At 41.2% G+C, this 72,089-nt stretch overlaps 3 protein-coding genes across 3 annotated transcripts in view; 2 read left to right on the top strand and 1 right to left on the bottom strand.

Annotated features, from left to right (window-relative positions):
• The window catches only part of LOC308240636 (uncharacterized protein), a 25,057-nt gene extending 1,938 nt beyond the window's left edge, over positions 1–23,119 (top strand). Inside the window, exons 2-5 of the mRNA XM_080653971.1 lie at positions 4,306–4,543; positions 14,547–14,673; positions 15,915–16,010; positions 19,736–23,119. Of these exons, the coding sequence (XP_080510097.1) occupies positions 4,472–4,543; positions 14,547–14,673; positions 15,915–16,010; positions 19,736–21,441 (2,001 nt within the window). The 5' untranslated portion in view covers positions 4,306–4,471 and the 3' untranslated portion in view covers positions 21,442–23,119. The remainder of the gene's footprint in view (positions 1–4,305; positions 4,544–14,546; positions 14,674–15,914; positions 16,011–19,735) is intronic.
• Positions 23,120–29,338: 6,219 nt separating this feature from the next.
• LOC308239819 (uncharacterized protein) lies at positions 29,339–46,954 on the bottom strand. The gene is made up of 5 exons (XM_080652676.1): positions 46,405–46,954; positions 45,100–45,149; positions 38,764–38,890; positions 38,354–38,449; positions 29,339–32,249 (listed from the first exon to the last, which is right to left on the bottom strand). The coding sequence occupies exons 2-5, from the start codon at positions 45,112–45,114 to the stop codon at positions 30,616–30,618; spliced, it is 1,872 nt and encodes a 623-aa protein (XP_080508802.1). The 5' UTR covers positions 45,115–45,149; positions 46,405–46,954; the 3' UTR covers positions 29,339–30,615.
• Positions 46,955–50,475: 3,521 nt separating this feature from the next.
• On the top strand, positions 50,476–52,707 carry LOC308240338 (sperm acrosome-associated protein 5-like; the record flags this gene model as incomplete). Its single annotated transcript, XM_080653219.1, has 4 exons — positions 50,476–50,620; positions 51,052–51,210; positions 52,430–52,508; positions 52,608–52,707. 4 exons carry the CDS (start codon positions 50,476–50,478, stop codon positions 52,705–52,707), a joined length of 483 nt encoding a protein of 160 aa, XP_080509345.1.
• Between the last annotated feature and the right edge of the window lie 19,382 nt (positions 52,708–72,089).

Below are 72,089 nucleotides of genomic sequence, written 5' to 3'. Positions count from 1 at the left end.
ATTTTTGAGGTGGGAGCTTAGATTATTGATTTAAGACCTTAATTCTGAAAATACGAACGTTTAAATTTATAAATTTCCCTTTCAACACTGCTTTATCTACATCCCACAAATTTTCAACATGTTGTATTTCAATTTATATTTGTTACTTTTTCATTTCCTTTGAGACTTCCTCTTTGATCCATGATTATATAGAAATGGATTTTTTAATTCTCAATTATTTGATGCCTTGCCTTTTATCTTTTTGTTATTGATTTACAGTTCAGTGCTATTATAATCAAAGAACTTATGCTTTATGATTTCAACTTGTTGAGATTTGTCTTATGACTCTGGATATGGAATGTCTTGGAGAATGTGGCATGGGTACTTGAAGAGAATGTGTATTCTATTAGTGTTTGGCTGGAGTAGGGTGGGTATGTTCAGTTAGGCCACACTTTTCTTGATACTTTGATTAATGGGAGTAGACTTTTCTTAGAGCTTTTTTGTCTGTGCCTGTTGACAGTTTTTAGTTATAGGCTTCTCCGGTGCTTTGTTTGTGATATATGGGAGGGGAAATGAAACAGGGAATTCACCACTGTACTGTTCCCCAGGCCCTCGAGGTCTGTGGGCTGGCCCCCTTTCTTTTCTACCTTTCAGTCTTTATATTTGTTGTGCTATGTCATTTTGCTCTGGTCTCCTCTACATTCATTTTTCTCTTTTATGTTTCTTCCTCTATTAACTTTGTTAATTTACATTTTGCTAGGGAAGCCCCTATTTCACATCAATATTAAAGTATGTTGCCTGGCTGGCATGGCTCAGTGGTTGAGTTCCTCCTGGGAACCCTGAGGGTCATGGTCTGATACCCGGTCAGGGCACATGCCCGGGTTGTGGGCTCGATCCTCGATGGGGGCCGTAAAGGAGGCAGCCGAAAAATGATTCTCTCTCATCTTTGATATTTCTATCTGTCTCCCTCTCCCTTCCTCTCTGAAATCAATAAAATATATTTTTAAAATATAAAATAATAAAAATTTAAAAATAAAGTATGTTGCTATACGGTTATAATAATATATCACAATAACTACTTTGAACCATTGCCCCACCTGGGAAAGATTTCTCCTTTGTCATTATATATATATATATATATATATATATATATATATATATATATATTTTTATATTTGTATATGTATATGTATATATATTTTTATATTTGTATATGTGTATATATATAAATATAATATTTAAGTTATTCCCCTTTATTTGGTTTGCTAGGGGGTTATCAATGACATTGGTCATCTCAAAGATCCAACTCTTTGTTTCTTTGAAACTCCCTATTGTTACATTTATTTCACTTATTTAAGATTACATTTTAATTGAGTACTACTTTTTGGTGGTTTGCTTAATTTTGTTTTTTCTACTTCTGATGTTTTAGGTTAAACAAATAGTTCTTTTTTGTTATATTTATTTTTAATTAAAAATAAAGCCATTTAAAGCTATAAATTTTACTTTATATATAACTTTAGTGTGTGACATGACAACTGGTAAAAATTGTATAGCTTCTGTATTGATTTCCTACTGTGGTCCTGGATTGTGTTTCTTTTCTTTTAAAAATAGACATAAAACAGATTTATTTAGATACATTCCAGTACCATAAAAATTCACCCATTGAAGTATATGATTCAATGGTATTAAGTACATTCACAGAATTGTACAGTCATCAATCACCACAATCTAATTTTAGAACATTTTCAACTTTCTACACAATAGCAGATATTAATCACTTATGCCACCCCACACTCCCACCCTAGGAAACCTCCAATCAATTTCTGTCTCTATGTATTTGTCCATTTTAGACATCTCACATAAATGGAATCATACAACATGTGGTCTTCTGTGACTGGCATCTTTCATGTAAGATAATGATTTCAAGGTTATTTCATGTTATAGCATATATCAGTACTTTTTATTGGCAAATACTATTTTATTGTATAGATATACCACATTTGTTTATCTGTGCCACGCCAGCACAGCCAAGGGTTCGCGAGCCTGAGGGGGGCCGGCAAAGGATGAAGAAAAGACAGACAGAGAATAAGCTGGGTCTAGGTGGATCTTCTGTGCCTGGCTGAGACCACAGAACAGATCCAGACAGCAAGCTGAGCCTTTACTTTATAGTCAGAGGTAAACAAGGTAGTGGTCACCATAGTTACAGTGTTCTTGTGAGTTTCACTTGTTTTGGCAGCACTTGCTGCACCTCCCACAGCCCATTAGCTACCCAGGAAGGATCTAGGGGGCTCATAAGGTCAAGCTTAATTATGCTAAGAGGGCTGTGCCCTCTAAGCTGGGACTTGTGGCTTTGCCAACAGGTCAGTCCGAGGCTTAACCCTATAGCCTTCCCTACATTTATCCATTCATCAGTTGATGGACATTTAGGTGGTTTCCATTTTTTTTACTATTATGAATAATACTGCTGTGGATATTTGTGTATAAGTTTTGGAGTATACATGTGTTTTTATTTTTCTTGGGTAGATACCTAGTAGTGGAACTGCTAGATCATATGGTGGCTCTGTGGGTAATATTTTGCCAAACTGTTTTTCAGAATGCCTGCATTATTTTACAATTCTTCCAGCAATGTATGAGCGCTCCAGTGTATTCACACCTTACCAACACTTGTTATTGTTTTGTTGTTGTTGTTGTTATTTTTGCTATCCTAATGGATATAAAATGGTCTCCAAATGAATGGAAAATTTTGGATTTGATTTGCATTTCCCTAATGACTAATGGCATTGAACACCTTATACTATGATCAGAGAATGTAGCCTGTCAATTCCCAGCATTAAAACATCTACCAGATTTTCTTTGTAGACAAGTTATTGGATGGAATTTTGTAAGAGTATCATTGGCATAAGAAAAGAAAGCATATTTTCTCTTTCTTTAGTACATCATCATCTTTATGTGTTTAAAATTTAACTTGTTCATGCCTTTTATTTTATTTTACTTCTTATTTATTTATTTATTTATTTATATTTTTTTAATATATTTTATTGATTTTTTACAGAGAGGAAGGGAGAGAGGGATAGAGAGTTAGAAACATCGATCAGCTGCCTCCTGCACACTCCCTACTGGGTATGTGCCCGCAACCAAGGTACATGCCCTTGACCAGAATCGAACCCGGGACCCTTGAGTCCGCAGGCCGACACTCTATCCACTGAGCCAAACCGGTCAGAGCTTATTTTACTTCTTATTTAACTTCTTTGTTTTCTCTTCATCTCATCTCTTACTTTCGTTGTCTTAATTTCTCTTCATTTTACATGGATATCGCCCCTTCTCTTTCCTAAAAAGAATGACTAAATCTGTAGTGCCTCTGTTGGTTGACCAGCTTAAAATTATGCCTCAACTTGGATATGGAGACACCCTCTCCTCCCTCAGTAGGAGAAACAGTTTTACCTTTGGACATTTTTGAGGTAATTAAACAATTTTAGTCTCAGTCTATTAGTATTTTCCTTCTGGCCTGTCTCTTCTATTTCAAGAAACTTTACTTAACGTTTTTATTCTAAATCAAAGTCATGTTTTCAACATCTAGTAAACAGAACCACATTTATTTTGAGCCTACCATATAACAAGTACCATATGGTATAATATTGAGAATGTGAACGTTGAAACCACGTAGACTGGGTTTTACTTAACATCTGTAAACTTCTGTTTCTTTATGCATAAAATGAAATAATAATTGCAGCAACACATTGATGATAGGATTGTTGTGCAAATTAAGGGAGGTATCTGCTTCTGCACGTTAGATGATTCCTTGTTATAACAATGCTTGCTAATATGAATTAAAAGTTCACTTGGGCTGGGCTGGTCTGGTGCTAAGTGCCTTACAAACATCATCTTATTTAATTTTCACAACCCCTTGAGATAAATAGTTTTGACTCATTTTGAAAAAAACACCTAAAGAAACATTTTCATATTTTCATAGCTAAAAGTTGGCAGAGCTAGAATTTAAGCCTTCATTCATTTTAGTCTAAATCTATGGTCTCGCTCATATTCCATTTTTATGAATAACTAAAATAGGTGTTTCTCTTTCTTTAGTACATCATCATCTTTATGTGTTTAAAATTTAACTTGTTCATGCCTTTTATTTTATTTTACTTCTTATTTAACTTCCTTGTTTTCTCTTCATCTCATCTCTTACTCTTGTTGTCTTAATTTCTCTTCATTTTACATGGATATCGCCCCTATTCCCACAGCACCCAGTGCCGTACATTGGTGCCCCCAAGTAATGTTTGTGGCATGAATGCTGATTGACTGACCATGTGGACACTGTCTTTCCAGGTTTCTTGGAGTCTCTATGGAGTCCCTGGACCAGAACCCACAGTGAAGCCTTTAAGATCTTCCTTCTGGTCCCAGAAGCTCTGGTTGAGTCCACAGACCCTGCCTAGGCTCCTGGGAAGAACGGAGTTGTCAGCAAGAGAGCCTGAGGGCTGAGGCCCAAGTAAACATGCCAGTCAACCAGAGCTCTCCCAAGTGGTCCCTGGCCCTGACTGGAGGAGGAAGAGACAACTCCTGTGAGGTAAGGAAGGCAAAGAGGTGCCTATTTCTATACAACTTTTTCTTTTTCTTGGAATTAACAGTTTTCTGGTTTAGTCATTACTTTGCTTTACTATATACAAATCAATAATTCAACTCCAAATTATTTCTAGTTTTTTAAATCTTCTCTCTGTATATTCAAACATATAGGTAATAATCATAGTGACGATAATTGTAAACACTCATATAATGTTTACTATGTGCCCAGCACTGTTATACACATACTACCTATACTTACTCATCTTCATAACAACCTCAAGAAGTGGGTGCCATTGTTACTCCCATTTTATAGAGAGGGAAACTTGGGCATAGAGAAAAACTATCTGGCTCAATTTCACACAGCTAGTAGTAGGTGGGAATGGTCTCAACTCCGGGCATCAGTTTCTTCTCTGTGAAGAAATCTTTCCTGGAACTTGTTGACTTGCTGAAGGCTGCTGGTCTGGTTTCTCTCTCAGCTTCACACACAGCTATTGTCTTGGTGTCTTCCCTGTGTTATCCTCCAGGAAATCCTTTTCGCTTCTGTCTTGTTGCACATCCCCTTTCCTGGGGATCCTATGTCTTTTTTCCTGTTTATTGGAGCCTGTGTCTTCCTCTTTCTTAGTTTACCCCCTCATTTTGTGGGAGCACATCCTCCAGTCTATCCTTGAAAATGGATACATGACAGGTGGATTTTATGAAACTTTGTATATCTGAAAATGTCATGCAAAATTATATTTATTTAATATATAATTGTAGAAATAAATTTATAGAAATAAAAAAGTAATAAGTGCCTTGGAAATTTATTTATCTATTAATTATTTAATTAGAATGTTTTTATTGATTTTATAAGGAGAGGAAGAGAGAGAGAGAGAGAGAGAGAGAGAGAGACATTGATCAGCTGCCTCCTACATGCACCCAACTGGGGACTGAACCCGCAAACTGGGTACGTGCCCCGTTGGAGAATTGAAACAGCAACCTTTTGGTGCATGGGACAACACTCAACTAACTGAGCCATGCCAGCCAGGGTGGAAATATATTTATTTAACTCTGATACTAAATTTATCTTTTCAGCTGGATATAGATTTCTAGGTTGGAAATCATTTTTGTGCAGAATTTTAAAAGCCTATTTCCAGTCTAGTCCTTTTCTACTCACACATACATTTTCTCTACTTTTCAAAAAACTCTTATTCAGTTGTTGAGCCTCCTACTTTTTTTAGTCTTTGTTCTGCTTTCCGTTCTTTCTCTTTTTATCTCCTTTCTAACAGTTTTTTGGAACACTTGATCTTCTAAATCTTCTTTTATGTCTCTCATTAATGCTGTTACATATTTTTATTTTAAATAGCTCTTTATTTTCAGAATATTCCATTTTAATAGTATGCTAATTTTGTTTCATGGATGCAGCATCTTATCACTCTAAAAATATTAGTAATAGTTTTTCATTTCATTTTGAATGACAATATAGACACATAGCTCAAAAATAAAAATATATAAAATTTAAAAATATAAAAATCTACATAGCCTAATCTTGGCCGGGTGGCTCAGTTAGTTGGAGCATCGTCACGTACACCCAAAGGTTGTGGGTTCATTTCCCAGTCAAGGCACGTACCCAAGTTGTGGGTTGGATCTAGGTTGGGGTGAGTGTGGGAGGCAACCAATGATTATTCTTTCCCACTTTGATGTTTCTCTCTCTCTCAAATCAATAAAAACATATCCTTGGGTGAGGGTATAAAAAAATCTACTAGTCTAAATTCTCATTCATCTTTCTCTTATTTGCTCACCTGTGTCTAATACACATAACCAGGTTAGTTTACTACGTGATTAGGGTTTCTTTATGCAAATAAAAGCAGCTGAGAACACATTCTTACTTTCTCCTTTTTATTTCACAAAAGGTGGCCTACTAAAAATTTTATCAGCTTTTGTTATTGTTAAGTATTTTGGTGAAACGTAATATGAATTATAAACAATGCTACCATGAACAAAAAATTTTGTTTGTTTCTTTTCATGTACATGTGTATACCCCTCTCTTAACTATATACATAGGGGTGGAGTTAATGGGTTATAGATTAAGCCTATATTTTTAAAAATATTTTTATTGTGAAATATACATACAGAAAAGTATACAAAAAAAATTTACAGCTCACTGATTTTTCATTATGTCAGTCTAGAAAGTAGCCATATAATTTCAGAGTCCCTCTACTCCCAAAGATAGTTACTGTCTTGATTTTTATAATAATCACTTCCATTAAGAAGAAAATTACAAGCCACAGAATAGAAGAGATAGACAATGGAGGACTTCTAGCCAGAATATATCAAGAACAACAAAACAGTAAGAAAAAGCAGACTAAACAGTAGTCACATGCCTTATTTGAATAGACATATAACAAAAAAGATATCCAAATGGCTAACAAACACCTGAGAGGGTGCCCAGTCTCATTAGTCATCAGGGAAGTGCAAAATTTAAACCACAATTGTAATACTACCACACTCCCACCAGAATGGCTAAAATTAAGAAGACTGATGATGACAAGTGGTAGCAAGGATGAGGAGCCATATCAGCAGCTTATAGGCTCATATCAGCATACTAGTGGCCTGGTGCATGAAATTCATATATGGGGGATGTCCCTCAGTCCAGCCTGCACCCTCTCCAATCTGGGACCCCTTGGGGGATGTCTGACTGCCAGTTTAGGCCCAATCCCTGCAGTCAGACATCCCTCTCACAATCCAGGACCACTGGCTCCTAACCACTCACCTTCCTGCCTGCCTGATCGCCCCTAACCACTCTGGCTACTGGCCTGCTCACCCCAACTGGCCCCCCTGCTGGCCTGCTCGCCCCCAACTGGCTCCCCTGTCGGCCTGCTCACCCCTAACTGCCCCCCCCCCGCTGGCCTGCTTGCCCCCAACTGCCCCCCTGCTGGCCTGCTCACCTCCAACTCCCCCCCCGCCCCGCCGGCCTGATTGCCCCCAACTGCCTCCCCTGCTGGCCTGCTCATCCCCAACTGCCCCCACCCTGTCGGCCTGCTCACCCCCAACTGCCTTCCCCCTGCTGGCCTGATTGCCCCCAACTGCCTCCCCTGCCGGCCTGCTCATCCCCAACTGCCCCCACCCTGTCGGCCTGCTCACCCCCAACTGCCTTCCCCCTGCTGGCCTGCTTGCCCCAACTGCCCCCCACTGGCCTGCTCATCCCCAAATGCCCCCAACCTGCCGGCCTGCTTGCCCCCAACTGAGCCCCCTGCTGGCCTGATCACCCCCAACTGCCCCCTCTGCCAGCCTGCTTGCCCCCAACTGTCCCCCCACCAGCCTGATCGTCTCCAACTGCCCCCCTCTGCCAGCCTGCTCGCCCCCAACTGCCCCCCTGCTGACCTGATCACCCCTTACTGCCTCTGCCTAGGCCCTGCTACCATGGCTTTCTGGAAGAACATCTGGAAGGTCTCCTGGTCTAATTAGCATATTACCCTTTTATTAGTATAGATGCCTGGTTCATGGTGGGGGCCAGCTGGTCTGCCCTGAAGGGGGTCCCAGATCAGGGTGGGGGTTCCCTTGGGGGGTGGGGCCAGCCTGGGCAAGGGGCCTGGGGTGGTTTGCAGGCCAGCCACACCCCCATTGGGGTGGGGGTCTCACTGGGGGCAGTGCTGGCCTAGGTGAGGGGCTGGGGCGGTATGCAGGCTGGCCACACCCCCTTCAGGGTGGAGGTCCCCGCTGGGGGGTGTGGCTGGCCTGGGTGAGGGGTTGAGGGCTGTTTTCAGGCTGGCCACGCCCCCTTCAGGGTGGAGGGTCCCTGCTGGGGGGTGTGGCCAGCCTGGGCAAGGAGCTGAGGGCCATTTGGGGGTGGTTTGCAGGCCGGCCAAGCTCCTGGCTTTGTCCAGAAGGACGTCCGGAAGGTCTCCCAGTCTAATTAGCATATTACTCTTTTATTAGTATAGATACCAGCAGCTCGTATGCTGCTGTTGGGAGTATAAATTGGCATAATCTCTTTGGAAAACATCTTAGCCTTCTTCATCAAAGCATATGTAGATCATAAGAGGAAACAATTCTCCTAGGAAAATATGAGCAGAAATCCTTGGCTGATGTACCAGGACATATAGAAATGCTCACTGTAGCATTACTTACAACACAAGAGATCTGTTGAGAATTGTCTCCCAATAATACCCACCCTTCATTTCTGCACTGTCTTGCCTTCTGCAAAATTTCCCATGAGTATACTACTCTGTCAGCTACTCTGATTAATCTGGCTGGCAGAGATGAGAGCCCAGACTGTTCAATTTATCTTATATAACACTTAATCAACAGGACTCCCAAGTGGCAGAATGAGGCCAATCCGCAGTATTTTGCTCAAATGTGACATCCGAGGTTCCGGACTCAGTGAGCTGAACAAATCCTTTAAAGCCATCAGTGTTTACCTTACAAAGCCAGGTGCCTTTCTGCCTAAGTTTCTGTATTGACCTTTGTACTTGGTGTGAGACATGAGTCCAGGTACAGCAGGATATATTAGCGATTGCACAGATTCTGCCTTGGCCCAAGGGGGCAATTTCATCCTCTGTTTGGACAGTAAGCTGAGCCTGACCCCGGAATACCTTCCAGAGCCAAATATAATGTTGATCACCTCAGATACAATCAGGGACAAATGTCCTACCATCTTTTCTAATTGGATGATTCCTATCATAGGAATAACTGCCCTCAGGGTTCACATGAATAGCAAGCCATTTACTCTTCTAGGAAGCTCCTACTAGCAACCAAGTAGGTAGCCTCCTTTTAGAGATACCCCCAGAGTCATTTATGGGTTACCTGAACCACCAATCACTACCTCAAACACTTGCAGTTCAGTTATGACCACCCTTTACGTGAAAATCACCATGTTTGGGGTAGGAAGGCAAGTTAATGCCTGGCTTCTGCATAAGAAGTACAATCGCAGGATGCCCCCCAGAAGAAAGTACTGTTTGCAATTGGCGGGACCTCCAGCAGTCAGGAGACATAGGTTGCGAGTGCCTCCAATGGGGCCTCTCATCCAGCTGATAGTCTCTAACTATTAAAGACAAAACTGAACAAAAAAGGAAATTGATTTTATTCAGGCTATTGCAATAGGGAGAGCACCCCGATGTGAAAGTTGGAGTGTCTCAGCAGGGTGGTTTTGCCTTTTACTTTCATACTGAGGATTAGACAAGTTATCGTGGGGAGATTTATAGGTGGGATTGTTTCTGCATTCAGGAGAAGTCTCCGTCAGCTGAAAAAGAAATGCTTATCTCTGTGTCTAGCTAGCTAGTTTAACTTCTAATCTCAGTTAATCATTCATGAGAACGTGGGGAGTTGGAGGGTCTGTGTCTAGCCTTTCAGCAAGTTCAATAAAGGAGAAAGGTCTGCGTTTGGCCTTGTCACAGGTAAACCCGAGGAGTCTTATGGGGGTTATGAGAGTGGACAGCACATGTTATCCGAGTCATAAAGGGAAAGGTGATATCTGTGGTAAGTTGGTTCTAAGAGCATAAAAGAGTGGGGGGATTTTTAACTGGGCTCAGGTTATGTTCAACATTGTTAAGGGTCCTCAGTTCTGTTTGAAAACTTGAGTCTAGTTCTAGTTATTGGAGAGGCTGCCTGAAGGCCTTTATTCCTGTCCTGTATGTCCAAGCCACCAGCTGCATGATATTCTTCTGCCCCACATAATGACTGAGCAGCTGCTAGGGGAAGTGGTTCAAGGAGAGCAGACATTTGAAGGTGTTGACAGGTGTTTAGTGTGTGTGATGCGGGCGCTGGGGCCCTCCCAGCTGTTTCTGATAGACTTCTCAGCAAACTTAAGGGGAATGGTGATAACCTTGTGGATGCAGGTATTGGCAGACCTGACAGTCAGGTGAATTTTATGCCCTTGCAGCAGTTTGGGGAAGATGTACTAAGGCAGTGGTCGGCAAACTCATTAGTCAACAGAGCCAAATATCAACAGCACAATGATTGAAGTTTCTTTTGAGCCAAATTTTTTAAACTTAAACTTCTTCTGACGCCACTTCTTCAAAATAGACTCGCCCAGGCCATGGTATTTTGTGGAAGAGCCACACTCAAGGGGCCAAAGAGCCGCATGTGGCTCGCGAGCCGCAGTTTGCCGACCATGGTACTAAGGCATTTTCCTTTGTGATGAAGGCTCCATGGTTAGTTCAGGAAGACAGATTATTAATGCCCCTCCCTTTCCTGTACCTCCTGGGATTTAAGGTGCTTCTTCAATTTCGGTGTTATTGCTCACCCTCTGCTGACACAAAATCATTATGGTTCATTCTAGTAAGTATTAAATTCACCCCCCACCCCAATCATCTCCTACTAGTTTCCGAACCTTTCATTTCAATGAGTCAGATGCAAGAGGAACAAGGCCATTTTAATAAGTTTACAAAGATCTGTTATGTTCTATCCTTTGGCCCATGTGGGTCATTAAAGGGGAACACAGTAAGCAGTGTACTGAACCAAGAGGCAATTATCTTTATGATCTAGGACAATGTTAATCCAACCAGAGAATCCAGGTGACAACCAGAATTAAATTGAAATCTCTTAGGCATCCTTCTTTCTGGATGCTTTGCCACCCAGAGGGTTAGCAACAAGACAGGATCCCAAATTGTCAAAATATGTCCATATAACTCCTAACACCTTTTGTTCTGATCATTACTCAGGGAGCAGCTGAAAGGAGATGATTCCTTTCTGGGGACAACCATATTCATGGATTAAACTGCCTTACTAAAGAGCATGTATGGAGCAGGAGGAGGTGAGAGAGGCACAGTCTGAAATTCTTTTGAGTTCCTTTTTGAGGAGGCCATTCCAATGCTCAACAATACCAGATGTCAGTGAATGGGGGAGAGTGTGGAAGTCCATCAAATACCTTAACTATCAGCCCATTGTTACATGGCTTTTGCAGTGAAAGGTGTTCCATTTTCAGGCTGCAAATAGTCCAGAAAGCTGAAAACTTGATACAGGTTAATTCCAAGATCCACAATTGTGTGGCTGGAGTGGGCCTAGCAGACTGAAACAGCAACATTTTAACCTGAAAACATACAAACAATGGTACAAATCGGAGAGGGGCTTGAGGTGTGATGCAGTCAGTTGGCCAGGGGCAGGTGGGCCACACTTCATGCTGTGTGCACTTTCTCATCACAACGGGTCATCTTGTGGAAGGAGTCACAGATTTGGTACATAGTGGTAGCTTCTGCATCAGAAAAGCGGTGTTTTCATTTGTGCCCAGTCTGTGAGGATAGATATATTGCTATGTCCAATGTGATGATGGATCCAGAAAGCAATGGCCATAGTCTGGGCAGTGAAGGCTCAGAGCATTCAGCCATTCAAAACTCTTTCAAGAGATGAAGGGGATAATTTATAGATCTTCTCAGTCATACAAAAGGGCCTCTTGAAAGCTTAAGAGTATTGTCCCTTATTCCTTTCAGCAGGAGTCCAAGATAGAGAATGGCTCATCTCAAAGAGATTTATGGCTGCAGCTTTTGTCTAATGGAGTAAACCCGATGAGATTCACAGACAAACCATAAAATATTAGAGCAAACGGTATCAGCAGAAACACTATCACCTTAGATTGAAAGGGATAGAGACTACACAAAATGAAAGGAAGACATTGGATTCCCAAAATTCTACTGGCAGGAAGCAGGCTGAGAAAACTCCTCTGCTACCTTTCATGTAAAAGGAAGGTAGGAACAAGAACCAAGAGAGCAGAACTAAAAGCCATGAAGAGTTATTCCTAAGCCTTGAGACCTAATCATGGAACTGCCAACTTCACCCAGCCAGATAACACTTATTTTCCTTAGCATTTAAAAAGTATCATTTAAATCACTGTTTCCATGTATGTAATATGTCATTTTGTTTTGTTTTCTGGCTGCTTTCAAAATCTTTTATTCTTTGTTTTTTAAGTTTGACTACAATGTGCCTAGGTATGGTTTTCTGTGGATTTATTCTGCTTGGGGTTTGCCAGATTTCTTGAATCTGTAAATGCATGTCTTTTGCCAAATTTGGGAAGTTTCTGCCCATTATTTTTAAAAACATCTTTTCTGCCCCCTTTCTTCTGGACCTCAAATTACATGTATATTAGATCTTTTTATTTTATATTACCCATCCCTGAGACTCTATTATTTTGTTTGCTTTTTCCAAAAATTTTTCTATTTTTCAGATTGGTCAACTTCTGTTGGTCTGTCTTACATTCATTAACTCTTTCTTTTGTTATGTTATCTCCATTCTGTTGGTAAGTCCATCCAGGGAATTTTTTAAGTTTCGGGTTGCATTTTTCAGTTCTAGACTTTTCAGTTAGTTATTTTTTTATAGTTCACATTTCTCAATTGAACTATCCTATTATTCATTCATTATGAACATAATTGTCCTTATGTTCTTGAGCATACTTATACATAACTAGTTTAAAGTCTAATTCTGGCATTTGGATCATCTCAGGGTCAGTCTCTGCATTTACTCTTGAACCTCTTCTCTTTCTCTTGATACCTTTCTGTCTCTTTCTATGATACCTTTCTGTCTCTTTCTATGTTATTTTGGATTGTATTTTGGTTGTTGTAAATCATGTATTGTAGAGATTTTGGATTCTATTTAGTTTCCTTAAAGATTGCTGCTTTTTTGTTTTGTTTTGTTTTGTTTTGTAAGCACTTAACTTGTGGCTGGACTCAAAGTGGAAACTATCTTCTCTGTGGTGTGTGATAGCTCAGATTTTAGTTCATTTAAGTGGTTAAGCAGATATTTGGGCAGAGTTCTTATATAGAATTTAAGCACTCCTCTCCATCTGGATTCCCCCCTGACTTTCCAGTGGTCATGATGATTGCAAAACACTCATTTGAGCCCTAACCGATTTGGCTCAGTGGATAGAGTGTCGGCCTGCAGACTAAAAGCTGTAAAAATAGTAAACACATCCCGTGTCATCCCTTCTTGCATTAACTCTCTTTCAGTAGATGCCTGACTTAGGTTGCTCTTCAGTATCTTCAGATAATGGTTTTTTTAAAATATTTTGTTCAGAGTTTATAGTTGTTATCTGTATGAGTTTTAGCCTAACAAAAGCAACTTAGTCATACAGGAACTTGATTTCCTTTAATTTTGGAGTTAATTTTATATGTGTTGTGAAGTATGGGTCAAAGTTTTTTTTTTTTCTTCAATACTGATAACCATTTATTCCAGCACATTTTTTAAAAGACTCTCTTTTCCCTCATTAAATCACATTGGCATCTTTGTAAAAAAGCAATCATCAATATATGTGCAGACCTGTTTTTGGACTCTCTATTATATTCCATTGATTTATCTAACTGTATTTACATCAGTACCACATTGTCTGAATTGTTGTAGCTTTATATGAAATCTTAACATTACACAGTATAAATCCTCCATACTACTTCTTGCTTTGGCTATTCTATGTCCTTTGCATAATCATATAAACTTTAACATCTCCTTGTCAGTTTTTACAAAAAGGTTAACAAATAATTGGTTGAACAATGGATAAAGTGACAGAAAATTTCAGCAACACTCAACCAACTTGATTTATATATTATATAACACGACACCCATTAAAAGTTAAATATGCCTTCTTTTCCAGGGGTATGTAACACATTCCCCTAGATAGAGCATGTGTTGAAATCATACAGAATATATTTCCTGACCACTATGGAATTAAATTAGGAATGAGCAATAAAAAGGCATCAAAAGAAAATGGCTATATTTTTTAAAGTAAATGAAAGCAACAGGAGAGGGAACTATGTAAAGTTTTTAAAAAGTATATACATGCAAAAAAAGTATATACATGCTTCTTTGTAAAAGTTATAAAATTTCCTATCAAAATGAGCAACAAAATAGAATCAAGGTCAAATTTTGTACAAAAGTAATCTTTTTATTGTACACAATGAATAGCGGAAATTTATGATTTGATGTTTGTAGTTTACATAACATTATATATAACTAGGTATTTCATAGGCATTGAAACTTATTTTCTATCTATCTTTTCCCTATCTCCCAGTGCTGACCTTGTCACCCTGAACAAGCTTGTGTTGTTACAGGTCTCTGTGTCACTTGAGGATGTGACTGTGGACTTCAGCAGGGAGGAGTGGCAGCAATTGAACTCTACTCAGAGACGCCTGTACCAGGAGGTGATGCTGGAGAACTACAGCCACCTGCTCTCAGTGGGTAAGCACAGCTACCTCATGAATCAATGAGGAGACTATTGTGGGTAAAATTATATCCCCCAAATAAAATACGTTGAAGTCCTAACCCTCAGTACCTCAGAATGTGACCTTATTTGGAAAGAGAGTCTTTACAGAAGTAATCAAGCTAAAATGACTTTATTAGGGTGGGTCCTAATCCACTGTGACTGGTGTCTTTATAAAAAAAAATATAAACACGGAGACAGACACACACAGAGGGAAGACAATGTGAAGACACACAAGGAAAAGATGGCCATGTGACTGGAGTGATGCATCTATAAGCCAAGAAATGCCGAGACCACCAGAAACCAGGAGAGAGGCGTGAGATAGTTCCTTCCCTAACACCTTCAAAAGGAGCATGGACAGCCCTGTTGACACTTGGATTTTGGACTCATAGTCAAGTCTCACCCATAACTGATTTGGGTGATTTAGATGGTGATATCTGAAATTCTGAGTTTATTATTTTAGACTTAAGAGTTGATGCTGGAATGATTACGATTTTAGGTGACATTGGGATGGAATGAGTGTATTTTCAACATGGGAAGGATATTAATTTGGGGGGTTCAGAGGGCAAGCTCTGATGGGTTGAATTGTGTCCCCTCACAAAAAAGATATGTGGAAGTCTTAACCCCTAATACCTCAGAATATGACCATATTTGGGAATAGGGTCTTTATAGAGATAATCAGGTTAAAATGAGGTCATGGGGTGGAGCCTAATCTAATATGGCTGGTATCCTTATAAAAAAATGGCCCAGAAATCGACACTCATAGAGGGAAGATGATGAGAAAACACACTAGAATGATGCATTTATAACCCAAGGAATGCCAAAGATTGCCATCAAACCCCAAAAGCTAGAAGATGCAAGAAAGGATTCTCCCTCATATCATCCAGAGAGAACATGACCCTGATAATACCTTGATTTCAGAATTCTATACTAAAGAAGTATGAGACAGTAAATTTCTGTGGTTTTAAGTCAGCCAGTTATTGGTACTTTGTTAAAGCAGCCCTAGGAAACTAAGACAGAACCATTTCCATTCCCAGCTGCTGAGTGCTCTGGGATATCTTAAGTGCATGCTGATATCATCCCTGATTGGTCTGAGATTCTTCAGTCCCTTTCACCTCTGTGATTATTAGTGTTTCCCCAATCAAATATGGTCTCTTTTCTAATGAACAAATGGATAACAGTTAGCTGTACCCAGTTCTCTGTTGTGTCCTATTAACAGGGTATGAAGTTCCCAAACCAGAGGTCATCTTCAAGTTGGAGCAAGGAGAGGAGCCTTGGATATTGGAGGGAGAAACCCCACATCAGAGTTGTTCAGGTCAGTGAGTGTGACCCAGGCAGAAGGGAGACATGGAAATACTTTTTTTTTCCTCAGAGAGGCTGGTGTCTTTGCTGCCTTTTTGAAGGTTTAAACTTTAGAAATTGCTTGAAAATAAATAATATTGGCCTCTCAGGTACCAAATTGCTCTGTCTTTATTTTCTGTACTGTCATCAACTGTTTTCTTTGGGGTTTCCTCCAGGAGAATTGCTGCAATTCCCATACTTGGAATCATATGCCAGCCTTCTTCACTATGGATGTTGCTTTCTTGGATTCTTTTCTTCCATCACATTTTTATGCTTCATTATTTAACCCCAACCCAGGGTCTTAGAATCTTATCATATACATTCAGGTTTTAATGGATTTGCCTTCATTGAAAATCAGTTGCTTGCCTCACTCCTATTTTTCCTAGTACCCTTTATTTTCTTCTTTCACTTTTGTCTTCTCACTCTAAGATACCAATAAACTGTCACTTGCAACCAGCCTCACCTCCTCTCTTTGTATTTATCACCTGCAGATTTCTCACTCATCTCCACCTCACCTATCTCCATGCCTCTCTCCCATATTCTGACGGTGATCTGTCACATAACATTTTTTCTTTTAAAATCTACCTTTTTTCTTTTCATTGAATTTATTGGGGTGACACTGGTTAACAAAATTATACAGGTTTCAGGTGCACAATTCCACAACACATCATCTGTATACTGTGTTGTTTGTTCACCATCCCAAGTCAGGTCTCCTTCCATCACCATTTATCCCCCACTACATGCTCTTCTACCTCCCCCCGCCACCTCACCCCCAGCAATCACCACACTGTTGTCCATATCCATGAGTTTGTTCTTTTTTCTTTTTTCTCAGTACCTCCATTCCCTACCCACCCAACCCCCAACCCTCCCCCAACAACTAACACCCTGCTCTTTATCTATGAGTGTGTCTCTATTTTACTTGTTAGTTCATTTTGTTCATTAGATTCCACTTATTAAGGTATAATTTACATACACTAAAGTGTATCCATTTCAAGTATACAGCTTGATGAGTTTTGCAAAGGAACACACTAATATAACCACTACCCCTATCATGATATATAACATTCCATCACACAGAAATGCTCCTTCATGCCCCTGTAGTCAATGCTTACCACCACTTCAGCCCCAGGCAACTATTGACATGCTTTTTGTCACTATAGATTATATTTGTCTTTATTAATGTTTTATATCAATGGGAATTATACTGTCTACTCTTTTCATTCAGCATAATGATTTTGTGTTTTATCCATGTTATTGAGTATATCACTAGTTTGTTTCTTTAAGATCCATGGTATACTAGTAAATATATGGTAATTTGTTTATATCCCTGTTGATGACAGGTAGTTGTTATTTGGTTAGTATGAGCTGCAGTGATCATTTTAGTATGTCTTTGTATGAACATATGTTTCTATTTCTCTTGGGTAAATACCTAGGAGTGGAGTTGCCAGGTCATAAAATAAGTATATGCTTATCTTTGTAAGAAATTGCCAAACTGTCTTCCAAAATGGCTGTGCCATTTTACATTCCCAACAACAATACCTGAGAATTCTTTTTGCCCCACATCCTTGCCAACACTTGCTGTCATCAGTCTCTTTAATTTTTACTATTACAGTAGATATGTAATGGTATCTCATTATGATTTTAAGTTGCATTCCTCTGGTGAGTAATGATGTTAAATATCTTTTCATGTGCTGTTGACCATTTGTACATTTTTGTGTGAAGTGTCTATTCACATATCTTTCTCATTTTATTGGGTCGTTTGTCTTCTAGGTTCCTTGTAAGTAAATAATCATCACTTTAGGGACAGTTTTACTTCTTTCTGTCCAGTCTTTTTATTTATTTTCCTTTCCTTATTTCACTGTCTAAGACCTTTAGTTTGATGTTGAATAGAAGTGTGAGTGTGGGCATGCTTACCTTGTTCCTGATATTAGGAGCAAAAAATTCATATCATTAAGTATGATGGTAGCTGTAGTTTTTTAAAGCTACCCTTTATCAGGTTACATAGGTTCCTTTCTAATCCTAGCTGGTTAAAGAGGTTTTTAACAAAAATCATAGTCAAGTGTTGAATTTTGTCAAATGTTTTATTGATCATATGAGTTATTGTTTTTATTTTGTTAATATGGTAAATTTATTGATTTCAAATGTTAAATTAACCTTGTATTTCTGAGACAAATGCTAGTGATTATTATATATATTACCCTTATTGTATATTGTTGGATTATATTTTTATATTTTGTTTAAAAATATTTGCATGAGTATTACCAGTTTGTAGTTCTCTTTTTTTGCACTATCTTTGTCAGATTTTGGTATTAGGGCTACACTTGGCCACATAATATGAGTTGTGAATGAGTTCTCTATTTTTTGAAATAGTTTGTGTAAGATTACTTCTTTTTATGCTGTTTCACAGAATTCACCAGCAAAACTGTCTGGGCCTACAGTTTGCTAGATGGGAAAGTTTTAATAACTAATTCAATTTCTTTAATATACATAGGGCTCTTTCAATTTTCTGTTTAATTTTTTTGCCATACATAATAAGTTGTATTTTTTCAAGGAATTTGTCTGTTTCCTTTATTTTGTCTAATTTCATTCTGTTGTATTCTGAGAATACACTCTGTATGATTTCAGCAAATGGTCTATCTTTGGGAATGTTCCATGTGTCTCTGAAAAGAGTGTATATCCGGCTCTTGATGGGAGTTGTGTTTAATAGAAAACAATTATACGTGATGGAGAGTTGAAATATAGACATTTATTGTTTGTATATGTCAAGATGGCTATCACCGCAATAATTTTCTTAGAGGCATAATGACTTGACTTACATACATTGTGAAATGATTACCACAATAAATTTAGTTAACACCTATATCATATAGGTATAAAAAATAAATCTCTACTTAGGCACCAGGTATCATCTCTACTTGTCCTTGTGATGAGAACTTTTAGGATATACTCCCTTAGCAAGTGAAATTGGTTTTTTTTTTGTGTTTTTTTTTTATCACATGAATTTGGTATTGTTGCTAATAGCAAGAAACAACAAGATCAGTGAGGATTTAGACCAGGGGTGGGCAAACTTTTTGACTCGAGGGCCACAATGGGTTCTTAAACTGGACCGGAGGGCCGGAACAAAAGCATGGATGGAGTGTTTGTGTGAACTAATATAAATTCAAAGTAAAGGAGTGGAGGGGAGAGCAAGAGAACCGGATAGAACAGCCGGATCCGGCCCGCAGGCCGTAGTTTGCCCAAGGCTGATTTAGACTCTAAAGCTAATGAGGACTTAGACTCTGAGTCACCCCCTCCCAGCCTAGGCTCTCCATCAATATTTTTCCTGAAAATCCTTGTCTTTTTAATCTTCAGTCCACCCCACTTGATATTCAAGCCTCCTACCCAAATTGAGCCATAACCATGTTTTAGGACAAATTATATGTATAAAACCATTCTGAGCTTTACTTTCCTTATCTACAATCGATAAATAATAGGATTAAATGAGTTAATATTTATATCTTAAGAATGCCTGGAATATCGTAAGTGTCGTGCAAGAGCTTGACACATAATAAGTGCTATATATGTATTTCCTGTAATTATTTTCATTGTCATCATTGGATTCGCTGGTTTTCCTGTATTCAATTTGGATTAGCTTATAAGCATCTTTTCATCTTCTGCTATCTATTTGTGGCGATTTCACTTTTTTTTTTCTCTTTTTAGATGGGAAGTTTGGGATTAAGACCTCACAAAAAAGAATTTCTGGGAAAGCTTCCTTTCATAGTGAAATGGAGGGTGAAGATATAAGAGATGATTCATTGTATTCCATTTTAGAACTGTGGCAAGATGCTGAACAGATAAAAAGATATCAGGAAAAACAAAACAAACCTGTGAGTCATGCTACATTTGTAAATAAGAAAATATTGAATACGGAGTGGCATTATGAACATAAAGACAGCAGAAAATTTCTTCATCCAAGCCCAAATCATATTATTACCTCACAGAAAAGACCCCATAAATGTGACTCATTTGAAAAGGGTTTTAAGCATAATTTAGATTTATATATTCATTCTAAAAACAAAGCAACAAAAACCTTTGATAAAATTATTAGACACAGTCAAAATTTCACCCAGAGTTCTTTTACTAACCATGAAAATATGCATACAGGAGTGAAATTTTGTGAATGTAATCAGTGTGGAAAAGTCCTCAATCTCAAACAAGCACTCAGTCACAATCTGAAGTTTCCTGTTGGGGAAAAAGCAAATATGTGTACTGAATTTAAGAAGATATTCACTCAGAAGTCACACCTCTTTGCATCTCAGAGAATTCATACTATGGAAAAACCTCATGAACTTAGCAAATGTGTAAATGTTTTTACACAAAAGCCATTACTCAGTATATATTTGAGAGTTCATAGAGATGAAAAACTGTATGTATGTACTGAATGTGGGAAGGCTTTCATCAAGAATTCAGAATTAATTATGCATGAGAAAACTCATACTAGAGAAAAACCCTATACGTGCAGTGAATGTGGAAAATCATTTTTCCAGGTATCATCTCTACTTAGGCACCAGACAGCCCATACTGGAGAGAAACTCTATGAATGCAGTGAATGTGGGAAAGGCTTCTCCCTGAACTCAGCTCTCAGTGTACATCAGAAAATTCATACTGGAGAGAGACACCACAAATGCAGCGAGTGTGGGAAAGCCTTTACCCAAAAATCTACACTCAGGATGCATCAGAGAATTCATACAGGAGAGAGATCTTATATATGTACTGCATGTGGGCAGGCCTTCATCCAAAAGGCACACTTGATTGCACATCAAAGAATTCACACTGGAGAGAAGCCTTATGAATGCAGTGACTGTGAGAAATCTTTCCCTTCTAAGTCACAACTCCAGATGCATACACGAATTCATACAGGAGAGAAACCCTATATATGCACTGAGTGTGGGAAGGCCTTTACCAACAGGTCAAATCTCAATACTCACCAGAAATCTCATACTGGAGAGAAGTCTTATATATGTGCTGAATGTGGTAAAGCCTTCACCGACAGGTCAAATTTCAATAAGCACCAGACAATTCATACTGGGGAGAAACCCTATGTTTGTGCTCATTGTGGGAGGGCTTTTTTCCAGAAGTCAGAATTAATTACACATCAGCGAATTCATACTACAGAGAAGCCTTATAAATGTCCTGACTGTGATAAATCCTTCTCCAAGAAACCACATCTCAAAGTACATCAACGAATTCACACAGGAGAAAAACCATATATATGTGCAGAATGTGGGAAAGCCTTCACTGACAGGTCAAATTTCAACAAACACCAGACAATTCATACTGGAGAGAAACCCTATAAATGCAGTGACTGTGGAAAGGGCTTTACTCAGAAATCAGTGCTGAGTATGCATCGCAATATTCATACATGAAAGTAACACTGTCTCTTAAAAATGAGAAAGCCTTATCACAGAAGTCAGGTATAAGGGTATACTATAAAATTCACCTAAGACAGACCCTATATGAATATATGATATAGTAAAAAGTACTTGTCAGGCTCTCTCACCCGAGGTGAAAAAAATTATTTAGATGATATCCTCTTAGAATGCATTGAATGAAGGGGAATTTTCATATTTGCACAGCTTCACAAAATATAGGGTGTCCCAAAAAATGTATACACACTTTGAGATATAATCGGTGTTTATTAACATACAGTTAATTTTCAACATTTAAATGTATCTACAGAAATGAGTGTGTATACATTTTAGGGACACCCTGTATAATAGAATTCATACTAGGAAAAATGATGTCAGTTTGATACATTAGGAAAAAAGCCTTCCTATTGTAAAGAAAGTATTATAAGGCAAATTGTTACCAAATTCTTTACAGATGGAGTGTGTAAAATTATGTAAATGTCAGTCATGTTTACTGTTATATTAAGCAATTAAAAGTGACAACAAAATGAAAAGTAGGACAACAAAATAACATATTTGATGTGTAGACCTACTCTCAGTTCTGTAGGTTGTTTGTGGCAGAACACATTGCACAGCAGGAGGAATAATTGAAGTTCATTTTTTAAATTTAACATAATTGTGTCTATCAAATATGTCTTCTATTGAATTTTTCTCTCAGATGAATTCACAGTTTTATGGTCATTGTGATTTTATGTAATTATATCTGAAGATACAATTTTACATGAACACATAAATGTAATCCCATCATTCATAATGGTTTCCATGACATTGTGTTTTTATCCTTTTTCACTGTGGAACAATGCAAAAATGCCACAGGTCTCTCCTGTCTTTTTTTGTGTGCTCCTTTGCAATGTTACTCTGTTTTTTCTCTTACTAAGAAGTAGAGCTCCCTTTCTACTCCTTGACTCTTAACTTGGCCATGTGACTTGTTTTGGCCACTGTACATTAGCGAAGAGATTCAAGAAATGGCTGAAGAAGTGTGAAAAAACCTTGCCTTGAGGCTTACTCTCTTGCTACTCTTTGGAATTCTAAGACCTTCATATGAAGAAGCTCAGATTACTGTACTGGGGGACAAGAAACCAGATGGAGCAGAGATGAGCCAGCCTCCCGGAGGCCCTTTAGGTCAACTACCAGACATGGGAGTATGGCCTTCCTTGGTCTCCAAACCCAACCAATCCAGCCCATATAAGAAGAGCCATACCAGTTATCCCAGCCAACATGGAGAACTGTGAGATAAATGAAATAATTATTGTTTTAAACTGCGAAGTTTTAGGGTACTTTGTTGCCCAGCCAATGCTAATAATACTTAAAAGTATATGATGGGGGGGGGGGTATTGTACCAAAACACAAGACATGTGGCATTGACTTTGGACCTGGGCAGCAGGTGGAAACTGGAAAAACAATGAGGAAACCTGTTAAGAATGTCTGGAAAAGATGGCGTCCTGTGTTATTTAGTAAAGAAAAAGCAAAACAGTCACCATGATCTGTAGGAAAATAGAGAATGTATCAAATGAACTTGTGGCTAACTAGATTTCCAACAGAATCTTGGAAGTATTCATTTATTTCTATGAGCTCATGTAATAAGGTGCAAAAAGAGATATGAACTAAGAGAATGACTATTCCATTTACAAGCAGAATTCAGAAGAAAAAAAAAACCCCTGCTAATTGCTGGGTTAGAAAATAACTTTCACATCTCCAGTCTCCAAAATACTTTCAAAGTGAAAATGGCCTCAGGGTAGAGATCAAGTCATGAGTGTGGATGTAAGACCCTTTGTAAAAATGTATGAAACATTTAAGTTGGTATTTGGGAGACCCTCTAAGCCAGTGATTCTCAACCTTTCTAATGCCGCAGCCCTTTAATACAGTTCCTCATGTTGTGGTGACCCCCAACCATAAAGTTATTTTCGTTGCTACCTCATAACTGTAATTTTGCTACTGTTATGAATCGTAATGTAAATATCTGTGTTTTCCGATGGTCTTAGGCGACCCTGCTAGCGGTTCTCTACCTGTGGGTCATGACACACAGGTTGACAACCGCTGCTGTAGAGCCCAAGACCATCGGAAAACACAGATATTTACATTATGATTCATAACAGTAGCAAAATTACAGTTATGAGGTAGCAACGAAAATAATTTTATGGTTGGGGGTCACCACAACATGAGGAACTGTATTAAAGGGTCACGGCATTAGAAAGGTTGAGAAGCACTGCTCTAAGCTAAGCTAAATGGCTTCTGTAAACTTCATGACATCATCCCCAGTAGCCTGACACGTTGCTCAAAGTAGAGAGGAGCCTGTCTTAAAAAGCATTTTCAATGTGGCAATTGAGGCATAGAGTAAATACAAATCAGATTCACAGAAAACATTTAAAGTTTTTAAAGAGTTTTACTAATGAAACTGCCTCCAGGCTGGACTTAAAGGGACTGAAACAATCCAGAATGAAAAGTAGCGCCTGGACTCTCCTCTCTAACTTCTATGAATAGACATGAAGCTGAGAAAGTTACTCAGCTGCAAACATGGGCCATTTCTAATGGGAAAAGAAGGAGATCTCAGAGAAAAGACCCAAGAACAATATATTAAAATGGACTGGGGAGCCATTCCCAGGTGAACTGTGACCTAATAAAAATAAAATCTGCCCCTGAAGCAGGAAGACCTGAAAACATTTGTTCTGTGGGATTTCAAGAATTGTTATAGAACAGTGATAGATATGTGCCTCTTCTTTCTCCCCCTTTTGAATTGAAGTATGTATTGCAGTTAATTCTGTGCCTATGTCACCATTATAGTTGTGTGTGTGTGTGTGTATTGGGGGCGGGGGTTGTTCATATAACATGTTATTTAGCTCACAGGTCTCTAGATCAAGAAACTAAGAAGCTGCACTCAAAGAGCCTCAGCCACATCTGAACCTGATACAGAAGACTTGAGGTCCTGGATTTGAACATGGTGCCACAATTTGGGATGAGGCACTTGGAGGTCTTGGAATGGGGTGAACATATTGGTGCATGGTATGGAATGTAAATAAAATTATTTTTGACCAGAAAATAGACTACGTTAGCTAGAAAAATACTACATATTTCTTGCACCCCTACATCTATGCCCCCTTGTAATCTTTATTTCTCTTTGTGTTTCAGTTGGGATAATTTCTATTAACCTGTAATCAAGTTCACTGATTTTAACCCCTGTCCTGGCTCTGTTAAGTCTACTGGATGAGCCCATTGAAGGCATTCTTCATCTCAGTTATGTTATCTGCTGATATTCCCCATCTGTTCATGTCTGTTGTTCACATTTTCCACTGTTTTCTTTAACATATTAAATCATCATTATCAAATTTCCTGTTTGATAATTTCCTGTGTCACCTGAGTATGACAAAAAAAAAGAAATTTATTGTCTCACAGTTTGGGAGGCCAGAAGTCTGAAATCAAGGTGCCAGGAACTGTTCCTTCCATCTCTTCAAGTTTTCAGTAGCCTCAGGCATTCCTTGGCTTGTAGATGCATTACTCCAGTCACATGGTACATGGTCATTTTCTCCCTATGTGTCTTCACATCGTGTTCCCTCTCTGTGTCTGTCTGTGTCTGATTCCCCCCTTTTTATAAGGATGCCAGTCACATTAGATTAGGCCCATCCTAATGGCCATATTTTAATTTGATTACTTCTGCAAAAATTTTATTTCCAAATAAGGTCATATTCTGAGGTACTGGGGGTTAGGATTTCGACAACTTTTTTTGGGGGGGACATAATTCAACCATATAGTAAGTTAATACATTTATCTTTATAAAGTTTAGAACTATATATGGAAAGAAGTTCTTGATGAATATTAGATACATCCCACTTCCTGAGGCTGTCTAGGTCCCTCTACAACTCTCTGTACTTGGGCAGGATTTGAGACCTTTGAGGTATCTCAATCTCATCCAACTACCTAAAGAAAATGTTTTGAGTAACAGGAAAAGCAGGCCTAGTACCAATACTTGTGCTACCAACATTTGAGGACTAGGTCAAAAAGAATTTATTTATAGAGGACAATGGGAAGGAGCAGCAAGGTTCATTTATATGAGGATGGAAAATGGGTTCTTGGATTTTGTGACAAGGAGGTCAATGTTGACTTTGAGGAACATTATTTAAGTGAATTTAACTAAAGAAAACAATAGCAAACTTGAAGGGATTTCTGAGCTTAGGTAGTTACTTCACCATCAAACTTTTCTGATAGAAAAAATATTAGGTCATTAGGCTGTATTGCTCTATTGAAAATGTGTTTTCAAGAATCCTGTTTGACTCCAGATTAGAGTTGGCCAAAAGTAGAAATTGCAAGAGATTTGAGAGGTCAAAGTGAAGGAGCAAACACCATTACTCTAAAAGTCTGAGATTAGAATCAAGGGTACAGATACAGGGGTACCTAGAAGGTTTTAATTCTTCCTCACTCTCTTCCACTCTATTTTCAGTTCTCCCTTGCATCTCCTAGCCTGCTGACCAACAGTGGCCCACGCCTACCACCAGATGCTTGGCTGCAGACCCACAAATGCAAAGGCTTTTCTTAGACTTCTCTATTAGCTCCCCATTAATAATCTCACATCAGCAACTGGATGGCTTCTAAGAGTTTCCTGCAAACTCTGACTTATCCATCCATGCCAGTGTTTCTCCCAACTCCCACTTCCATACCTTAACTTCCTCAGCTACTCCCACATTTGTGTATGGTTTAATTCATGTCAAAATTTCTTATTCCATAATACAGTGAATCCACTTAATTGAACTCTGATTGTCAATGTTATACTTTCTTTTCCTGAGAACTTGGTAAATGTTTCTCTTCTAAAATTGAGTGATGCTACTGAGAAATCTTAGACTAAACTGCTCTCTTTTTTTCTTGTACCTTTCTGCCACATGATTCTTTATGCTTGAAGTTAGGGATCTTTAAAAAGCATATGCCTTGGTCTTTATTTTTGTTAAGTTGATTTTACCTGGGTTACAGTAAGCTGTTCCAATCATGATTCAGGCCTTTTATTTCAGGGAAGTTTTCTTTTGCTTAATTTTTTTCTGATCTATTTATTTTCCTCTTCAGGAACATCAATTATGTATATGTAATATGTCTTTGTCACCTTCTACATCCATTTAATACTATTCAATATTTGTTTCATATCATTCTTTTAAAAATATTTTTATTGATTTCAGAGATGAAGGGAGAGGGAGAAATAGAAACATCAGTGATGAGAGGGAATCACTGATTGGCTGCCTCCTGCACGTCAACTGGAGATCAAGACCACAGCCCTGGCATGTGCCCTGAGCTGGAATTGAACCATGACCTCCTGGTTCATAGATTAATGCTCAATCACTGATCCATGAGGGTTGAGCAGTTTTTACATTTTTAAATGGTTGATAAATGAAGAGTAATATTTCATGACGTAAAAAATTATATGAAATTCACATTTCAATACAATAAAGTTTTATTGGAACAGAGCCATAGATAGAAAGCAGGCTGACAGCTGTCAGGGTGGGATAGGTGGAGGGATTGAGAAAATAAGAAAAAAAGAAAAAAAACTAATGGACCAGGACAACAGTGTAGTGATTTCCCTGAGGGTGGGGGGAGGTGGGCAGGGAGGTGGAGGAGGGTATAGGGAGGATAAATAGTGATGGACTTGATTTGGGGTAGTGAACACAGTAAGTGTACAGATGTTGTATTGTAGAATTGTACACTTGAAACCTATAAAACTTTGCTAACCAGTGTCATCCCATTAAATTCAATAAAAAGGGGGGGGGGACACTACAGCAAAAATAATGAACATTTAAAAAATGTATGCATAGGAAAAAAATTAAAATGTAAATAAGTTTCCTTATGCCCCTTTGTTATCCAACCTCCCTCCCCACACCCTTCCCCCATCCATAGGCAACCACTGATCTGTTTTGTGTTGTTATAGATTAGTTTGCATTTTCTGCAATTTTTATATAAATGGAATTATACCATAGGCATTCTTGGTGGGTATTTTTTTCCTTCTTTCATTCAGCATAATTATTTTGTGATTCATTTGTGATCTTACATGTAACTATATTCCTTTTTATTGCTAGGTGGTATTTCATTGCATAGATATACCAAATTTGTTTATCCATTCACGTGTTGATGAAAATCTATATTGTTCCTGGTTTGGGGCTGTTACAAATAAAACTGATATGAACATTTGTATACAAGTCTTTGTGTGGACATAGTTTCATTTCTCCTATGTAAATATCTAGGAATGAATGGTTTGGTCATATGGTGAGTATATGTTTATTTTTTTAATATATTTTTTATTGATTGTTACAGAGAGGAAGGGAGAGGGATAGAGAGTTAGAAACATCGCTGAGAGAGAAACATCGATCAGCTGCCTCCTGCACACCCCTACTGGGGATTTGCCCGCAACCAAGATACATGCCCTTGACTGGAATCGAACCCGGGACCCCTCAGTCCGCAGGCTGACGCTCTACGCACTGAGCCAAACTGGTAAGGGTGTGAGTATATATTTAAATATGTAAGAAACTACCAAACTGTTTTTGAAAGTGGTGTGCCCTTTTATATTCCCACCAGCAGTATATAAGTGTCCACTCGCTTCATTTCTTTGCCCTTGTAATTTTAGCCATTTCAGTAAGAATGAAGTGGTATCCCACTGTGGTTTCAATTTATACTTTCCTAAGAACTAATGCTGTTGAGTTTCTTGTGCTTATTTACCATCTGTATATCATCTTGATTGATGTGTTTTCAAATATTTTGCCTGTTTTTAAACTGGGCTGTTTGTCTTATCTGTCTCCCAGGAAGCAGGAGTCCAAGATTAACCTTAAATGGCAAGATCTGACTTGCCCCATCCCACTTCAGGATGATCTTTGATGGCCCTGAAACCCCAGGAATATTCTTTATCAGCAGGAAAAGGAAATATTTCATTTCTAGTGCCCTTAGGCATTCTCTCAGCAGACTGCACAAGGAGCAAGGAAGTTAGCCCCACATTTCCCCCCAAACTTTCTTCTCCCTGGAAAGGCACTAAATAGTGAGGGGCAAAAGTAGGTTTACAGTTGTGAGTACACAAAACGGAGTTTATCCTTGTATTATAGTGTTTTCCATACAAACAACTGTAAACCTACTTTTGCCTCACCCTGCATGACATGTCTGACTTAACATCGCTCATAAAAAAAGTGAACCCATGGCTTATTTTCTTACAGAATAATTTAAGGAATAAACAAAGCTTAGGAGGGCACAGTAAGGGTCTCAGGTCCCACCTGTTTTGTTAAATCCAAACATTGACCAGGCCTAGGTTTTAGATAGCTTGGGTTGCCCAATTCCACCTCAGAAGTATCAGAGCCACAAAGACTGTCATGCACAAAGTGGGACTTCTTATTCTGGAGCAGATGTGCTATTACACAGTCTTTGTCCATGCCCATTCAGACCAAGGCTCTCAATCTGTCCCTCACCTTGGAAAATGCAGTCACTAGCAGTAGTGTGACCTGAGGGGCGAGCACTCAACTTCTCTGTAGATTTATGTTTTATATCTCTTGTTAAAAGCATGTGTGTGTGTGCTTTTAACACACACACACGAAGTAATTAAAAACCATTTTGTTAAGATGTGGAAAGCCATTGACAGGCTTTAGTACAGGATACTGTGTATACTAAATAAGAAATGTGTACCAGTCTCAATTATTTTAGGTTTACAGAGTGTGGTCCCAGCTGATCTGAGAATCACTTTATTTGCACTTCCGATTGGACAGCTATTGTTCTGATTATTCAATTTATTCACTCTAAAAAATTAAAACTCCACAATGAGCATATCTCTATTAAATGTTATGAAATCCTGTATCTAGAATCTGACTTCATTATAATAGTAATAGAACAAACTATGCTTTTTTAAAGTTTTATTTATTGAGTGAAAAAGTAGTACTTCCACACAGTACAATTTTCAAAAGTTATGAAAGGATATACTGTTGTCTCCCTAACAATTCCATCCCCACAGCTACCCACTTCCCCTTCTCTTTCCCAGAGGTAATCATGGGTACCAGCTTCTTGTGTTATCTTTCCAGAGACAGTTTATCCATATACACTCAATACCTAGCATATGTTCTCCTTTTTATATATAAATGGTAGCACATTATACTCACTATTCTGCACCTTGCTTTCTCCACCTAATGTACATTGGAGAGCATCCCACATCACTTCATAAATGGTGTCCAAGTTCTCTTTATATATTTTATTCATTTTTTTCTACCTAGGAGTTTGCTGAATCAACATACCAGGATTTCAGGAACCAGACCCCTGGTGTTGTCATATCTACAGCTTCCAACCTTTTGTTTTCACAACAGTACATCAGTGAATACCTCTGTGCGTTCATCGTTTTGTACTAGTATATGCATGAGTATATACATTCCTAGAAGTGGAATTGCTGGAAAAGCCATGTACATTTGTGGTTTTGGTTACTTTGGAATCATTCCTCTTTAAATAAGAGTTTTTCCTGGACATGGTGTTTACTGGAGGTTCATGTGGAAAAAGAAACCAGGGCCACATTTCAGGCAGATAAGAGGTTCTCTTGCAACTGGGATTTTTTTCCATTTGATAAGTTCTTTCAGACTTGGCTTCTCTGGAGTCAGTAAATAGGGGAAGCTGTAGGGTTCGTCACAAGAAACACTGCCTTCTCTTGCCCCAGCCCCCACCAATTGCTCCTCTGATTAGTACGGACTAGTTTCTGCTAAGTATGACTTGTCTGAGCAATTCCTTGTCAAGGCCCCTGCCTATCTCTCCTCAGATGCCAAATGGATCTAGGAAACATCCGACCTCCCACCTACCCATGCTCTGGGTTACTCCTGTTATGCTTGTATATGAACCTCTGCTAAGTGTCCTTACCAGTACTGTCTCACATCTGCAACCTTGAGCATCCTCTGTCCTCAGAGATCTCCCACATCTGCCCGTAGCAACCCTCTCGGGGTTTTAGCTATCTCCTAATTTTGTCAGATACAGAGATTACACTTCTGTTTCTTTGCCTCCCTGTAGCTTTTGGGTAAAGACTGAGATGAAAAGAAGAAAAAAAAAAGGCTGACTTTATCCCTATATTTAAACCAGAAGTCAGAACATACTTAAAAAACATTAACTAACAAAACGTTTCTTCAGGGAACATAACAGACACTACTGATTTATTTTCTAATGTGTAATGAGCTTTGACTTCCGGGTGTAGCCTTTCCCATGGACTTTCTTTTCTGTATGTGTTCTCTGATGTACAATAAGGTTTGATTTTTGGGTAAAGGCTTTCCCACATTCTGTACACTTATAGGGTTTCTCTCCAGTGTGAGTTCTTTGGTGTACAGTGAATGTTGATTTTTCTCTAAAGGCTTTGCCACACTCAGTGCATGCATAGGGTTTCTCTCCTGTGTGTGTTCGCTGATGTATTATGAGCTGTGACTTCTGGCTAAAAGCTTTCCAACATACAGGACATTCATAGGGTTTCTCTCCTGTGTGAATTCTCTGATGTATAATAAGCTTTGACTTTTCTCTGAAGGCTTTTCCACATTCATTACACTTATAGGGTTTTTCTTCTGTATGAGTTCTTTGATGTATAATGAGATATGATTTCTGAGAAAATGCTTTTTCACATTCATTGCATTCATACGGCTTCTCTCCTGTATGACCTCTCTGGTGTAGCATGAGATAGGATTTCTGGGAGAATGCTTTCTCACATTCATTACATTCAAAGGGTTTCTCTCCAGAATGGGTTCTTTGATGTACCCCAAGGTTTGACTTCTGGGTGAAGGTTTTCCCACACACATCACATTCATAAGGTTTCTCTCCTGTATGAGTTCTCTGATGCACAATGAGAGTTGACTTCTCATTGAAAGACTTCCCACATTCAGTACATTTATGAGGTTTCTCTCCCGTATGAGTTCTTTGATGTATAATAAGAGTTGACTTATCACTGAAAGTTTTCTTACACTCATTACATTCATGGGGTTTCTTTCCTGTATGAGTACTATGGTGTATAATTAGATCAAGCTTCTGTATGAAAGATTCCCCACATTTAGTGCATTCATAAGTTTTCTCTCCTGTGTGGGTTTTCTGGTGGACAATGAGATTTGACTTTTGAGTGAAGGCTTTTCCACATTCATTACATTCATAGGGTTTCTCTCCTGTATGAGTCCTATAATGTATGATGACAGTTGACTTTTCTCTGAAGGCTTTTCCACATTCTGGACACTCAAAGGGTCGCTCTCCTGTATGAGTTCTCAAGTGTATAATGAGCTGAGATTTTTGACTAAAGGCTTTTCCACATTCAGTACATCCAAAGGGTTTCTCTCCCGTATGAGTTCTCCAATGCACAATGAGGTGTGACTTCTTGCTGAAGGTTTTCCTACATGCACTACACTCAAAGGGTTTCTCTCCATTTTTAATTCTCTGATGTAGACTAAGACCTTTCTTTCGCCTCAGGGTCTTCCCACACTCTTTATATCCATAAGTTTTCACTCCAGGAGTTGTTTTCTCATATTCAGTATGGAATAATAATTTTGCACTTCCATTATCATGTCTCTTTCCTACAGAGCTTCTACTATATAAGTCTAAATTATCTAATATATTATTTCCAAATGACTCATGTTTATGGGGTCTTTGTATTGAAGCAACAAGGTTTGTACTCATATAAACTGTGTTTCCAAATTCAGTATAGTCATGGTCATTCTTCGTGGTAATTGTTTCCTTGTCAGGGAACCCAACTTGCATCAACAAACATTTATCTTCATCATCCTGGTTCTGCCTCTCAATTTGTTCATGAACTTGGAAGGTTTCTTCTAGAAAGAAATAGAATAAACTATTTTTATACTTTGATATTATAGAATGGACCTTCTTTATAAATTCCCTGCTATATGAAAGCTGATACTGTTATCTCATTTTATCAGAGTTCCTGTAGAGAGAAACTTGACCATCAAATCCTGTTCTTTTACTAAACTCCCACCTACTAGCTTTTTTGTTACTGAGAACACTCTTGCCTTGACACCTAAGTCTTTATCACTACATTTACATCATCTCTTATTTCCATCCATTTTGTTGACCTTATCACCCTTGATCTTCATTTACCATATGAACTCTTAACTCTACCTGATTTACACTATTTATAAAAACCCCAAATTCATTATTAGAAAATGAAAGATTTAGAATAATTAGCCTTACAAAAGCAAAGAAAAACCCGAAAATCACTGCCCAGTCTGGATTCACCTTTGTATCTATCTAAGCCTGCATTCAGTTCTTCAACACTACCAACTACTCATATCTATACTATTTCTACTAAAAGCTATGCCTATTATTAACTCCAAACCCTTCCTCATGTTCCATCACCCACAAAGCCTAATCCTCTATACTTTTCTATAGTCAGAATCTAGATAACTTTCAAGAAGTTCAGTCTTTTCAAAACTTACCTCTATAACTAATTTTTATTAACTTCTAAAGTAGTTTCTCATCTGTATGTACCACTCAGACAGTTAAAATTGCAAAGCCTTGTCTTTAATATACCATATTTCATCAGTCACAAGATGAATATCATTCCACATTTTAACATTTCTGAATCCAGAATCACCTTACAATCAATGACATGTCAAAAATTAATTGGTGGCAATTTTTCTTTCGTAGTGATATGTCTTAAAATCCAATGGTATCTTGAAGTCAATAAAATATGGTAAATACTTTTTACACATATACTTAATTTTTTTTTCATTTTTGAAGTTTACTTTTGAAGTTTTTCCTAAAATTTTATATGAAAAATTTCAAACATACAGAGAAGTTGAAAGAAGAGTATTAATAACTAAACTACTCATATAACCACTTAAATTTAATAAGGATAACATTTATAATAGTAATACTGAATTTTAAAATGAATCATGCAGCAGTGGTTTCTCTTCCTATGACATCCTTTCTTGGGATTTCAAAGCACTAGTTCTTAACTAGGAGTGAACAATAGAGTCACAGAAAAAGCTTTTACAAAATACATCTGATGGGACCAAAGTTCCACCAAGTATCTACTGAATAGGACTCCTTACATGGTAAGAAGAAGCATAGCACATGTGGCCAGGGTCATGGGCTCTCTAGCCCAGGATCAAAGCCTGCCTTAGCCTTTCACCTGTTTTGTGAACTTAGGCAAGTTATCTATTTGTGTCTTACTTTCCCACCTAGAAAACAGGAATTATAACAGTGCCCACCCAAATGTTTATTGATATAATTAAATTACTTAGTATAAATAGCACATAAAAGTGCTTTCAAGTGTTTACTAGAACAATGAATATACTACTACTACAACTACTACTACTATTATTACTAAGAGCCACTATATTACTATTGAAAATAAGGAATATCTCAATGTATTTCACATGTTCTTGAATACCAAGTGAAAACACAGTTAATTAAACTGTGCAGAGTAGGCTAACATCTTTCTGAAGAAGGAAAAATATATAAATACATATTTATATAGGGTCCTGTGAAAAACAATGGAAAGATACACTTTCAAATTTTAATAAATGGTTACATCTGATGCTAGTGTTAACCTATAGGGAGAAGGAAAGAAGAGAGTGGGATGGAGAAGGGAAAGAAGCTGGACTTCTTGGAAAATACCTGTTCTCTAGATTTGACTTTGGAACCAAACAAATACTTGTGTTAAAAAGAAACAACAGATCCAAAATGGAGTCACTTGTAGTAAGCCCCACCAAGGCTTAATAATTGCAGTCTCAGTCTCTCCCAGGACTGGAATTTTAAAACCACTCTAGAATTTCCTAATCAACACTAATGAGGTAATCTGCCTAGTAAGATCCCCTCCCCTTAAGGCAGTGGTTCTCAACCTTTCTAATGCCACAACCCTTTAATACAGTTCCTCATGTTGTGGTGACCCCCAAGCATAAAATTATTTTCGTTGCTACTTCATAACTGTAATTTTGCTACTGTTATGAATCGTAATGTAAATATCTGTGTTTTCCGATGGTCTTAGGCTCTACAGCTGCGGTTCTCAGGTCGCGACACACAGGTTGAGAACCGCTAGCAGGGTCGCCTAAGACCATCGGAAAACAGATATTTACATTACGATTCATAACAGTAGCAAAATTACAGTTATGAAGTAGCAACGAAAATAATTTTATGCTTGGGGGTCACCACAACATGAGGAACTGTATTAAAGGGTCGCGGCATTAGAAAGGTTGAGAACCACTGCCTTAAGGGAACGTGACCTGACTGTGCCTGAAAAAATACACTCTTTTAAACCTCCTTGTCCCACTCTCCTTCTACCTATAAAAACCTATACCATGTTGTACAACTCCTTGAAGCTCCCTTCTATTTGCTAGATGGAATGCTCTCTGATTCACGACTTGTTTAATACTGTCAATTACATCTTCAAAGTTACTTGCTTGAATTTTTGTTCCTTAACATTTGCAAATTTTATATAATCAGACAACAAAATTCAATAGAAAAGGATTTCCTAATATCCTCTCATCTATATTTCCTAACGACCATGCTGAAAAGTCTTGGTTCTCAATGGCACCAACATGATTACTTCAACTGATTCAACCCTCTATACACATTCAGCAGTATCAGAATAATACTAACAATACTACTGTAAAAAAAATAAGTGGAGCCACTTTAAAATGGAATTGGAGCTGCTGTCCTAGAGGAACTGCCTTGCATGTTACTACTCAAACCTTTGGATGTTAAAAAACAGGGCAAAAAAACACACCTTTGGATTGGGCCTAAGGCAACACTATATTTCAAACAACTTCTTGGAAAGATAATAAAAAAGCAGATATTATAATTATGGAACTGATAACTACCAAACTACTGGACTGAAAATTAAAAACATTGTTTAGAAATAGCATCACTATGTTAGCTTATCTACACCTATAGAAATTACTGCTTTCTACTGATATAACGGTTTCCCTTCCCTTTTTCATTACTATCCCTTGTCTTTATCTCCTAATCAGAACACTATTTGGGTTTCTGCTTGAATCAATGCTTCCCGAATAACTATTCTTCTTTTTAAAAACTTTAAAATTTATTTTTCCATTACAGTTTACATTCAATATTATTTTGTATTAGTTTCAGATGTAGAGGATAATGGTTATACAATCATATACTTTACAAAGTGTTCCCTTCCATATTTCCAGTACCCACCTGGCACCATACATAGTTATTCCAATATTATTGATTATATTCCCTACTAGAGGCCCGGTGCATGAAATATGTGCACGGGGGTGTGTGTCCCTCAGCCCAGCCTGCACCCTCTCCAATCTGGGACCCTCGAGGGATGTCCGACTGCCCGTTTAGGCCCGATCCTACTTGGATCGGGCCTAAACGGGCAGTCGGACATCCCTCTCACAATCCAGGACTGCTGGCTCCCAACTGCTCACCTGCCTGCCTTCCTGATTGTCCCTAACCGCTTCTGCCTGCCAGCCTGATCACCCCCTAACCACTCCCCTGCCAGCCTGATTGATGCCTAACTGCTCCCCTGCCAGCCTGTTTGCCTCTATCTGTCCTCCCCTGCAGGCCTGGTCACCCATAACTGCCCTCCCCTGCAGGCCTGGTCCCCCCCAACTGCTCTCCCCTGCAGGCCTGGGTTCCCTCTAACTGCCCTTCCCTGCAGGCCTGGTCACCCCCAACTTCCCTCCTCTGCCAGCCTGGTCACCCCTAACTTCCCTCCCCTGCAGGCTTGATCGCCCCCAACTGCCCTCCCTTGCAGGCCTGGTCATTCCCACCTGCCCTCCCCTGCTGGCCATCTAGTGGCGGCCATCTTGTGTCCACATGGGGACAGCCATCTTTGACCACATTGGGGCAGCCATCTTATGTGTTGGAGTGATGGTCAATTTGCATATTAATCTTTTATTAGATAGGATACTGTACTTTACATTCCCATGACTATTTTGTAACTACCAATTTGTACTGAATAGCTATTTTTTTATCTCAAATAAATGATGTTGCCTCTCCCTTTAGCCTTTTATTTTTAGGTTAACACTATCACTAGATGTAATATTAATAAATTAAAAATGTTTACGTCCAGAATTTGATTTGGAAATACCAACTTGAATATATGATGTATTTTCTCTTAAAAATATTTTTTACATAGTTCCTAAGGTTTAGAAACCATTCCCTAACATCTAAATTGTGGTCTCAAAACATTTACCGTGAAAAAGAAATGGGGGCTTCACAGGAGAAGTGTCTGATTTCAGGTCAGAGGAAGGATATATATAAAATGATCCTGGAACATCTTGTAACATCAGAAAGCAAGGAATCTACCAAAGACTCAGAAGCCAACTTGAAGGAGTTTCCATTGGCCAATTAATTAATGGAGATGGGGTAAGGGAACGTTCTTTACAGAAGAGTGCCAACATACAAATATAGAAGGAATGATAGAAAAGTCATCATTTTTCAACCATCTCAGTAATAATTGATTTAGGCAAGAATCATCAGGGAATTCTAAAACCACTGAATAAAAAAATTTTGAGGAACAGGATATTTACACAGTTTGGCAGTTCCACAAAAGTTAAACACACAGTTATCACACTGTTCAACAACCCCACTCCTATGTATGTACTCCAAAGAAATGAAAACATATATCACCACCAAAACTTCTACATTAATGTTCATAGAACCATTAAAGTGGAAACAACCTAAATGTCCCAACAAATGAAAAACAAAATGTGGTATATCCATATCCATATAATGGAATATCATTCTGCCATAAATGAAGTATAGACACATGCTACAATATGGATGGACAACCCCTGAAAACATGCCAAGAAGTGAAAGAAACCAGACATAAAAGGCCATATTTTATATGGTTCCATTTATATGAAATGTCCAGAATAGGCAAAACCATAGACAGAAAGTAGATTAGTAGTTGCCAGGGGATGGGCAGGGAATGGAGAGGGACTAACAAGAGATAAGGGTTTCTTTTTGGGGGTGATTATAATGTTCTAAAAGTGGTGGTTGCAGCTCTGGCCCACGTGGCTCAATTGGTTGGGTGTTGTCCCGTACACCAAAAGGTCGCTAGTTCGATTCCAGATTAGGGTACATGCCTGGGTTTCCAGTGGGGACGTGCAGGAGTTGGTGTCTCTCTCTCTCTCTCTCTCTCAAAAATAAATAAATAAAATAAAATAAAAGTGATGGTTGCAGAACTCTGTGAATGTACTAAAAAGTTACTGAATTTGTGCACCTCAGAGTGAATTTTATGGTATGTGAATTATATCTCAATAAATTTCTTTTTAAAAAGAGATAATTAAGCCCTAGCTGGTTTGGCTCAGTGGATAGAGCTCCGGCCTTAGGACTAAAGGGTCCTGGGTTCAATTCTGGTCAAGGGCACATGCCCAGGTTGCAGGCTCAATCCCCAGTGGCGGGGGGGTGTACAGGCAGCTGATCCATAATTCTCTCTCATCATGGATGCTTCTATCTCTCTCTCCCTCTCCCTTCCTCTCTGAAATCAATAAAAATATTTTTAAAAGAGATAATCTAGATGTTTTAGGATAATAAATCTGATAGGTATATCTAAGCTTAATGGAATCAGATAATTCAATCTGAAATTGCAGCACTAGCCTAGGCCTGTGACTAATGTGGGCCTGTCTTTAGATAAGACAGTGAGAAATGGGGATGGTAGAAGTGCAGAGCAGGAGATTGGCATATACAAGACATATATGGGGAAAGGAGCTGTACAGAAACTTGTGGGTGAGCACCAACTTGAGAGTGGTCTGGTGGGTGTGGGACAGAGGAGTGATATCAGTCTTATGTCTGTGGTGTTCATATCCCTGTCCTCAAACAACAACAAAGGGCCACAACCTTTCCCCAGATATCCCTGAAAGCCCTTTCAGAGGTCCTCAGCCCTGACTGACAAGCTAGACCTCCTGTCCCCATAGCCTGGGTCAATCCAACTTACCTGGAAAGCTCCAAATTGGGATTTTTCCTTCTGCCAGGCATGGCTCTTCTACCTCCAAATTGAGGATGAGATCTGGTTTAGTAGCCTGCTGTCCTGCTAATGAGAAATGACAACAACACCTCCTTGGTCTTCAGAGCCTCTGAGAAAGAGGAAGGTGAAGTTTGGGGCAGCACAAGGGACCTATAGCTTGACACAATGGTTAAGTTAAATCATTTCACCTGGGTTTTGAGTTCACAAATACCTTGTCAGGAGAGCAAAGAGAGAAAAAGGTACTCTGATCCCTGGGATTCAGTGTCAAACTCTTCAAACAGTTCAGAGACTTTGCAAGTTCCCAACATTGAGAAAATAAATATCCTTTATTAGACACAATAATCATAAACGGCAAAATTACCCAAGGAAGTCATTCTTACCCACAGAGACCAGGTTGCTGTAGGTCTCCAGCATCACATCCCTGTACAGGATCCTCTGTGGAGAATTCAGATACTGCCACTCCTCCTGAGTGAAATCCACAGCCACATCCTCAAATGTCAGGAGTCCCTATAATTGCACATTCATTTTATTCTGAAATGCTGATCACTGGGTGATGAGGATAGAATTTAGGGAAACTTCTGTTTGGGTTCCCAGTTCATGATGATGACTTAATACAGGATGCCTACTTCATATCAAGTTAGTGACCTACTTTGTGGGAAAATCACAAATCAGTAGAAAAAAATATTCCATTAAATAATAGAACATGTAATACAATGTGGTATTAGCATAAGGCTAGACAAATAGTCCAGTAGAACTAAAAAGATAATCCAAATATGTATGGACACCTGAGTTATGACACAGTTGCACCTGTAAAACAGTGGGAAGAGAGGATGATCTTTTCAAATAAATGTGGATGGGTTACTGGATATCTATATGAGGGGAAAAGACATTTAACCCCTAACAGTCACCATACACAAAAATCAATTACAGGTAAATTATAAATGTAATATGAAAGGTAACACAATAACGTGTCTAGAAAATAATATAGGAAAATGTTTTCACAGTCTTGGGATAGGGAAAGAATTCTAAAATAAGGCATGAAAAGCACTCTTCTTAAAGGAAAACAGTTATAAATGTTATAAGATTAAAAGTACAACAGTAAAAAAGGAAGCTATAGATGGGGAAATTATCTGCAATATTCACAAGTAATAAAGGTATCTTATCTGGAACGTAACCTCTACAAATCAGTAAGAATCATACAAGCAACACAAAAAGAGACAAGAGATGTGAATAGGCACTTCACTAAAAAGAAAAACCAAATGACCTATGAACATGAGAAAATGTACTTGACCTCATTAGCACTCAGGGAACCAATGAAATGTACTCAATCCCATGAGCACTCACGTAAATGAAAATTTAGGCCACAGTGAGACACCACTATGCACACTCCAGAAAGGTTACAATTAAGCAGACTAAAATACCGTAATATTGTTTTGATATGGGAACTTTCACACACTGTTAGTAGGAATGTAAACTGGTATAATTGCTTGGGGCAACAGTTAGCCATTATTTACTCAAGGTAACTATTTGCATACACTATGATCCAGTAATTCTACTCAAAGGTACATACCTTAGAGAAAATCATGCACATGTGCTCTAGAAAATAAGTACAGAGATGTTCACTGCAGCACTATTTCTAATACTTAATTGAGGAGAAAAAATGTCCCTCAACAATACAATAGGTAAATTGTGGCCCAGTCTTTCAGTGAAATACTGTATGGTAATGAAAATAATGGATTACAACTGTATATCCAACATAGATAAATCTCACAGATATACTGCTGAGTAAAAGAATTCAGACACAAAAGAGTATATACTGCATAATTCTATCCTATATAATAAAAACCTACTATGCTAAGCGTTAGACCATTTAACCAGTCACTATGACGTGCACTGACCACCAGGGGGCAGACGCTCCAACCGGTAGGTTAGCTTGCTGCTGGGGTCCGGCCCATCAGGACTGGGCAAGACGGGCCGGACACACCCTGGAGCCCTCCTGCGGTCCCTCCCTGGCCGGCCAACCTCCTGTGGTCCCTCCCCAGCCCTAATCATGCACCAGTGGGGTCCCTTGGCCTGGCCTGCACCCTCTCACAATCAGTTTATATGTAGTAAGAGAACAGGTAAGGCCAATCCATGATGTAGAACTCAGGCGAGAGATTACCTTTGGGAGTGGTATTGATTGGGAGAGGGCATAAGTGGGGATTCAGAAGTCCTAATTATGTTTTAATCTTGACCAATGGGATGGTTACACAGTGTGTTCACTTTACAATAATCCATCAAGCTGGAGACTTATAAACTATACTTCATGTATGTTATAATCAAACTAGAGGCCCGATGCACAAAATTCGTGCAAGGGGCTAGGCCAGGGGTGGGCAAACTTTTTGACTCGAGGGCCACAATGGGTTCTTAAACTGGACCGGAGGGCCGGAACAAAAGCATGGATGGAGTGTTTGTGTGAACTAATATAAATTCAAAGTAAAGGAGCGGAGGGGAGAGCAAGAGAACCGGATAGAACAGCCGGATCCGGCCCGCGGGCCGTAGTTTGCCCACGGCTGGGCTAGGCCCTTGCAGCCATGGCAGCCTGCCTTGGCCCTCGCAGCCCCGGCTTCGTCCAGAAGGTTGTTTGGCTGTCCGGTCTAATTAGCATATTACACTTTTATTATTATAGGTGTATTTTATATCTTCATACTTAAAAAATATTTCCAACAAAATTATAAAGGCAATTGAACAGAAAATGGGGGTTCCCACTTCAACAAGTGGTATTAGAACAATTGGATATCCATGTGCAAAAATATAATTCACCATTTAGGTAGACCTAAGGAGAAAATTTGTATGATTAACAGAATTAACATAAGAAATGCTGATACAAAAATATTGAAACAGAATTCAATACCCAATCCTGATTTAAGATTACAATTGATGGTAATTTCCTTAAAATAACCAAAGGTAAACAGACAGACAGACAGCTATATAAACGAGGGAGGAAATGAGGGAGAGAGGGTGGAGGGAGGGAGGTGTTCACACAAAAACTTGTTATGACTGTTTAAAGCAGCTCTACTAATAATTGCCAAAACTGGGAATAATTCAAATGTCTTTCAACAGGAGAATGGATCAATAAGCTGCGGTACATCTATAGTGTAGAATACCACTCAGCAATAAAAAGGAAAGAACTACTGACACACTCACAACATGGCTGAATCTCCAGGGAATTATACTAAGTGGAAAAAAAAACCTCCAATTTCAAAAGGTCACATACCATATGATTCAACTTATATCATTTCTTGAAATGACAAAATTCTAGAAATGGAGATCAGTAATTGCTAGTCTAGGAATGGTATAAAGAGGTGGATGTGGCTCTAAAAGGGCAACACAAGGGATCCTTGCATTGATGGAACTGTGTTTTGACCATATCAATATCAATCTCCTGGTTGTGACATTGTATCATAGTTTTGTGAGATGTTAACATTGGGAGAAACTGGGTAAAGGATACACAGGATTTCTCTGTATTATTTTTACAATTGCATGTCAATCATTTATCTCAAAATACAGTTTAAGTTTTTTTTAAAGTTTATATACCATATTATTCCATTTACATGACATTCTTAAAAAGATAAAACTATAGTGACATAGAACAGATCTGTGGTTGCCTGAGGTTACAGGTGGGGTAGCATGAGACAGTTTTTTGGCATGATGAAACTATTCTATACCCTACAGATTAGTTATACAAATTTATAAATGTGTTAACATTGATTGGACTGGACAACAACAAAATCAATTTTATTGTACACTAAATTAAAAATAAAGATTTTTATTGAATTTACTGGGGTTACATCGGTTAATAAAATTACATGTTTCCCCTAAAGACTCCATCAAAAAATTATTAGACTTAATAAATGAATTCGGCAATGTAGCAGGATACAAAATTAATGCCAAGAAATCTATGGCATTTCTATACACCAATAGTGAACTTACAGAAAGAGAGACTAAAAGAACAATACCATTTAACATCGCACCAAAAAAATTAAGATACCTAGGAATAAACTTAACTAAAGAGGAAAAAGACCTATACGCGGAAAACTACAGGACACTGAAAAAAGAGACAGGAAGACATGAACAGAACATACCGTGTTCATGGATTGGTAGAATCAATATTATTAAAATGTTCATACTACCCAAAGCAATCTATAGATTCAATGCAATCCCCATTAAAATGCCAATAGCGTACTTCAAAGACCTAGAACAAACTCTACAAAAATTCATCTGAAATAAAAAAAAGACCCCGAATAGCTGCAGCAAACCTGAGAAAGAAGAACAAAGTAGGTAGGATCTCAATACCAGATATTAAGCTGTATTACAAAGCCACTGTTCTTAAAACTGCCTGGTACTGGCACAAGAACAGACATATAGATCAATGGAATAGAATAGAGAACCCAGAAATCAACCCAAACCACTATGTTCAATTAATATTTGAGAAAGGAGGCATGAACATACAATGGAGTCACGACAGTCTCTTCAATAAATGGTGTTGGGAAAATTGGACAGATACATGCAAAAAAATGAAACTAGACCACCAACTTACACCATACACAAAAATAAACTCAAAATGGATCAAGGACTTAAACATAAGACAGGAAACCATAAAAATACTAGAGGAATCCACAGGCAGCAAAATCTCAGACATATGCCGAAGCAATATCTTCACCGATACAGCTCCTAGGGCAATGGAAACTAAAGAGAAAATAAACAAACGGGACTACATCAAAATAAAAAGCTTCTGCACAGCAAAAGAAACCATCAACAAAACAACAAGAAGGCCCACTGCATGGGAGAACATATTTGCCAATGTTATCACTGATAAGGGTTTAATCTCCAACATTTACAGGGAACTCATACAACTTAACAAAAGGAAGATAAACAACCCAATCAAAAAATAAGCAACAGACCTAAATAGATACTTTTTGAAAAAAGACAGAAGGAAGACCAAGAGACATATGAAAACATGCTCGAAGTCATTAATTATCCGAGAGATGCAAATCAAAACAACAATGTGGTACCATCTCACACCTGTCAGAATGGCTATCATCAACAAATCAACAAACGACAAGTGCTGGCGAGGATGCAGAGAAAAAGGAACTCTCTTGCACTGCTGGTGGGAATACAGACTGGTACAGCCACTGTGGAGAACAGTATGGAGTTTCCTCAAAAAACTAAAAATGGATCTCCCATTTGACCCAGTGTTCCCACTTCTAGAATATATCCTAAGAAACTAGAAACACCAATCAGAAAGGATATATGCATCCCTATGTGCATAGCAGTACAATTTACAATAGCTAAGATTTGGAAACAGCCTAAGTGCCCATCCGCAGATGAGTGGATTAGAAAACTGTGGTACATCTACACAATGGAATACTACACTGTGGTAAAAAAGAAGGAATTCTTACCATTTGCAACAGCATGGATGGAACTGGAGAGCATTATGCTAAGTGAAATAAGCCAGTCAGAGAAAGATAAATATCACATGATCTCACTCATTTGTGGAATATAATGAACAACATAAACTGATGAACAAAAACAGATCCAGAGACAGGAAAGCATCGATCAGACTGTCAAACCTCAGAGGGAAGGTAGGGGAGGGTGGGGGTAAGGGGGAGAGAGCAACCAAAGGACTTATATGCATGCATATAAGCCTAACCAATGGACACAGACACCAGGGGGATGAGGGCATGAGTGGGGGGTTGGGGGGCAATGGGGAGATAGGACACATATGTAATACCTTAATAAAAAAATAAAATGGTAAAATAAATAAATAAAATTATATGTTTCAAGTGTACAATTCTATAATATATCATCTGTATATTGTAGTGTGTGTTCACCACCCAAAGTCGTCTCCTTCCATCTCCATTTATCATATCTTACCCCCTTCCACTTCCCCCATTCCTCTTCCCCTCTGGTAATCACCATACTGTTGTCTGTGTCTATGAGTATTTGGTTTTTTGGTGTGTTTTTTTGCTTAATCCCTTCACCTTTTTCTCCCATCCCCCAATCTCTCTCCCCCTCTGACAGCTGTCAGTCTGTTCACTATATCCATGAGTGTTTCTATTTTGTTTGTTTAAAAAATAAATTAAAGTGAAAGGGAAAAGGTGATGGACTATGGGTATCTATAGGACTTTGTCTCTTAGCCAAATGAGAATCAAAATTCCAACTGAGAAAATTACTTCAGGAAAAAATTTGAAAGACAAGCAGTTCCCTAAGATATTTCATTTCCAAATTACATTTTGACATTAGGTCTCCACCTCACTGAGGAATGCTATAGAAATATCCGTAGGAACCAGGGACTGCATTTTTCACCAGGCTATGGTAGAAGACAATTCCAACTTCCACAGGAAGACCCAGCAAAGAAACATCTTGAAAGGCAATTGAAGAACCTTTTCTTTCCTGAGGAATTGGTGTGCTCTCCCTATTATAAGCAAGGTGAGCCAGGTTCCTGGTTGTATTTCCTTCCCTCTGGCTGCCAGAGGCTCAAAGAGAAATTTGCTACTCAGCATTAGTATCTGTTACACCCTAAGTCATCCACATGTCTACATGGGCCTTGCTGCTGCTGCTCATTTTCCCTGATTCTAATGCTTATTTACAAATAATTTCCTACTTTATGTCAGAGATTCCTACATAGCTCATCACATCTATGATAAACAGAAGAAGGAACAAACAAGTCTTACCTGGGCTTCCGCCATGTCCTGCTCTTCTTGGGAAAAGGCAGATGTGTGAGCTGGAAGAGTGGAGAAGTGTAGAGCATATGAGAGACTACACCAGGCTTCCAGTGCCCAGAATTATCTGCTTGAAATCCCCTCACACCAGACAGACATGAGGCTGCTCTGTGGAAGTTTGGGCAACCATGTGGTTTTACAAACCACCTGTATATTCTTGCCTCTTTTCCTTCCTCATATTAATATTTAACACAAAAGGTTTTTTTCTATGTATACTTATGTACTGACCCAGAAATTGTATTTCTAGGTATTTTCCTTAATGAAATAATGTATCATAATTTTTCATCTCAGCATTGACTTTAACACTGCCGAATTTAAGCTATCTTATATGACCCATAATATGGAATTGTTAAGAAAATACAAGAGATGAAATGCTATGTAGCTATTAAAAATAATGTTGTATGGAACTGTACATTTATTATCTGTGTACTTTTTATTGAGGTAACATTGGTTAATTACATTATATAAGTTTCAGGTGTGCAACATTATAATTTGACAACTGTATATAATACATAGCGTCCATCCATCTGTTTACTTTCCTGTACATATATCTAAATTAAGTTCTTTAAATGTTATAGAATAAATATTTAAGCTGAATCACAGTAAACTTCTAAATAAGAAAAAGTAGGTTATAAAACTGCAGGAACTCATTTTAAAACTGTACGTTAAATGTTTTAAAATACATACTCCTGCAGGGCTGTTGTGGCTCAGTGATTAAACATCGACCTATGAACCAGGAGGTCATGGTTTGATTCCCAGTCAGGGCACATGCCCAGGTTGCAGGTTCAATCCTCAGTGGGGGGCATGCAGAAGACAGCTGATCAATGATTCTTTCTCATCATTGATGTTTCTATTTCTGTCTCCCTCTCCTTTCCTCTCTGAAATCGATAAAAATATTTATTTTAAATGCATACTCCTTAATACACACTAAAAAATGCATAAGAATGGGCACTTAAATGTAGGGGCATAAAATTAGTTCCTTTTGATTTTTTCTTCTATTTTCTAATTAATCTAGAAGTTAAATGTGTTACTTAAAAAATACATTAAATAAATATGTTATTTATCTGTTAACCGCCTAGAAAACAACTTTTTAAAACATTACCCCATGACATTAGCCCCGCCGCCCCTCCCCCCCCCCCCCCCCCCCCCCCCGCAGACCTTGCAGCCTCAGGCCTCGTCCACCCACGCCAAGCCCCAGGCTCTGAGCGGACCCTTAGGCAGGTGAGTCCTCTCAGGTGCCTTCTTCCTTCTCCTCACCTCACTGGGGCCGTCTTGCCCAGGAGCCAGAAGGAAGCCTTCGGGTGCAGAGTCACTTCAGCTGGAACATTGGCACCAGGCCCCTACCTCGGGGCTTGGGCAAGGGGACAGGGACAGAGGGAGAAACTGAGCACGCCTAAGGAGGGGCCTGAGGGGTGCTATGAACCCCTAGAGCAGATCACTGTGCTGGAAAATGTGTAAAAGTCAACGTTTAATAAGCCCCATTCAACCCTGACTAGCCCCATAACTTTGCCCACCGAAGACCCTCATTCACTGACCTCTCGGTCCTCTATCATTCACCCCACAACCCCTTACATCAAAGACCCCCACAAACACCCCTTTACTCGTCCTCCAGAACTCCCCATCACTGAGCCCATCACCCTTAAGCACTCGCCCCCTCAATCTCTGTCTTTCTCTCTCTGTTCGCTGCAGAGGAGACTGTTACAAGAACTAGCCCCAAGCAACACTTCCGCCTCGGAACTAACTCGGGCTCCCCAGCCTACAGGGCTGCAGAGCGGTGTATGTGTGTGCGCGCGCGCACGCTCAGTCTGAGCTGGAGCCTGAGTCCGCCAATAGTCAGCAAGCGGCCCCTCCCGCCGTCCAAAGCAAGCGCGCAGGCGCAGAGGGAAGATGGCCACGCTGTGACATCACTCCAAGAAGATGGCCACGCCCACCGCGTCTCCACCCCAGGAGGGTGGCCGCATTGAGCAGGTGTTTACTTTGTTCTGCGGAGGCCGCCATTCCTAAAACTTCCAAGACCAATTTTCTTATGGCAGAGAGATGAAGTACCCAGTTAACGAAAGCTCTCGCAGGCCGATTTTTGGTGTCTTGTACTTTGGAGGGCAGCATCAGGTTTGCAGGAGTCATAGAACAGTAAGACGGATGGGAAGCAGAATAGCATGGAGTGCACAAAGTCTATGAGGTATGAAAATGCCGTTGGCTCCATCCAGTGGCTAGGGCTGGGAGTTGACAGTCAAGCGTTTAAAGGCAAACCAGAAACTGAAGAATAAATAAATGGAGACGTAGGACACACACACACACCACACACACACACACACACACACACACACACACACACGGAGAAGGAACTCTTTTAAGGTTGGTGGGGGTTGATGTGCAGTGATTGCCAGCTCCAGAAATGTTCCTAAGCCAGTGATACAGCCCCTCAGCAACTGTCCTAGGTGCACATCCACAAGCTATGTGAGGCCAACTTTTCTGCTGCAGACCTAAGATCCTCCCACCCCCATTCTCTGTCCTGGACATCCTCTACCATCAATCCTTACAGGCCAGGCGAGACCTCCTCATATAGTGGCCTAAACAGCAGGTAGCTAGGTGAAGTGGTGTGGAAAGCTGACAGCTGGTCCCAGCAATAGAGTCTGCACATGTGACACTCCCACCCAAAGGCCCTCTACCTCACTGATGAGTCATCACTATAGTTGCTCTTAAGATAAATTTTATCAAAACCATGAAAGTGTTGTCAATTATGAGCAGTCATTTTGGACCATAAGGTAGAAGATGAGTTTGATGGAACAACAGCACAGAGGAGACAGTTCTTTGGTGACCTTGGAGCTGCCATGCTTGCCCTAAACTACCTCCAAGTGAAGAATCCCTTTCCAGCCTCTTGAAGTCATTAGTATTTGTGGAAGTGTTGATATGTGCAGTCAAACTGAATCAGACTTTTCTGTCTTGGTTGGTGTATCAGTAAATGGGAGATACATCATATTGGGTGGGTGATGAATTATACTGATGAATGAAGGACAAATTGGGAACAAATTTGGAGAGACAAAGAGCTATGGAATGGAGGTGAAGGAGCAGCAGAGTGGAGTGGATGTGAGTAGCAGGGCCCATAGTGAGGAAGTAACTATGTATTAACTGTGCCTTAATCTGAAATTATGGATGAGACTGAGTAAATGATGAGAAAATGAGACAGTTTAAGTGACAAAGAGTTCAAATGGGAGAAGACTGTGAGTGAATGGGGTAATGAAAGGTAGTAAATGTGAATGGAGTTGATAATGCATTAGAGTTTATATGAATACTAATAATTACAGTGTGAATGAATGATGATTTATGAGGCACAGTATGAGTAAAGAGAAGTGAATTTGGGGGGAAGGTAAGAGTGAATGGAGGCAATGTGGGGCATAAGAGGGAAGAATGGGGTGCACAAGGGGCAGAATAAGATGAATCCATGGTAGGATGTGAAGACATGAACCAGGTTGATTTTGAGTGGGGATACTATGAGGGGAAGGAGAGTGACGAAAAGTGAATGAGAGGCAGGCTGGGATTAGATAGTGGCAATGCAGGGCAGTTTTCCAGGGATGTCCAGGGATCCCAGTCTGAATCAGCCCAGATGGATGAGATGAAGTGTGCATGAATGGAGATAATGTTGAGCAGGGTGAGAGGGGATGTAAGTAAAGGTCAGAGGAAGGTGAGTAACTGGATGTTGTGAGGCAAAGGAAGAGGGGATGAAGGTCCATTCACATGGCCCAAAGTGAGTAAGGTGGGGAAAATTGGGCCCAATGTGAATTCAAGGCAGAGTGTGACTGAATTGGGGGTACTGTAGGGCAGATTGGGAGCAACTTGAATCAGGAGTAAATGGGAGTGGTGGATGGAAATAGGGGTTACACTGGGAGTGGATTTGTATGAATGAGATAATGAAAGGCTGAGTGAGAGTAAATGGAGGAAATGAAGAGAAAATTGAGAAAGAATGGAGGTGACCATTAGGAGTAATTATTAGGAGTAATACGAGGCACAGGTCCATGAAATAGGGGTTACTAGTATATGGGGACAGCATTAGAGAGAACAGAGGTGAAGATGGGGCAGAGAGAGAATAAGGGAGAAAATGAGGTCCGGAGTCAATGAACAAAGTTGAAGGATGGGCCATGTGAGAGAGAATGGGAGTTGTCTGATACAGGGTCGGGAAGTGGAGGTAAAAGTAGGAAAGAGTGAATGGAGGTGAAGAAGGAATATGATGTGAGAGAATTTGGTTAATGATAAGTAGAGGGTTAGGGAATTGCATAATATGAGGTCCGGTGTACTCTAGCTGGTTTTGATCAGTGGATAGAGAGTCCGCTGGCAGACTGAAGGATCCAGGGTTCAATTCCAGTCAAAGGCACATACCTCGGCTGCAGGTTAAATTCCTAGCCCTGGTCAGGGCGTGTAGGAGGCAACCAATCAGTGTGTCTCTCTCACATCAATGTTTCTGTCTCTCCCTGTCCCTTCCACTCTCTAAAAAAAAATCAATGGAAAATCCTCAGGTGAGGATTAACCAAAAATAAAAATAAAAAAGGAGGCCCAGTGTGAATGAATGAATGGATGAGAGGCAATGTAAGTGAATGGGGAATAAAAGTTAGAATGAGAATGGAGGTGAAAAAGCAGTGGTGTGTATACATGTAATATGTAACATAAAATAAATATGTAACATGGGGCAGAGTGTGATCAAATGGTGGTAACATGAGGGCATATTCCAGTAAATTAGGGTGGAACAGGTTCTGAGAATGAGTAAATGGAGGTAATGGGGGGCAGAGGGTGAGGGTGTGATGGTCATATTTTGCAAACAATCATGAATCTGAGGTGGTAGGAGGCACAGTATAGGTAATAGAGCTTACTACTTAGCAGAATTGGGGGAGAGATGGAGGTGATGAGGGGCAGAGTGAGTGGAAAAGTAGGTAAGCAAGTGCTAGAGAATGATTAACAGTAGATTGGGACAATGATAAGAAATATAGGGAAATGTGGGCCCAATGTGATTCCTGTCTGTCCTTTGTGTGTCCCCAGCTCCCCTCTCTCTGTATCTCTTTCTGACTTCTCAGTTTCTTTGTTTTTGTCTCCTTCTAACTCTATGTATACATCAGTATATTTCTTTTTCCGTGTGTGTGTGTGTGTGTGTGTGTGTGTGTGTAACAGAGTTGTCAATGAGGAAAATGGTGAGGTGCCCAACCCTTTGGCTTCTGTGTTCCAGAATCTATCACTTAGGTCTTTGCTCATAGAGCCCAGAGTTCCAGAATGCCCTAGTTCTGAACACTGCATAGTGAGTCTGGAGCAAGGAGTCTGCTAGGAAGGCTTGTGGGACTCATAATGAAAGCCTGGGGCACTGTGGTAGTGACCCTGACCATGCTGATTGTTGCCACTGTGGATGCCAAGATCTATGAACGCTGCGACCTGGCAATGAAGCTGGAGAAGGCAGGCCTCAATGGCTTCCAAGGCTACAGCATTGGAGACTGTGAGACCTCAGTTGCCCCATGCCCCACCCACACCCCAAGCCTCCCACCACACTCAGATACAGGCCCTCCTTGTAATTTATCACCTCTCCAGGCCAGCAGGTGATCCTCTTGGTCACCCCCTGACTGACTGTGATGAGTGGTTTAACTAATTCTGTCATTATCATCATTGCCTTCACAACCATCACTCTCATTTCTACCATCAACACCATCACTACCATCAATGTCATCACTACTATTACCATCATGAATACCATCACCACTGCCATCACTGCCATCTCAACAAAATCACCAACATCGACACCACCACCAAACCAAGATTATCACCCCCACAACTGAGATGACAACCATACTTGTCCCCACTCCCCTCCTCCTAACCTCTTCTGTTCCCAGAACCCATGCTTACCTGCTACCTTCTCTATCCCTGCCTCAGGGCTGTGCCTGGCACATTATGTGAGTGGCTTTGACACCTCGGTCGTGGACCACAATCTTGATGGCAGCAATCAATATGGCATTTTCCAGCTGAACTCCGCCTGGTGGTGTGACAATGGTGTTACACCCACCAAAAACCTTTGTCACATGGAGTGTCATGGTGAGGCAGCAATGGGGATACCCTGAAGCCCTACCTGGCCCTACACACAGAGGGCAAGGTTATCTAAGCCATAATCTCCAATAACAAGCAGAAAAACGATAGGGAAAGAAGCAGAGTTGCTTAGGCTGTTAGAGACACCACCCTGTATCCTTACCCATACTGCACTGAAATGAGGTTGAACAGGACTACCCAACATGGAGATTGAGATCAGGAGGACTCAGAACTCCCAAACCTCACCAAGAATGGAAGCTTCAGTTTTCTGGGACTCAGGAAATGGGAAACTTAGCTCCACATGGAACTGAGGCGATTGTCCTAATTTGGGGTTGAGATTGTTCAGCCCCTGAGGGAGAAGCAGATATCTGGTTGTAGGAACAAACACAAAGTACTTCTGTGCAGAAAGGAAAGAACTTTCCAGACGATATGTGGTGTTGTTGAGGACAAAATTGAATAGCAGTAGAATTTGTTCCAGGTTGTCCAAAATGGTGCTTGAGGTTGTCCAAGATAGATAAAAATGGAGACTGAGGTTATTTGGGAGCAGTTTGAGGTTGTTCAAGTCCTGCCACAGTGACCAAAGAGGTCACTTAGGATTAGCCAGCTTGGAGGCTGAGGTTGTCCAGGATTGGTCAAGATAGAGGTTGAGGTTGTCCAGGACTGGTCAAGATAGAGGTTGAGGTTGTCTAGGACAAGATAACATGAATATTAAGGTTTTTCATTACTAGGACCAGGCACCTTGGTGGTTGAGGTTGAACAGGACTACCCAACATAGAGATTGAGGTCATTTGTATCATAACCAGTCAAAATGAGAGTTGAGGTTATCTAGGACCTGACAACATATTGTTTAAAGTCACCAGGACTGATCAGCCTTTCAGTTGAGTAGATTTCCAGTCAGCCAACATGGTTGATGTGACGTCAGACCAGCTACCATTGCAGTTGAGATCATTCATAACCACATAAAATGACAGTTGAAGTCATCCAGCACTGGCCAACTTGGAGGTTAAGGTTTTCCAGGACCGACTGATATGGTGGTTGAGGTTATTCATAACCAGACAACATGGTAGTTGAGGTAACCATCTGACAAGTAAATCAAGGTTATCCAGAATGAGCTAATGTTAGTGCTGATGTTATTCAGGCCTCAAGGAACACAGAACCCCTGGGTCCTACATACACTGTCACTCTGTCCCCAATGCATCAGATCATTATGTCCCTCTATTTCCCTCAGACCTTCTCAACCGCCATATTCTGGATGACATCATGTGTGCCAAGAAGGTTGTGTCCTCACGGGACGGTATGAATGCCTGGTAAGTTTCTGGGAATATCTTGGACCCTGGGCGGCCAAGTGGCACTATCATGCCATCAGCCTGTCCACTTCATCCTACATCCCTCCTTCCATTTCCCAGGGGTTCGTGGACCCAGCACTGTCATGGCCATGATTTATCTGAATGGCTCAAGGGGTGTAATATGCATGCAAAACCGAACACAAAGAGAATGACTTCGTGATTCATTCCCAGAGATAGAGATTTTCTTTCGTTTGTGGATTTAATAAAGGATGGTACTTGTAAACAATGCAAGAGACCTCTGATTCCTGACCCTCTTCATTTTCCCAATGCCTGGAGATACTCCCATTCAATCACTTCTACATATTCAAAGGTCTAACCAGGGGACACCAGATCACTCAGGGTAGTAGGGGATGTGGAAGATAGTGTAGTGATTAAGAGCATAAGTTCTCTTGGGTTCAAATATCATCTCTACCACTTTCTAGCTGTGTCACCATCATTCATTCAACCAACTAATGAATATTTGAGGCAAAATAGAATAGAAATTAATAGCATAGATCTTGGACTACATTTGACTTGGGAGTGAATTCCAGCTTTGCTGCCTGCTGATTCTGTGAGCTTGATCAGGTGGCTAAACTCTCTGAACCTCACTATCCACATCTGCCCCATGGGGATGATATCACTATTTAACTCCATTGGTAGCTATGAAAATTAAATGGGGTGATGCATATAAAACATTCTGTGCTGGCACAGGGGTCCTGACCCTGTCCCTGTCCTCAGAGAGCTCTCTGTCATTCTGCCATCGGCATTGTAGAGAGGTCAGGGTTGTGCATGGATAAAGCCCAGGGGTAATGAGGAGTATTGAGGGCTCTGCCGGTTGGGTAGGGGAGATGTCCCAGAAGAAGTGACTGCTGAGCCCACTAAGGAACACAGCAAGTGATAATTACATAAATAATTTAATACCAGAGTTATAAATATTAGTATGAAGAAATAAAAAATGTTTCTGGTTGTTGAGTATTCTAGAAAGAAACATATCAAATGCTGATTTTAAAACACAGTTTAAATTTTTTCCTTACTAGAGAGATCCTAGCAATCTTAGGACAGACTCCCTATGTGAGGAAGTTGGAGACTGATGGTGTTACCCTACCGTCAGGGATTTCTAGGAAGTCCCTCTCATTGGTCAAGGTGGGGCAAGAGGAGGTTCTTTCACTAAGCCTTACAAAAACCAGAGAGATGAATGGACAGGACACAAGGTACACTAAACTATCACGATAATTGTAGAAAGGAAAAAAGCTCTCCCACCCCTCTCCCTATAAGAACCCTGGGGTTGAGGAGGAAGGGGTGGTGGTCTATGACAGGTAAGTCCACCCTTTTCCAAGGTCACGCAGCACCTGAATCAAACCTTTCTTTGTGAACCAGAACCTGCCTCTCAACATTGGCTTCATTGCTGCAGGCACCCGACCCCACTAATTCCGATACAATAGGAAGGATTTGAGAAGGTAGCCTGCCTCCTTCACTCCATTTTTTAAAACAAAACAAAAGCTCTAGCCAGGTGACTCAGTTGCTTGGAGGTTGGTCCAACACCCAAAATGGTAGCAGGTACTATCTCCCATCAAGGTACATACAAGCAGACATCTCAATGTTTCTCCAGAACCCCCATGTCTATATATATATCCCATCCAGTCTCAGAAAATTCAATAAGCATACCCTTGGATGAGATATTAAAAATAAATTAAAAAGCAGATATTTAAAAATTTGTTTTCATTCTTAAAATTAAATACATATCATAAAAAGCAAAACAGCTTATGAGTACATGTAGCAGAGAGTAGGGCACAGGCTGAAGGGAAAGGGAACCTCTGAGCATGCCCACTGGCGGAACTTTGAGTAGCCAACTGCGGCTGCGCTGGGCCATCTTGCTGCAGGCGGGAAAATCGTCCTCTGCAGCCATCTTGAAAGACGTTCCAGACTCCATCGCCTGGCCTCATCGACTCGCTCCGGCCTCCGTGACCACTGTATTAGCCTGACTCCACGCGCCAGGTCAACCTCAGGAACCGGTAAGGGTAGTCCAAGGTCCTCGCGATTCCATTGCGCTGTTACTCCCCTCCGGACCGAGCCTCACAACCGCTTCACTCTGCGGTACCTTCTCTCCGGGCTGGACCTGGACAGAGGAAGGCGGGGGGTGGGGGGGCGTCACGGAGAAAGGCGGGGAGCCTCTAGATTGCTCAAGCGGGCGGGTCTCTGCTGTGCCCCCCAATAACGTGAACGGTCATGGACAGAGGGACATTTAAAGGCTCTCGGCAGGCTCCTTTCGGGCAGAGTGAGACTGAAAGTGCCGTGGTCCCTGAGACGCCATAACTGCTCCTCCTCCGGGAAGCCAGACCTCCGCAGCCTGAGCAGCCCCCAAGGTGGACAGAGGCCCTCGGGGTCCTCAGCCCGAAATAGGAGCCGCACCACAGGGGCTCCGTTCTGGCCTCCTCTGGACCAGGCAGCGGTAGTTTTCTCCTTTTCCCAGCGTTATCCTTGCCTGGATTACCACGTACACGCAGTGTTCTCGGCCTTAGGGTCGGGCACACGGTATGGCGGTGAGACGCTCGTCTAACTTACAAGGTGGCCCCCATATTTCCAGCACGCCCGGGCCCCTGCAGAGTTATTAATCACCACGTTATTGACTGTTCCGTGTGCTGGGCCTTCCGTCCCGTGGCTGCTGTAGTCTGCACGTCTTTCTCCTTCACCCCTTCCTCGCAGCCCCCACCCTCCCCTCTGGCCACCACCAGTCCGTTCTCCGTGCCCACGAGTCTGTGTTTGTTTTCTTCCTCACTTACTTGTTCTCTACCGTTCACGTGCCCCCGAGAGCATGTGTACTCGTCTTTCTGTGACTAATCTCGCTCAGCATGATCCCTCTACATCTGTCCTCCTCTCCCAAATGCTAAGGTTCCCTTCTTTTTGTGGCCGAGTAAGTTCCATGGCAGACAGGCCCCCTGTGTATCACCCACGCGTCTGTGGATGGGCACGGGGGTTAGAGCGGCCGTCCTCTTGGCCTGGGAAACGCTCCTGAGAGCCTCCCAGTGCCCTCACTTGGGGGAGCACGGGATCGCTACAGTGAACCCCTCCCTTCTCGGCAGGGTGATGCCTGTCCTGAGGTCTCAGAGTCCAGCTCTCTCGGCCCTCACGATTCCAAAGGACCTGGGACCAGCCTCCAACTCACTCATGGAGCACTCTTCATTTACTTTCAGCAGGAAAACCCCCACATCCCTTTGCCTCCGTGTCCACACCACGTGATCCCTGCGCTTACCTCCCACGGCCTTTTAGTGCAAAACACACCCTCAGTAACACAGCGCCCTCAGCCCTCAGTTGCTGTGTACACAGCACGGGCTTGTTATCTATCCTTCAGGCAGCACATTCCAGACAAAGGACCGACCGGCAACAATAAAAGCCCCCTCAAAGCCACGGCTCCTTGGATCATGCCCACAGGAAACCGGTCCTTCCAAAAAGTTCCTCTCCCAGAGATGTTGTTCCTTTTCTCTTCTGACCACCCCATGTCCTCCCTCAGGGACCAATAAGGCAGGATGGAGAACAGAGAATATATTTTTTATTGCTCACCCTATTACTGATGTCCCACATTTCCCCCACTATGTCCCCCTCCACCCAGTGCCCCCCTCTCTGCTCCCCTGGCCTTCACCACACTGATGCCTGTGACCATGTGCTATGCATGTATGTTCCTTGGTTACTCTCTTCACCTTCTTTATCCAGTACCAACCCTCCCACCTCCCCTCTGGCCTTTGTCAGTATTTTCCATGTATCCATGCCTCTGGTTCTATGTTGTTCATCAGATTATTTTGTGTGTTTTTTTTAAATATATTTTATTGATTTTTTTACAGAGAGGGAGGGAGAAGGATAGAGAGTTAGAAACATCGATGAGAGAGAAACATCCATCAATTGCCTCTTGCACACCTCCTACTGGGGATGTGCCCGCAACCAGGGTACATACCCTTGACCAGAATCTAACCTGGGACCCTTGAGTCCGCAGGCCGACGCTCTATCCACTGAGCCAAACCGGTTAGGGCTATCAGTTTATTTTGTACATTAGATTCCACATGTAAGTGAGATCATGTGGAATTTGTCTTTCTCTGATTGGCTTATTTTGCTTACCATAAAAATCACCAGGCCCATCCATGCTGTTGCAAATGGTAAGAGTTCCTTCTTTTTTACAGACATGAAGTATTTAAGTGAGTAAATGTGCAACAGCTTTTTTGATCCACTCATCTACTGATGGGCACTTGAACTGTTTCCAGATCTTGGCTAATGTAAGAAATGGTGCTATAAACACAGGGGAGCAAATATACCTTCTGATTGGTGTTTCTGGGTTCTAAGGATATATTCCAGGAATTTGGATCACTGGGTCAAATGGCAGCTTCACTTTTAAGGTTTTGAGGAAACTCCACACTGTTCTCCACAGTGGCTGCACCAGTCTGCATTCCCACCCGCTATGCAGTAGGGTTCCCTTTTCTCCATATCCTCGCCAGCTCTTGTTTGTTGTGTTACTGATGGTAGCCCTTCTGGCAGGAGTGCAGTGATAGCACATTGTAGCAAAAGCAGAATCTTAATTCCAGGACATTCTGAGTTTGACCCTGCCTCAGGGCCTCATCCCCACAGGACCTTGGGCTGGGTGACCTCAGAGACTCCTTTGTATCCCTTCAAGATCACAGCACGCCCAGAGGCATGAGCAGAGACAGCTCCTTGGATAGCAACCCCATGGAGGACTCCCAGGATTCAGAGGAGACATGCGAGGTGAGGAGACGGGCGAATCAAGAAGTGACGGGCACAGGGCAGGGTGACTACATTTCAGAGGAGATGAGGTCAGAGGCAGTGAGGACAGCGAGCAGTGTTCCGGGGGGAGGGGAGATCCCGAGCCTAGGAGCTTCCCACCCTCACGCAGAACTTGCCAACATCCCTGAAGAAAACAAGGCCTGTGACCTTGGCTGCACTTGGTGACTCTCAGTCCATTCTGGAAGGTGACAGGACAGCCCACCAGCAGCATGAAACACCTGCTGCATGCAGGGCAGAGGCTGAGCCTTGTTACCCTTGTTCTCTCCGTTCCCTGTGACATCAACCAGGAGGAACTCTTAGCTCCAGTTTCCAGGTCCAACACAGAGGTTCTGCAGCGCAGGAAGAGGGCAGGCTTAAGGGCAAACATTTTCACCTGAGCAGCTGCAGGGATTCATTTATTTCCTCTTTTCCTAGCAATTCGAGGAGGTTCGCAAGTGCTTCTCTGAAGAAGAGTGGGCAAAAATGGAAAACTCAGATAAATTAACGTATGTGTACATGAAGAAAAGATACGACTTCATGACCGCTCTAGGTAACAGCAGACTGGCCTGGGAACACAAGACCATCCCTCTTGCCCTTTAATAGATCATGGCTTCTTCTTAGGCTCAACAAAATCTACCCCATTTCATTTGTGCAGAGAGAAATCCCTGGGCCGCTTCAGAACCTTCTTTTCTATTGTATCCTGAACAGGGCTCAAGGTCAGGAGTGGCCACAGAGATGCTCAGACCTGGATCCTGCATTTTCACTCCCACTGGCACTTGTTCCATCCCTGCACCTCATGACCTTTCCTGTCCCTGCTGTCTCCCTGCATCCACCCTCCTCTCAGGTTGTCTCTTCAGCAACAAATATTTTGCTTCTCCTAGGTCTCATGCCCATCGGCCCGAATAGCTTGCTTCCGAATAACGGAACCCCAAAATCTCCTGACCATGGTTTACATGAAACTCAGAGCCCTGGGAATCATGGTGAGTGACAGGAAAGTCATGGAAATTATCCCTGAAGCCCAATTTATTGGGGTCCAGCTGCTCAGAAAAGGTTTCAGGGGGAATCACTGGCGAGTAAAGAATGTTGGATGCAGAAGGTGAAGTACAGTCAGGTCAGTGGTGATTCGTATAAAATCCTAAAACATGCAAAAGAACAATATATGTTTTTATAGATAATAGTTCACTGGGAAGTGCATCAGAACCTGAATGTGAATAAAACTTATCAGTTCAGGAGTCAAGAAGTGCAGAAAGAGGAACAGCAGGGATCAGTGAGGGCTGCACGGATGCCGTCAGCTGTGACGTGTTCCCCGTGTTTTGTTCTGTTTTGGATGAAGGATCTCAGAACCATGTGAAGCAGATGTGCAATCATGTTGTCATCTGACTAGCCCTGGTGGCAGAGGGGCACATGTTTCTCATAAAATCCTCAGTGGTTTTCTGGAGTTTGAAACATTTCTTTATTTAAAGGAGTTAATATTCTTGCTGCACACCCTCATGAACAACAGGAAAAAATTTTAATATATTTTATTGATTTTTTACAGATAGGAAGGGAGAGGGATAGTTAGCAACATCGATGAGAGAGAAACATCGATCAGCTGCCTCCTGCAAACCCCTCACAGGGGATGTGCCCGCAACCAAGGTACATGCCTTGACTGGAATCGAACCCGGGACCATTCAGTCCGCAGGCCGATGCTCTGGCCACTGAGCCAAACTGGTTAGGGCAGTACCACAGGAAAATTTTAATTAAAGTCTAAATCCTCCAAAAATATCCCAAGACAATTTTAGAACAGCATTGGGATACCTTAAGATAAACATCTTAAGAGACAAAATGATTAAGGTGTTTTGTAATGACACTCACCTATTTTCCTGAGCTTTACCAAACACAATGGTCTTCTCATTCCTAACTGAACCTGATTCTATAAATTGACTTTGGGAGAGCGTTCGAGATAGCAATGCCACACACACACTGAGGTTTCCTAGGGGTCAGTGAGCAGCGGCCACACGGGGTGAAAGAAGACACAGATTCAAAAACTCTCAGCCTGTGTGAGCAGAGTGCTTACTCACTGTGAAGACGGTGGATATGTTCACTTGCTCTTCTGCTTGGACAGCCTAGTTGCAAGAAGACAGGGTCAGAACGCTCACACTGTCTCCAATAGCCCTACGACTCCCAGCTCCACAGGCCCTGTTCCGCAGCCCCCCAAATCAATGTCGGGGCTGAAAATCCAGTACACACTTTTTGCCATTAGAGGAGGATTTTTATACTGAGAGCCTTGCAGAACCTCTGCGCTAAATCATACCTGGTTTATCACACAGTGAACGACTTCATCGAGGTATAATTGACATACTATAAAATTCACCCGTTTTGAGTATACAGTGGTTCCTAGTTGCCACACATCGTTCAGTGGATACAGTTCAAGTTCCCAACAAATCCATTTAATTCTTTGGGGGAAATGTAAGAAGTATGTCATGGAATAGGATGAGACAGTGGTGGAGTCTAGCTTCAGTTTTATAAACCATCAGAAAGAATGCTATGAATTCATCCTATGCACAAACGTACAATCTATAGTAAAGATAATTCATAAACCAGTCCCAAAATAACCCCGTGGTGGTGAGTGGATTCATACCCTTTGCTGCAGATTTCCCTGGTATTTCAGGAGCCTCTCGGGATGTGGGGGACCTTTACCAGCACAGATCATCTCTGCTTTATCACCTACTTATGAACGCAAGTGCTCAGGAGGCTTCCAACGACCAACAGAGAAGACACCTGAAGGTATCCCCCAAATCTGAAGGTCCATAGATCCTTGCTCCCTGCACAGATGTAAATATGGTATGAGAGGAATAGTGTGATGGCCGATAACGTCTTTCATCTTCCTAGTGATGCCGGATATTATTTGAAGCACTTTAGATGGATTAATTTTCTTAAGTCTTAAGAAACCATTTATACTAGTGTTACTGTTATTATATACAAATAATTGTGTGGATATTAGTAACAAGAATAGCACATAATAATGATAATAATGAAGAGGCTGGGTTGCAGAGATGCTGCATAATTTCCCAGAGACCACAGAGGCAGTGACAGTAGTACAATCCAAAGCCCCAGCCCATTCCTAAGCTCCTAAAGATTGTCATATGTTTATGAAGTTCAGGTTCTCTTCATAGGGGTTTTAGGCATGCTAATCCCTCCCCCGCCACACCCGTGCTGCTGATCCTTCCATTTAACACATTCACTCTCACAACAGGAAGTACCAGGCCCTCTTTCCTGTCACAGGGCACTCTCCATATCTGAGGAGCCCCTTAGACTGTGAGTCCCTCACTACCATGAGAGCCTTCAGGCCTTATCTGGGCCTGAGGCAACTCTGAAGCCTCAGTCTCAGCCCAGGGGGCCTCAGAGGCGCCTAGATTTTTATTGAATACTTGATTCCACAATTGCAGATTAAGCTAGTTGAGATGGTAAAGGGATCTAGGGGTTGGGTTGCCAGTGTGGAGACAGTTGAGAAGAGAATTGAAAGATCCAAAGGGAAAGGATTCATTTCCATTGATCCCGCACAAACCACTTTCACTTGCCCTGTTTACCTTTCTTGCTCACTCTTTCCTACGGAAGGAGCCCAAAGAAAAGTACATTAAAGCTGATGGCCATGACACCACCGGACACCAGCGGAGTTGATGTGGGACCCACCTCCCTAATCCCACTATCCTAGCAAATGATGGTGCCAGGGTGAGACAGTATGTCACATCTGGCACAACTTCCTTGTCTGTGTATCATAATTTCTGTCACATTCCTTTCCTCCCCCCTCCCCATATTGACCGCCCACACCATTTTAAAGCAATATTTTGTCCCCTCCACACACTTTTTAAAATTTTACCTTTATTGTAAAACTATTACAGATGTCCCACCTTTTCCCCCGCAATGAGCCCTCCACCCTAATACCACCTCCCCAGGCCTTCACCGCACTATTGTCTATGCATATATGCATGTAAGTTCTCCTTTGATCTCTACTCACCCCCCTTCCTGCTGGGATTCCTCAGTCTGTGCCATGCTTCCTTGTCTCGACCTATTTTGTGAGTCAACTCATTCTGTTCATTAGATTCCTCTTATAAGGGAGATCATGTGATACTTGTCTTTCTCTGACCGGTTTATTTCGCTTAGCATGATACTCTCCAGGTCCCTCCATGCACTCTCAAAGGGTAAGAGATACTTTTTTTTTTACAGCTGCATAATATTCCATTGTGTAAATGTACCACTGATTTATTTTTTCATCCACTCATGTACTGATGGGCAGTTGGGCTGTTTCCAGATCTTAGCTATTGTAAAGAATGCTGCTATGAACATAGGGGTGCATACCTTCTTTCTGATTGGAGTTTCAGAATTCTTACACTATATTCCTACAAGGAGGATCACTGGCAGTTCCATTTTTAATTTTTAAGGAAACTCCATACCGTTTTCCATAGTGGCTGCACCCGTCTGCATTCCAACCAGCAGCATACTAGGGTTCCTTTTTCTCCACATCCTCACTAACAGGAGGATGTTTATTGATTTCTTTGATGGTAGCCATTCTGGCAAATGTGAGGTGAAACCTCATTGTCGTTTTAATTTGCGTCCCTCTTATGATTGGTGACTGAGCATTTTTTCATATGCCATCTGTATGTCCTCTATGGAGAAGTGTCTCTTTATGTACTTTGCCCATTTTTTAAAGATATTTTTTATTGATTTCAGAGAGGAAGGGAGAGGGAGAAAGAGATAGAAACATCAATGATGGGAGAGAATCATTGATCGGGTGCCTCCTGCACACCCCACACTGGGGATTGGGCCCACAACCTAGGCATGTGCCCTGCCTGGGAATCAAACCTTGAACTTTTGGTTCATAGGTCGATAGTCAACCATGCCGGCTGGGTTCCTTTTCAAACTGTATTGTTTGTCTTCCTTTTGTTAACTTGTAAGAGTTCTTTATATATTTTAGAACTTAAGCCCTTATCAGATATACATATTGGCAAGTATGTATGTGTGTAGGTTGATGGTTTGCTTTGTTGTGGAAAGACTACATTTTCTATCCCAGCAGGTGTCTACTCCTTTCTGTATGGTCACCTATATTGGATAGAAGCTCCTCATTGCTTTCATAGGCCTCGTGGGTTTTTACAATGCTATTGTTCCGAAAATGTTCTTTATACCACACTCACGCTTACATGGAGACTTCTGCTATTTGCCAGAGCATTGGTCTGGAAATAGCAAGAATCCAAGTGTTTTAGTCCTCAAAACTCCTTCATTTAGGCCATTCCTTTTCCTTCTAATTGCCCAGGTTCCTCACCATTGAGGTACCGGTCATATAATCCCCCAGAGTTGTAGAGAATGTTCATTAAAATACCGCACGTGAAGACACTATACACTGAGTGGCCAGATATTTATTATGATCTCTGAACACATAATAATCTGGACACTCAGTGTGTGTGTGTGTGTGTGTGTGTGTGTGTGTGTGTGTATGTTAAAGGCCCAGAGCATGAATTCGTGCATGGGTGGGGTCTGACCAGCCTGGCCAAGGGGAGGGGATATGGGCGGTTGCCAGCGTGCATGCTGGTCGAACTCCTGGTTGAGGGGACAATTTGCTTATTAGCCTTTTATTATATAGGATACACACTGAGAGGCCAGATTATTATGCGTTCAGAGATCATAATAATCTGGCCACTCAGTGACTCTTTAAGCACCAGAGAAATGCCTCTGATAGTGTTTATATGTGACCCTCACATGAGAAAGATGGAGCCTGTGAAAGAAGCAAGGGAAGAAAATAAACTGAAGCTACTACCAGTAACACCAGACTCAGAGCCAGCTCTGAAACAGCTCTGCTACCCACGAAAAGGGAAGGTCTATCGTCAGCTGAGGAAGAAGCCTGGTAAGCAGGGAGCGGGAGGACAACTCCTATGGCTTCACTGGCATGGGAGCTTGGTCCTGAACAGGCCTACGTCCAGGTTGGACTTTGCAGCTTGTTCTGCTCCAGCTGAGACCTGAGAACAGGACTTCCAAAGTCACAGGTTGAATTATGGGCATAAAATTTGGGTTGCTGTGGGCACCTCACCCAGTTCTCTGAAATCCAGATTCTTATCTCATAAAATGGAAATACAGAATCAAATCTCATTAACTGTTTGAAAACATTAAATGAAATCTGTAAGACTTACAACATGAAAGGTGCTCAATTAATTCTGCCTGTGTAACCTGGGCACATGTCTTCCTCAAAGTTGTGTCCCCACCCTCAGCTCAATGTCTGACATATAATATGTCCTTAGCAGTATGTGCTGAAAGGTCTAAATGAATGTTCTGATCAGTAAAGAGGTTGGGAATCTAACCCATTGGAGGGCCCAGGAGCTAAAACTCACCCTGGCATTTGTTGTGTACTGGTTCGGTTCTACCATCTCAATATCGCTGAGCTAGAGGATGTGGACAACAGACCAAGTACAAGGCTCTTGGGCCATTGGGAGAGAGGAGAAACCTTCTTGTATGACAAAATAAGGCCCAGCAATGCTTCGTCCACATTAACCAATGCCTCTGCATCCCAGGATCCAGGAAAGAAGAGACTAATATGTGGCTTGGCAGGCTGAGGGAAAGAAAAGACCATGTTCTGTACAGAGAGATCAGTGACCCAGAGGATGATGACTAGGTACGTAAGTGGCCTTTCCTTCCAGCCCACATCGCTGCAAAACACACGGTTCTCATAGTCGCACCTTGTCATTCCTCCCCAAAATCGTTCCTTTGCCAAGACCCTTGGAGTGCAGCATTGAGACTAAATGACCAGGCTTCCCTCCCTCTTTCTACTCCCTGCGCTGTGGAGCCAGGGATCTCCCTACCCAGGATGCCCTGGGCCTCCACCCCCTGGTCGGCTCCTGAACTATAGACCTCAGCTGCCTCTAGCCTAGGAACTCATACAGCAGGTGAGAGTCCCTGTGGCATGAGCACAAGATTTGCTTTGAGGAGCGGTGGGCGGTGCGTGCACAGCATGAGGTGGGGAGGAATCTGAGTGCTCAGGGTCCTGCAGTCAGATGAGGGGTTGGGTATTAACGATCAGGCAAGGGGAGCTCACTGCCACTTATTTTCCTTCTCTCTCCTTGTCTCCACCTCAGGGATGTGCCAAGTGCCCATGAAAAGAAGCAGAACCTGGTGGCCTTTCATGACCATGGGCACGACTGTGAAATACTGGCCATCAGGGGTGCAGCACTTAAAAGAAAAGTTTACAGTAGTTTAAAGTTTGTTTCTTTTTTTAAATAAATCTTCATTGTTCAGATTATTACAATTGTTCCTTTTTTCCCCCCTATAGCTCCCCTCCACCTGGTTCCCACCCCACAATCTGCCCTTACCCCCCCACTGTCCTTATCCATAGGTGTACGATTTTTGTCCAGTCTCTTCCTGCACCCCCTACACCCTTTCCCCCTGAGAATTGACAGTCCACTCCCTTTCTATGCCCTTGATTCTTTTTTTTAAATAAATCTTTGTTCAGATTATTACAAGTGTTTCTCCTTTTTCCCCCAATAGCTCCCCGCACCCGGTTCCCACCCCACCTTCTGCCCTTACCTCCCCCCCCCACTGTCCTCATCCATAGGTGTATGATTTTTGTCCAGTCTCTTCCTGAACCCCCCCCTACCCCTTTCCCCCTGAGAATTATCAGTCTACTCCCTTACTTTGCCGCTGATTCTATTATATTCACCGGATTATTCTGTTCCTCAGGTCTTTAATTCACTTGATTTTTAGGTTCACTTGTTGATAGATATGTATTTGTTGTTCATAATTTTTATCTTTACCTTTTTCTTCTTCTTCCTGTTCTTAAAGAATACCTTTCAGCATTTCATATAATACTGGTTTGGTGGTGATGAACTCCTTTAGCTTTTCCTTATCTGTGAAGCTCTTTATCTGCCCTTCAATTCTGAATGATAACTTTGCTGGGTAGATTAATCTTGGTTGTAGGTTCTTGCTATTCATCACTTTGAATATTTCTTGCCACTCCCTCCTGGCCTGCATAATTTCTGTTGAGAAATCAGCTGACAGTCGTATGGGTGCTCCCTTGTAGGTAATTAACTGTTTTTCTCTTGCTGCTTTTAATATTCTCTCTTTGTCTTTTGCTCTTGGCATTTTAATTATGATGTGTCTTGGTGTGGTCCTCTTTGGATTCCTTTTGTTTGTTGTTCTGTGCACTTCCTGGACTTGTAAGTCTATTTCTTTCACCAGGTGCTGGAAGTTTTCAGTCATTATTTCTTCAAATAGGTTTTCAGTATCTTTCTCTCTCTCTTGTTCTGGCACCCCCATAATTCTGATGTTGGTACGCTTGAAGTTGTCCCAGAGGCTTCTTACACTATCTTCAACTTTTTGGATTTTTTTTTTTTTTTTTTTGCTTTTTGCTTTTTGCTTTTCCGGTTGAGTGTTTTTGCTTCTTTGTATTTCAAATCTTTGACTTGATTCTTGAGACCCTCTAGTCTGCTGTTGGGTTTCTGTATAATATTTTTTATTTCAGTCAGTGTATGTTTAATTTCTGGTTGGTCATATTTCATATCCTTGAGGGTCCCGCTAAATTTATTGGCCTTTTCTAGGAAATTCTTGAAAAACCTTATAACCATGGTTTTGAATTCTATATATAGTCATTTGTTTTCCTCCATTTCTTTCGTTTGTGATCTGTTTCTTTGTCTCCGCATTTTCGCTGCTTCCGAGTTGGTAGGGTAGCTTTGTGTGCTAGGTTTCCTATATTGCCCAGTGGGTTGGCCTCCCCAGTTTCCTGAGGTGGACACTCTTGGTGCACCACTTTGTGGACTGTGTGTACAGTCTTGTTGTAGTTAAGTCTTGATTGTTGTTGGTATCACTGGGAGGAACTGACCTCCAGGCCAGTTGGCTATAAGGATCAGCTGTGCCTATGCTGGGAGAAGTTTGGTGTTGGAGACAGCATTATAGGATTAGACTTGCCAAATTGCAAAAGTCTCTGTGCTCAGCTTGGATGGGGTGGAGTCTCATGGCAGAGAAGACAGCAATGTCTTCCCATCAGCCCTGCCCTAATAGGCCCCTGGGTTTCAGTGTCCTGCGGTAATTGCTGAAAACACCTCTGAGAGAAAGCTGCCCTTGAGTTTTGCCTGCTACCAGACAGTCCAGTTTCTCCCTGAATGAGTCTGGGTCCCCAGAATCTCGCAAGGAACTGGAGTTCAGAGCAGTCAGGAGCTTTTGCCTCCCTCCTGATTGAGAAAGCCAGCCACGTGCTCAGTTGCCAGCCCTCTCTCCGTGTGTGCATGCCTCCGTATCTCTGCCTTCTGCAGCTCCTCTGAGTCTCAGTGTGCTTTTCTCTTTCGTTCTAGTTGTAGAATTTCCACACAACCAGCCTTCCTGTGGTTCTGGATGATATCCGTTTTGTCTTTTAGCTGTAGTTTTGAAATTGTTGTGCAAGGCACCAGTTTAGGCGTTTACCTATGCTGCCATCTTGGTTTCTCCAAAAGTTTGTGTCTTAAAGTGTGACAAATTTTCTGTTAGAGGTTAGTTTTATAAGGTGTAGTAATACCTGTACTTAATGCATGTTTCTGTCCGTGTCTCCATGCACTTACCTCGGGAAACAGCACTGGCAGGTGTCTCTGCACAGAGGAGCACTACCCTCCCTCTCCCCAGATGTGACTTGTAAGGCATTCCAGGAGTTGGATTTAGATGCTTGTCTCTGCATTTGTACCCACACACCCAGGCACGCGCGCGCGCGCACACACACACACACACACACACACACACACACTCACGGTTTGACTATGAGCATCTTCTATTTGCTTTCTCTGCTAAGTGGCCTGGGCATGTTCCTCTTGTTCTGTTCCCTGGTCTGCAGTTGTTCTGTGTTGCCAACCCCGACTACTCATTTACCCTGTATCAGTTACTGTCAGTTAATAAACAGAAGTTTTTTTCTCAGTTGTTTCTTCCTCTCCTTCTTATGCACAAACCTGTTCACATGTGTGAGTAGTTCATTTGGACACATAAATAGAAGTGGAATTGCTGCACTATCCAGTATTGCTAAGTGGATAGAGCAGTGGTTGGCAAACTGCGACTCGCGAGCCACATGTGGCTCTTTGGCCCCTTGAGTGTGGCTCTTCCACAAAATACCACGTCCTGGGGTAGTCTATTTTGAAGAAGTGCAATTAGAAGAAGTTTAAGTTTAAAAAATTTGCTCTCAAAAGAAATTTCAATATTAGTACTCTTGATATTTGGCTCTGTTGACTAATGAGTTTGCCAACCACTGGAATAGAGCATCGGCCTGCAGAACAAAGGTTCCTGGGTTCGATTCTCACAAGGGAATGTACCTTGTTTGCAGGGTCCTCCCCGGCCCAGGCCCTGGTTGGGGCTTGTGCAGGAGGCAACCAATTGATGTGTTTCCCTAACATCGCTATTTCTCTCTGTCTTTTTCCTCTCTCTTCCACTTCTCTAAAAATCAATACAGAAATACCCTCAGGTGGGGATTTAAAAAAAAAAAAAAGAAGTGGAGTGGCTACTTCAAAGGTTTCATTCATTCAACAAACACATACAGGCCCTTTACTGAGAACTGAATGCTGTCCCTGGTGCTGAGAAGACATCAGGGAATAAGAAAAAAAAATTCGTCCACATGAGCTTGATCTTCTTCTGGGGGATATTTCCAGTTTTTACGAATTAAAACCCTTGCCTTCAATAACTGTCAGATCTCAGGCTCAGGAGCTGGGAGAGTCCATTGTGGAATGTGTGGGATGAGACTAAGGTGCTCTGGACTCTGTCCCAGAACTCAGGGAAGAAGATGTGGAATCATTTTCCCATCACTAGGACCTCCAGGGCAGAACATGCAGAGAGGGAGAGGCAGTGTCCTGGTGATAGTGTGGGCAGGGGAGGACAAAGATGCACAGGATGAGTGGGAGAGTGCCTGGCATAGAGGCAAGGGAGATCCAGGACAAAGTGTGTGCTATCACAGCCATAGAAAGGAGAGGGTGCCAGGAAGGACGGTGTGAGGGGTCAGTATATCTAGGAGCTAAGGACCCCCATAACTGGCGCAGCAGTGAGAGGGGAGTCCTGCCTGGGTCAGAGAGGATGCTGCCCCTTTACCCTAATGTAGCGCTGAGTTCCTCAAATTCAATATTCTGATATTACACATTGGGAACATTCTTGTCCATGTGAAAACAGAAGAGAATCCCCAAAATAGATCCTGAAAGATTTCATTTCTCTTCCCCCCGGGAAGATGGTTCACACTGACTGGGTGCCAGCAAGTAGATATGCAAGAAAAGACGACTTCAAATCACTTTGCAGTCAGCAGCGTAAATGTTTTTCCTTAGGTTCTGGGGGTAGATAATGCTTCCCTTACCCCCCACCCCTTGCTCCATGACACAGATCCAGATTTTGTGATGTCAGGAGACTGGGGGTTTGCCCAAACCCAGAAATCACCCTGTACATGGCTCCAAGTCCACCCCCCATTAGCATTCTCCCCCAAAAAGCTTGATGCCCCATGTGGATGCATATGCTCTTCTGATGACATCCTAAATGACTGTTTATACCCTCCTGTCTGTTTCGTTTGTGTTTCAATCATTTTTAGGCGGGTCTTTAGATAATCCCTACTCTGAGCAGAGAATTGGAAAATGCAGGGATGTGTGAGAAAGAGCAGTACGTGCATCACAAGAGGTGCCTTCTGAGCTTTCTTAACCAAGAACCACAATACGCAACATATTTCGCAGTGACTCAAAGGCAAATGCTCCATGAAACCATACTGACCCTTTGTACATACAATACAGCCTGGTATTTTCTATTCTGTTCTGCGATGCTCTATGTTCTTTCATTGTAATTCATTAAAGACATGAATTCCTGCTCCAGTGACATGCAGCATTCCATTGGCCTGTTCATGAGTTACAACTTGCAGCTTGGAAAGTCCTTCTACATGGTCCCTGTGTGTGTGTACCAGGTGACTCCCTGCTCTGAGTCCTGTAGAGAAGGTGAAAGGAGGCCTCATGATGCTTTCTCAGGCCTGGGTCTCCTCGAAGATAAACATTGTCTGTGGACTCACGGCCTCCAGACTGGACAGTGTGATGTTCAGGCTTCACAGAACCCTGTTGGTCCCGCTGGAGGGACCTCCAGGTCTGGCTGCCCAGTGTGAGCGCCCAACATGGCACCTTGTGGTTCCAGTTGTCTGTGTCTGGAGCAGGCTCAGGGCCGGTACTCGGTTCAGTGTATAGCAACTTGTTGGTCCCACGAGAATGACCTCCTGCAGGGTGCCCTGGAAGCAGTGCAGCAGCCTTACAGGTGAGCCAGAGCTCCCGCCACCACTGTCCATAACCAACGGTCCTTGCAAGAACCCTTGATCCCAGAGAGTTCCCTCAAACCCCAGAGAGCTCTCCAAGTTTCACAGACTTCTCTATGTGGTCTTTCACTTACTTGTTTTACAGAAGCTGTTCTAGTGGCACAACATTGCATTTTAGGTGTAATGGCTCTAAATGAAGGGATATATTCCATTTCCTTTTGAAAAGCAGCAAGTTCAACATCCTCCTACACCTCTTCGCTGGACAATCAGCTACACAAGACAGACTTTAAGATTGCTGTATTGCCCTGGCTGGTTTGGTTCAGTGGATAGAGCACAGGCCTGTGAACTGAAGTGTCCCAGGTTCGATTAAAATCAAGGGCACATGCCCTGGTTGCAGGCTCGTTCCCCAGTACGGGGCATGAAAAGGCAGCCGATCAATGATTCTCTTTCGTCATTGATGTTTCTATCTCTCTCTCCCTCTATCTTCCTCTCTGAAATCAATAAAATAAAATAAAACAAAAATAAAAACCTGTCACAAATGAAAGAACTGAAGAAATCTCAAGAAAGAGAAATAAATGTAATGGAAGCAAGTAAACTACTAGATACAGAATTCAAAACAAAGCTTATAATGTTGCTCAAGGATCTTAATGAGTGCTTCAAGGGGCTCAAAGAGAGCTTCAAGGGACTTAGTGAGACTTTCAAGGATCTTAGTAAAAATTACAAAGACGTTAAAAAGGACTTATCAAATATTAAGCATACACTAGCAGAAATGAAGAATGATTTACAGGGAATCAACTGTAGAGTACAGGATTCTGAGAATGAAATCAACAATTTAGAATATGAGGAAGAATAAAAATAGCCATTCAGAAAAGCAAAAAGAAAAAAAAATCCAAAATTATTAAGATAGTGTAAGGAGCCGAAACCGGTTTGGCTCAGTGGATAGAGCGTCGGCCTGCGGACTCAAGGGTCCCAGGTTCGATTCCGGTCAAGGGCATGTACTGTGGTTGCGGGCACATCCCCAGTGGGGGGTGTGCAGGAGGCAGCTGATCGATGTTTCTCTCTCATCGATGTTTCTAGCTCTCTATCTCTCTCCCTTCCTCTCTGTAAAATATCAATAAAATATATTTTTTTTAAAAAAAAGATAGTGTAAGGAGCCTCTAGGACAACTTCAAGCATACCAACATTTGTATTTTGGGGATGCCAGCAAGAGAAGACAGAGAGCAAGATATTGAAAATCTATTTGAAGCAATAATGACAAAAAACTTCCCCTACCTGTTGAAAAAAATAGACCTCAAAGTCCAAGAAGTACAGAGAATCCCAAACAAGAGGAATCCAAAGAGGCTCACACCAAAACGCATCATAATTAAAATGCCAAGGGTTAAAGACAAAGAATATTAAAAGCAGCAAGAGAAAAGCAGTTAGTTACCTACAATGGAGCACGAATACTACTGTCAACTGGTTTCTCAACAAAAACTTTGCAGGCCACAAGGGAGTGGCAAGAAATATTCTAAGTAATGAATAAATAGCAAGGACCTACAACCAAGATTGCTTTACCCAGCAAAGCTACCACTTAGAATTGAAGGTCAGATAAAGAGCTTCTCAGACAACAAAAAGCTAAAGGAGTTCATCACCACCAAACCAGTATTACATGAAATATTGAAGGGTATTCTTGAAGAAGAAGAAGAAGTTATTGTTGTTGAAGTTGGAGGAGGAGGAGAAAGAGGAGGAGGATGAGAAGGAGAAATTTGACCAATAAAATGGCAATAAATAGACATCTATCTACAATTGAATCTAAAAAAATGAATTAAAAGGAAAAGAAATCTAATGAACAAAATAAACTGATGAATCAAAAATAACCAGAGGCATGGAAACATGTAACATACTGATGAATCTCAGAGGAAAGGTATTGTGGGGGGTAGGGAGAGATTAACCAAAGGTCTTATATGTATATATGCATGACCTATGGACACAGACAGTTGGGAAGTGAGGGTCTGGAGTGAGGCTGGACCAGGGTGGAGGGGACAATAGGGAGAAAAGGGGGACATCTGTAATACTATTAACAGTAAAGATCTTTAAAAAACTAAACAACAGCACTAGCCAAATGGTTCAGTTGGTTGGAGGGTTGTTCTGTACATGCATAATACTTGCAGATCTGATCCCTGGACTGGCACACACAGATGGACACCACTTGATGTTTCTCCCTCACGTTGATGTTTCTCTCTTCCCCACTCTCCTATCACTCTCTATCTCCCATCCTGTCTCTATAAAAAATCAATAAGTATAACTTCGGGTGAGGTATTAAAAAAGCACATATTAAAAATTTTAATTACAAAAGTAAAATTAAATACATATCATAAAAAGCGAAACAGCTTAAAAGTACATATAGCAGAGAGTAGGGCACAGGCTGAAGGGAAAGGGAACCTCTGAGCATGCCCACTGGCGGAACTTTGAGTAGCCAACTGCGGCTGCGCTGGGCCATCTTGCTGCAGGCAGGAAAACCGTCCTCTGCAGCCATCTTGAATGACGTTCCAGACTCCATCGCCTGGCCTCATCGACTCGCTCCG

The sequence above is a fragment of the Plecotus auritus genome (assembly GCF_963455305.1).
Source record: "Plecotus auritus genome assembly, chromosome: X".
Taxonomy (NCBI): Eukaryota; Metazoa; Chordata; class Mammalia; order Chiroptera; family Vespertilionidae; genus Plecotus; species Plecotus auritus.
The sequence above is the reverse complement of the archived record's forward strand: the minus strand, read 5'-3'. Positions and strand labels throughout refer to the sequence as shown.

What these genes read in the sequence shown, in the direction of transcription:
- LOC308239819 (XM_080652676.1), bottom strand. An exon ending in CAGCAACCTGGTCTCTGTGG is followed by an intron (nt 38,450 to 38,763) that starts GTAAGAATGACT and finishes ATTTCTCATTAG; the next exon opens with CAGGACAGCAGGCTACTAAA. An exon ending in CCCAATTTGGAGCTTTCCAG is followed by an intron (nt 32,250 to 38,353) that starts GTAAGTTGGATT and finishes ATTTCTTTCTAG; the next exon opens with AAGAAACCTTCCAAGTTCAT.